The following is a 72,089-nucleotide window of genomic DNA, read 5'->3' on the forward strand; positions in this document are numbered from 1 at the left end:
TCATTTACACATAATTCACCATCCGGACAATTATTTCAACTTAAGCTTCCAAAAGAAGAATTATTCTTTCAATTAAATCCTGAATCATCCGAAAACCAAACTTGACCACCCTCGCAACTGATAATACACATTTCAAAGCTGTTCGAGACCTTAAGCCACCGAACGAAATGCTAATTCTCAAAATGACAGGTTGGGTCGTTACACAATGGTATCGGGTTTTTAAATCTATAAACCAAACGAAACAAACAAAGTCGGGTTTTTCAACTCGATTTTTCTCTGGTTTTTCGATTTTATTTGAGTTTTCAGGTTTTTTCCCGGTAAAGTCTTAATAACACAAAATATGTAACTTGTGCTTCAAATATTTCTTTAGTCCTAGTAAGATACAACTGTATTGTATTTTTCAAGAAAATAACACGATAATATGAGATAAGTCATAGCATTATACTAAAATATTCAATAACAAAGATAATAAAATTGCATAAAGTAAATATTACTAATTAATAAGTCATAATGAAAATTAACGTAATCTGAAAATACTAAATAGGTCATGCTAAAAGAGGCATAGCTAACAAGTACTATTAATTACATAATTAAGCACTAAAGAAAAAGATAAACTAAGTTATGCATTTTCATTATAAGCCAATGTAAAACTAAAAAATAGATATCCAACCAACACTATCATCATTCCTAGTGCTGAATTGATTTTTTTTTTGTTAATATTAGTATTGATTTGAACTTTGTTTGAGTTACCACATTTATGAGCTACAATATTATTTACCATTCAAGAATGTTAAGTCCAAACTTGAAATAATGCGTTAAAAGATAAAACTGTGAAAAAGTTTAATCAATATTTATAAATTACATTACAATAAATATTTATTTGTATAAAATATTTTTAAAAATTGTATAAATGTACTATCAGATTGGTTTGGTTTCGGTTTGACTTTTATTAGTTAAAACCAAACCAAGCCAATTATGGTCGGGTTTTATTTTTCAATACCAAACCAAATCAAACCAAACCACAATCGATTTCTTTTCCCGATTTAACTCGAATTATCGGTTTTTTTTGTACATCCATAATCAGAAGCATTAATATTTCATCATAATTCAAGCTATGCTCTGTAAAAATACATCTCAGAGTACAATATCTTCTATTTTGCTAGACTTTTTTTTCTTTAGAAATACATTTACACAAACAAAGAAAGTGTAGAGATACTGTGATGACCCAAAAGGTCATCTTATGTTTTAGAACTCGATTCTGCGCTCTTAAGACTTAAAAATCTTATTTTTACCCTCCTCGATTTGCATGTGCAGTCCGGGCGTGTTTCCGAAAAACTTTTATGTTGAAAATTGATGAAAATAAGAATTTTTACCTTAAAAGTTGATTTTAGTTGACTTCAGTCAGCATTTTTGGTAGACGGGCTCGGATCCATGTTTTGATGGCACCGATGGGTCGATATCGAATTATGGGACCTGGGCGTATGCCCGAAATCGAATTTGGAGATCCCTAGCTCGAGTTATGAATTTTTGATGAAAATTAAAAAGTCTGAAAATTATTTGTTTTTAAAAATTGATTTATGTTTGATGTTGTTAGTACCGGGTCCGTATTTTGGTTCCGGAGCCCGGTACAGGTTCATTATGATATTTAAGACTTGTCTGTGTAATTTCTTAAGAAACAGAGTTGATTTGACGTGATTCGGACGTCTAGTTAAGAAGATAGGAATTTTAAAGTTTTCTTGAGAATTTCATTTGATTTGGTGCTAAATTCGTAGTTTTAGATGTTATTTTGGCAATTTGATCGCGCGAGCAAGTTCGTATAATGTTTTTAGACTTGTGTACATGTTTGGTTTGGAGCCCCGATGGCTCGGGTGAGTTTCGGATAGGCCACAGGATGTTTTGGATTTGGGAAAATCTGGTATTTTGCTGCAGCAGGTGTTCTGGCATGTCCTTCTTCGCATTCGCGAAGGTACTTCCGCGAACGCGAAGAGTCATCTGATGAGGCCGGAATTTTCTTCTTCGTGAACACGAAGCGATGGGGGCGTTACCCTTCGCGAACGCAACAAGCTCATCGCGAACGCGCAGTGTTAGGCACTGGGGGAGGGGGGGCTCAACCTTTCCTTTATCGCGAACACGAGCGATGTCTCGCGAACGTGAAGGCCAGGGGGAGGGGTAGGCTACGCGAACGTGAACATGGTCTCGCAAACGCGAAGGTTTGGCAGCCTATACCCTTCGCAAATGCGACAGTGTTCTCGCGAATGCGATGAACACTGTCGCCCATCACTTAATAGAATCCAAACATGGGATTTAGCCAAAAAAATTCATTTTCTCAAACACCAAATGATGAGAGGAGATTTTCAAGAGTCATTTTGTTCCCCAAAGTGTTGGTAAGTGATTCTAAACCATTGTTTTTCAATTACCCATTACATTTCATGAATTATCAACCTAAACTCTAGAGTTTTCATGGTAGAATTAGGGGTTAGCGTAGAAACTAGGAATTTCAAAAATTTAAGGATTTAGACCTCAATTTGAGGTCGGATTCCAAAACCAATTATATATCCAGGCTCGGGGGTGAATGTGTAGATGGATTTTGGTCCGAACCTCGGGTTTTGACCAAGCGGGCACGGGGTCGATTTTTAAATTTTTGGAGAAAAAGTTGGGAAATCTAAATTTATGCAATGTAATTAATTCCTTTGGAAATATTTGATATTATTGAGTCGTTTTTGAATAGATACGAGTGGTTTGGAGGTGAATTCTAGAGGAAAAGCTGTGACTGAGAATTAAGTGACCTTCGGAGCAAGGTAAATTGTTGTGTCGAACCCTGACTTGAGGGAATTAGGAACCTTAGACTATTTTCTAAATTAAATTCATGTGAGCGGCGTATATGTGAGTTGACGAGTACTTATGCGCCACCAATTTACTTGTTTTCCCTGTTTATTCCGTTTTTCTTATATTATCTCTTTTCTATGCCTAATTTCTACATGTTTATACTAGTGTTGTTAAATTGATCGTTCTTATCATGTTTATGGATTTTCTGGTGATAATTGAGAATTTATTTCAAAGTTGAGATTGATATTGTGGAACCAAATGTTGAATAAGGCTTGTACTTGTTATTCTATCTCCCTGTTGTTATTTATGCATTGCATTATGGTAAGAAAGAGTGTTAAAAGCACGAAGGGGGATGCCGTGCCCTTTCTATTGATTTATGGTGAGATTTAGAGTAAAAGCATGAAGGGTGATGCCGTACCGTTTCTATTGATGTATGGTGAGATTGAGAGTAAAAGCACGAAGGGTGATGCCGTGCACTTTTCCTTTACCGTATTCGTTGTTTCTGTTGATTCATAGTATATTGGTTGTTCCAGTCATCATTCTGCTGTAGTTTTCTTATCTCGTATTTCCCCCAGCATGTTTCCCCCTTCCGATACTTCCTGTCTGGCTCTTCATTACTGTTATTTTTATATACACTGTTAAATTGTACAGGTTGATCTGTAGGTGCCTTGCCTTAGCCTCGTCACTACTTTGTCGAGGTTAGGCTCGACACTTACCAGTACATGGGGTCAATTGTATTGATACTGCATTCTGCACTTTCTGTGTATATTTTGGTACCGCCTCGGGTTGATCGAGATTTTGCTATCGAACCGCTATCCGGAGACTCAAGGTAGATCTGTCGGCGTTCACAGACCTTAAAGTCCCCGTCTATCTTTTCTGTTCTACTATTTCTTTCATTGAGACAATTGTATTTCTTTCAGACTGTTACTTGGAGTAAATTCTAGAATGCTCATGAATTATGACTCCAGATCCGGGTGGTAAAATTAATTCAATGTTTATATTATTCCGCACTTATTATATTTCATCTTAGATAATTATTGTTATTTACTGAATGGAATAAGAATTGGTTTAAATGATTCTATAACGTTGGCTTGCCTAGCAAGTTAAATGTTAGGCGCCATCATGGCCCGGACACTGGGAATTCTGAGTCGTGACAAATTGGTATCAGAGCACTAGGTTACCTAGGTCTCACGATTCACGAGAAAGCTTAATAGAGTCTGGAGGATCGGTACGGAGATAACAACAACAACAACCGAATAAAATCCTACTAGTAGGGTCTGGATCGGTACATAGACGTCTGTGCTTATCTTCTAGAGGCTATGAAGTTTAGGAACAAATTTCACTTCTATTCTCCTCTATCGCGATGTTGTTTTCTCAATACTAATTGAACTCTTCTACTCTTGTTCTCTCGCAGATGGCGAGAACACGTACCACTTCCTCATCTGAGCAGCAACCAAAGCCTCTAGTGGCAGCTCCTACGCGGGGCAGAGGTCGAGGCCGAGGTAGGGGCGGGGCTCAGTCCAGAGCCCGAGCAGCAGCCCCAGAAGTGGAGCCTCAGATAGAGCTCCACGAGGAGGTTCCAGCACAGACTGTTCCTGTCGGACCAGCTCAGGTTCCAGAGGGGTTCATTGCCACCCCAGTACTTCAGGACGCTTTGGTCCGTTTGGTGGGCCTTATGGAGAGTGTGGCCCAGACGAGCGCAATACCCATGGCACCAAGAGAGAGAGAGGGTGAGGAGGTTTATTGATGGACTTGCTCAGCCTATTAGATTGCAGATGGCTAAGGAGACTGGGAGTGAAATTTCTTTTCATGCGGCTGCTAATGTCGCAAGACGAGTCGAGATTGTTCTTGCTCAGGGAGGTCAGGGGTCTGACAAGAGGCCTCGTTACTCCGGTGAGTTCAGCTGTGCCTCATCTAGAGGAAGTGGTACTTTTGGTAGAGGCCATACTCCCAGGCCGTCTCATTCAGCACTCCAGGCATCCCACGGTGCCTCAGGTAGTCGTGGTCCTCATATGCCTTATTCTGACCAGCCATCCTACAATGCACTATCAGCTCCTATTAGTGCACATCCACCCCAGAGTTATCAGGGTGGTTACTCAGGTCGACAGGGTCAGTTTCAGGGTCAACAGTCACAACAACCGAGGTTATGTTATACTTGTGGTGATCCGAGGAACATTGCTAGATTTTGCCCTCGAGAAACGGGTAGCTCATAGCATCAGAGTTCTCGTGCCATGGTTCCGGCACCAGTTGCTGCACCACCTGCTCAGCCAGCCAGAGGCAAGGGTCAGGCAGCCAGAGGTAGAGGCTAGGTTGTTAGAGGTGGAGGTCAGGTCGTTAGAGGTGGAGACCAGCCAGTTATAGGCCGTCCCAGGGACGTAGTTTAGGGTGGTGGGCCCCAGCCTTGATGTTATGCTTTCCCAGCCAGGCCTGAGGCTGAGTCATCTGACACTGTTATCACATGTACTGTTTTAGTTTGCAGTAGAGATGCTTTAGTTCTATTTGATCAGGGGACTACTTACTCTATGTGTCATCCTATTTTGCTTCATATTTGGTTTGTGCCCCGTGATTCCTTGAGTTCTCCTATGTATATGTCCACGCCAGTGGGGGATGCTATTGTTGTAGATCGTGTTTATCGTTCGTGTGTGGTCACCATTGGGATTCTTGAGACTCGTGTAGATCTTCTACTTCTTGATATGGTTGATCTTGATGTCATACTGGGTATGGATTGGCTGTCACCCTATCATGCTATATTAGATTGTCACGCCAAGACGGTGACCTTAGCCTTGCAGGGGTTGCCTCGATTAGAGTGGATATGGATTCTTGGCCATTCCGCCAATAGGATTATCTCTTATGTGAAGGCTCGACATATGGTCGAGAAGGGGTGTCTAGCTTATTTGGCTTATGTCCGTGATTCTAGCGCAGAGGTTCCTTCCATGGATTCAGTGCTAGTTGTTCGTGAGTTTCCAGAGGTGTTTCCTGGTGACTTGCCGGGGATGCCACCCGATAGGGACATTGATTTGGCTCCGGCACTCAGCCCATTTCCATTCTATCATACCGCATGGCCCCGCCAGAGTTGAAAGAATTGAAGGAACAGTTACAAGATTTGTTTGATAAGGGCTTCATTATACCTAGTGTCTCGCCCTGGGGTGCATCTGTGTTGTTTGTGATGAAGAAAGATGGATCGATGAGGATGTGTATAGATTATCAGCAGTTGAACAAAGTCACCATGAAGAACAAGTACCCATTGCCGAGGATTGATGATTTATTTGATCAGCTTCAGGGTGCCCAGGTGTTTTCAAAGATTGATTTGAGATCTGTCTACCATCAGTTGAGGATTAGGGCATCTGATGTCCCCAAGACAACTTTTCGAACTTGGTGTGGCCATTATGAGTTTCTAGTTATGTCATTTGGGCTGACAAATGCCCCAGCAGCATTCATGGATTTGATGAACCGAGTGTTCAAGCCCTACTTGGATTCCTTTGTGATTGTGTTTATTGATGATATCTTGGTCTACTCCCACAACCGAGAGGAACATGAGCAACACCTTCAGATCATTCTTCAGAGTCTAAGAGATAGCCGGTTATATGCTAAATTCTCAAAATGTGAGTTTTGGTTGAGTTCAGTTGCTTTCCTGTGTCACGTTGTATTAGCAGAGAGTATTCAGGTGGATCCTAGGAAGATTGAGGCAGTTCAAAACTGGCCTAGACCCACATCCACTACAGAGATCCGTAGTTTTGTGGGTTTGGCGGGCTACTACCGTCGATTTGTGGAGGTGTTTTAATCCATAGTAGCCCCGTTGACCAGGTTGACCCAGAAAGGTGCCCCATTCAGGTGGTCAGACGAGTGTGAGATGCACTTCCAAAAGCTTAAGATAGCTTTGACTACGGCACTGGTATTGGTGTTACCCACAGGTTCAGGATCTTATACAGTATATTGTGACACATCTCGTATTGGTATGGGTGCGGTAGTGATGCAGCGTGGCAAGGTTATTGCATATGCTTCGCGACATCTGAAGGTTCACGAGAAGAATTACCCTGTTCATGATCTAGATATGGCAGCCATTTTTCACGCGATGAAGATTTAGAGGCACTATCTTTATGGCGTACAATGTGAGGTATTCACGGATCATCGAAGCTTGCAGTATTTGTTCAAGTAGAAGGAACTCAATTTGAGGTAGAGGAGGTGGTTGGAGCTATTGAAAGACTATGATATCACCATATTGTATCATGTCGGGAAGGCCAATGTGGTGTCTGATGCTTTGAGTAGAAAGTTAGCTAGTATGGGTAGCCTTGCTTATATTCTAGTTGGTGAGAGACCGCATGCATTGGATGTTCAGGCCTTGGCCAATCAGTTAGTGAGGTTAGATGTTTCTGAGCCCAGCCATATTCTATCTTGTACAGTTGCTCGGTCTTCTTTGTTTGAGTAAATCAGAGATCGACAGGATGACGATCCTCATTTACTTGTCCTTAGAGACACAGTGCGACACAGTGGTGCCAAGCAGGAAACTGTTGGAGATGATGGATTTTTGAGGATGCATGGTCGTATTTGTGTGCCTAATGTGGATGGACTTCGTGAGTTGATTCTTGAGGAGGCCCATAGTTCCCGATATTCTATTCATCCGGGCACCACCAAGATGTATCAGGACTTGCGGCAGCATTATTGGTAGAGGCGAATGAAGAAGGATATAGTTGCTTATATATCTCAGTGGTTAAATTGCCAGCAGGTAAAGTGTGAGCATCAGAGACATGGTTGTTTAGTTCAGAGGTTAGAGATTCCTGAATGGAAGTGGGAGCGTATCACCATGGATTTTGGTGTTGGACTCCCACGGACTCAGAGGAAGTTCGATGCAGTTTGGGTCATTGTGGACAGGCTGACCAAGTCAGCGCACTTCATTCCCATAGCAGTTACCTATTCTTCGGAGTGGTTGGCAGAGATTTACATTCGTGCAATCGTCCGTCTTCATGGTGTGCCCGTGTCTATCATTTCTGATCGACGTACGCTGTTCACCTCGAACTTCTGGAGGGCAGTACATTTTGAGTTGGGTACGCTGGTTGAGTTGAGCACATCATTCCATCCTCAGACGGACGGGCAGTCCGAGCGTACTATTCAGATCTTGGAGGATATGCTCCGCACATGTGTTATAGACTTCGGAGGATCAAGGGATAAGTTCTTGCCCCTTGCAGAGTTTGCATACAATAATAGCTACTAGTCGAGCATTCAGATGGCTCCCTATGAGGCATTATATGGTAGGTGGTGCCGGTCGCCAGCTAGGTGGTTCTAGTCGGGGGAGGCTTGGTTGTAGGGCACAGGCTTAGTACAGGATGCCTTAGATGAGATCAAGATTATTTTAGGATCGACTTTTCACAACTCAGTCCAGGCAGAAGAATTATGCCGACCGTAGAGTTCATGATGTTGCATTCATGGTCGGGGAGAGAGTGTTACTTCGGGTATCACCCATGAAGGGTGTAAAGAGGTTTGGAAAGAAGGGCAAGTTGAGCCCTAGGAATATCAGACCTTTTTAGATTATGGAGAGAGTGGGAGAGGTGGCTTACATGCTTGGATTGCCACCAGGGGTATCATTAGTTCATCCGGTGTTCCATGTGTCCATGCTTCAAAATTATCACGGCGATCCGTCCTATGTGTTAGATTTCAGCTCTGTCCAGTTGGACAAGGATTCGACTTACGAGGAGGAGCCGATGGCTATTCTAGCCCGACAAGTACGCCAGTTGAGATCAAAGAGTTACCCTTCAGTTCGAGTGTAGTGGAGAGGTCAACCTATATTAGATTGTCATGCCAAGACGGTGACCTTAGCCTTGCAGTGGTTGCCTCGATTAGAGTGGAGATGGATTCTTGGCCATTCCGCCAGTAGGGTTATCTTTTATGTGAAGGCTCGGCATATGGTCGAGAATGGGTGTCTAGCTTATTTGGCTTATGTCCGTGATTCTAGCGCAGAGGTTCCTTCCATGGATTCAGTGCCAGTTGTTCGTGAGTTTCCAGAGGTGTTTCCTGGTGACTTGCCGGGGATGCCACCCGATAGGGACATTGATTTCTGCATTGATTTGGCTCCGGGCACTCAGCCCATTTCCATTCTATCATACCGCATGGCCCCGCCAGAGTTGAAAGAATTGAAGGGACAATTACAAGATTTGTTTGATAAGGGCTTCATTATACATAGTGTCTCACCCTGGGGTGCATCTGTGTTGTTTGTGATGAAGAAAGATGGATCGATGAGGATGTGTATAGATTATCGGCAGTTGAACAAAGTCACCATGAAGAACAAGTACCCATTGCCGAGGATTGATGATTTATTTGATCAGCTTCAGGGTGCCCAGGTATTTTCAAATATTGATTTGAGATCTGGCTACCATCAGTTGAGGATAAGGGCATCCGATGTCCCAAGACAGCTTTTCGAACTTGGTGTGGCCATTATGAGTTTCTAGTTATGTCATTTGGGCTGACAAATGCCCCAGCAGCATTCATGGATTTGATGAACTGAGTGTTCAAGCCCTAATTGGATTCCTTTGTGATTGTGTTTATTGATGATATCTTGGTCTACTCCCACAACCGAGAGGAACATGAGCAGCACCTTCAGATCATTCTTCAGAGTCTGAGAGATAGCCAGTTATATGCTAAGTTCTCAAAATGTGAGTTTTGGTTGAGTTCAGTTGCTTTCTTGTGTCACGTTGTATTAGCAGAGAGCATTCAGGTGGATCCTAGGAAGATTGAGGCAGTTCAAAACTGGCCTAGACCCACATCCGCTATAGAGATCCATAGTTTTGTGGGTTTGGCGGGCTACTACCGTCGATTTGTGGAGGTGTTTTTATCCATAGCAGCCCCGTTGACCAGGTTGACCCAGAAGGGTTCCCCATTCAGGTGGTTAGACGAGTGTGAGACATGCTTCCAGAAGCTTAAGATAGCTTTGACTACGGCACTGGTATTGGTGTTACCCACAGTTTCAGGATCTTATATAGTATATTGTGACACATCTCGTATTGGTCTGGGTGCGGTATTGATGCAGGGTGGCAAAGGTTATTGCATATGCTTTGCGACAGCTGAAGGTTCACGAGAAGAATTACCCTGTTTATGATCTAGATATGGCAGCCATTTTTCACGCGATGAAGATTTAGAGGCACTATATTTATGGCGTACAATGTGAGGTATTCACGGATCATCGAAGCTTGCAGTATTTGTTCAAGTAGAAGGAACTCAATTTGAGGTAGAGGAGGTGGTTGGAGCTATTGAAAGACTATGATATCACTATATTGTATCATGTCGGGAAGGCCAATGTGGTGTCCGATGCTTTGAGTAGAAAGTTAGTCAGTATGGGTAGCCTTGCTTATATTCTAGTTGGTGAGAGACCGCATGCATTGGATGTTCAGGCCTTGGCCAATCAGTTCGTGAGGTTGGATATTTCTGAGCCCAGCCATGTTCTATCTTGTATAGTTGCTCGGTCTTCTTTGTTTGAGCAAATCAGAGGTCGATAGGATGACGATCCTCATTTACTTATCCTTAGAGACACAGTGCGGCACAGTGGTGCCAAGCAGGAAACTGTTGGAGATGATGGATTTTTGAGGATGCATGGTCGTATTTGTGTGCCTAATGTGGATGGACTTCGTGAGTTGATTCTTGAGGAGGCCCATAGTTCCCGATATTCTATTCATCCGGGCACCACCAAGATGTATCAGGACTTGCGGCAGCATTATTGGTAGAGGCGAATGAAGAAGGATATAGTTGCTTATATATCTCAGTGGTTAAATTGCCAGCAGGTAAAGTGTGAGCATCAGAGACCTGGTTGTTTAGTTCAGAGGTTAGAGATTCCTGAGTGGAAGTGGGAGCGTATCACTATGGATTTTGGTGTTGGACTCCCACGGACTCAGAGGAAGTTCGATGCAGTTTGGGTCATTGTGGACAGGCTGACCAAGTCAGCGCACTTCATTCCCGTGGCAGTTACCTATTCTTCGGAGCTGTTGGCAGAGATTTACATTCGTGCGATCGTCCGTCTTCATGGTGTGCCCGTGTCTATCATTTCTGATCGAGGTATGCTGTTCACCTCGAACTTCTGGAGGGCAGTACATTGTGAGTTGGGTATGCTGGTTGAGTTGAGCACATCATTCCATCCTCATACGGACGGGCAGTCCGAGCGTACTATTTAGATCTTGGAAGATATGCTCCGCGCATGTGTTATAGACTTCGGAGGATCAAGGGATAAGTTCTTGCCCCTTGCAGAGTTTGCATATAATAACAGCTACCAGTCAAGCATTCAGATGGCTCCCTATGAGGCATTATATGTTAGGTTGTGCCGGTCGCCAGCTGGGTGGTTCGAATCGGAGGAGGCTCGGTTATTGGGCACAGGCTTAGTACAGGATGCCTTGGATGAGATCAATATTATTCAGGATCGACTTTGCACAACTCAGTCTGGGCAGAAGAGTTATGCCGACCGTAGAGTTCGTGATGTTGCATTCATGGTCGGGGAGAGAGTGTTACTTCGGGTATCACCCATGAAGGGTGTAAAGAGGTTCGGAAAGAAGGGCAAGTTGATCCCTAGGTATATCGGACCTTTTTAGATTATGGAGAGAGTGGGAGAGGTGGCTTACATGCTTGCATTTCCACCAGGGTTATCATCAGTTCATCCGGTGTTCTATGTGTCCATGCTTCAAAAGTATCACGGCAATCCGTCATATGTGTTAAGATTTCAACTCTGTCCAGTTGGACAAGGATTCGACTTACGAGGAGGAGCCGATGGCTATTCTAGCCCGACAAGTACGCTAGTTGAGAACAAAGAGTTACCCTTCAGTTCGAGTACAGTGGAGAGGTCAACCTGTTGAGGCAGTTACTTGGGAGTCAGAGTCCGATATGCGGAGTAGATATCCACACCTTTTCACCAGCTCAGGTCCTTTTCTATGTCCGTTCGAGGACGAACGGTTGTTTTAGAGGTGTAGAATATGATGACCCAAAAGATCATCTTATGTTTTAAAACTCGATTCTACGCTCTTAAGCCTTAAAAATCTCATTTTTACCATCGTCGATTTGCGTGCGCAGTCCGGGCATGTTTTCGGAAAATGTTTATGTTGAAAATAAGAATATTTACCTTACAAGTTGATTTTAGTTGATTTCAGTCAACATTTTTGGTAAACAGGCCCAGATCTACATTTTGACAGTCCCGGTGGGTGTGTATCGAATTATGGGACATGGGCGTATGCCCGAAATCGAATTCGGAGGTCCCTAGCTCGAGTTATGAATTTTTGATGAAAATTAAAAAGTCAGAAAATTATTTATTTTTAAGAATTTATTTATGTTTGGTATTGTTAGTACCGGGTCCGTATTTTGGTTTCGGAGCCCGGTACAGGTTTATTATGATATTTAAGACTTGTCTGTGAAATTTGGTGAGAAAGGGAGTTGATTTGACGTGATTCAGATGTCTAGTAAGATAGAAATTTTAAAGTGTTCTTGAGAATTTCATTTGATTTGGTGCTAAATTTGTAGTTCTAGGTGTTATTTTGGCGATTTGATCGCGCGAGCAAGTTCGTATGATATTTTTATACTTGTGTGCATGTTTGGTTTGAGCCCCGAGGGCTCGGGTGAGTTTCGGATAGGCCACGGAATGTTCTGGCATGTCCTTCTTCGCGTTCGTGAAGGTACTCCCGTGAACGCGAAGAGTAAACTGGTGAGGCCGGAATTTTCTTCTTAGCGAACGCGAAGGCTTGGTCGCAAACGCGAAGCGATGGGGGCGTTACTCTTCGCGTTCACAGGAGGGCCAGAATTTTCTTCTTAGCGAACGCGAAGGCTTGGTCGCGAACGCGAAGCGATGGGGGGGGGTTACCCTTCGCGAATGCGACAAGCTCATCGCGAACGCGTAGTGTTAGGCACTTGGGGGGTCAGCCTTTCCTTCATCGCGAACGCGAGCGATGTCTCGTGAATGCGAAGGCCAAGGGGATGGGTAGCCTAGGCGAACGCGAACATGGTCTCGCGAATGCGAAGGCTTGGTAGCTTATACCCTTCGCGAATGCGACAGTGTTCTCGCAAACACGATGAACACTGTCGCCTAGCACTTAATAGAATCCAAACACGGGATTTAGCCAAAAAAATTCATTTTCTCAAAAACCAAACGGTGAGAGGCGATTTTCAAGAGTCAGTTTCTTCCCCAAAGTGTTGGTAAGTGATTATAAACCATTTTCTTTCAATTACCCATTACATTTTATAAATTATCAACCTGAAATCTAGAGTTTTCATGGTAGAATTAGGGGTTAGGGTAGAAATTAGGGATTTCGAAAATTTAAGGATTTAGACCTTAATTTGAGGTCAGATTCCAAAACCAATTATATATCAGGGCTCGGGGGTGAATGAGTAAATGAATTTTAGTCCGAACCTCGAGTTTTGACCAAGCGGACCCGGTGTCGATTTTTAACTTTTTGGAGAAAAGTTGGGAAATCTAAATTTATGCAATGTAATTAATTCCTTTGTCAATATTTGATATTATTGAGTCGTTTTTGAATAGATACGAGTGGTTTGGAGGTGAATTTTATAGAAAAAACTGTGATTGAGAATTAAGTGACTTTCAGAGCAAGGTAAGTGTTGTGTCTAACCCTGACTTGAGGGAATTAGGAACGTTAGACTATTTGCTATGTGAAATTCATGTGAGCGGCGTATATGTGAGGTGACGAGTACTTATGCGCCTCCAATTTACCTGTTTTCCCTGTTTCTTTCATTTTTCTTATATTGTCTCTTTCCTACGCCTAATTGCTACGTGTTTATACTAGTGTTAAATTGATCGTTCTTATCATGTTTACAGATTTTCTGGTGATAATTGAGAATTTATTTCAAAGTTGAGATTGATATTGTGGAACCAAATAATAAAGTAAGGATTGTACTTGTTATTCTATCTCCCTGTTGTTATTTATGCATTGCATTATGGTAAGGGAGAGTGTTAAAAGCACGAAGGGTGATGCCGTACCGTTTCTATTGATTTATGGTGAGATTGAGAGTAAAAGCACGAAGGGTGATGCCGTGCCGTTTCTATTGATCTATGGTGAGATTGAGAGTAAAAACACGAAGGGTGATGCAGTGTCGTTTCTATTGATTTATGGTGAGATTGAGAGTAAAAAGACGAAGGGTGATGTCGTACCGTTTCTATTGATTTATGGTGAGATTGAGAGTAAAAGCACGAAGGGTGATGCCGTGCGCTTTTCCTTTACTGTATCTGTTGTTTCTGCTGATTCATAGTATATTGGTTGTTCCAGTTATCATTCTGCTGTAGTTTCCTTATCTCGTATTTCCCCCAGCATGTTTCCCCCTTCCGATACTTCCTGTCTAGCTCTTCATTATTATTACTTGTATATACACTGTTAAATTATATATGTTGATTTGTAGGTATCTTGCCTTAGCCTTGTCACTACTTCGTGGAGGTTAGGCTCGACACTTACCAGTACATGGGGTCGGTTGTACTGATACTGTACTCTTCACTTTCTGTGCTGATTTTGGTACCGGCTCGGGTTGATCGAGATTTTGCTATCGGACCGTTATCCGGAGACTCAAGGTAGATCTGTCGGCGTTCGCAGACCTTGAAGTCCCGGTCAATCTTTTTAGTTCTACTGTTTCTTTCATTCAGACAATTGTATTTCTTTCAGACTATTACTTGTAGTAAATTCTAGAATGCTCGTGAATTGTGACTCCAGATTCGGGTGTTAGTAATTAATACAGGTTTTATATTATTCCGCACTTATTATATTTTATCTTAGCTAATTATTGTTATTTACTAAATGGAATAAGAATTGATTTAAATGATTCTCTAACGTTGGCTTACCTAGCAAGTGAAATGTTAGGCGCCATCACGGTCCCGACGGTGGGAATTCCGTATTATGACAGATACGAACATATTGAAAGCCAAGGTGTAATCAACATTAAAAGGCATAGTAAGTGACATGTCCTCTCCAAGATTTTGAATAGGGGGACCTTAGATTGGAGCCGTTTTAAGCATGTTGCAACTTCTTTAGCCAGCTCGTTTACTACTACATTAGGTAACTTCACAATCTTGTCAACAACATTTGTAGAATGTGCATGATTTTTCATCATAGTTATGCGACTAGATCTAGAAAATCATGCACATTTTTCAAATTTGACTGATAAGATTGTGAAAGAACCTAATATAGTGTTGAACGAGTTGACTAAAGAAGTTGCGACATATTTGAAATGACTACAATCGAAGGTACCCCGATGCCTAATCCTGGAGGGGACATGCCACTGCCCATGCCTCTACCAAATGAAGAGAGCAATTCCATTCAACATTTTCTTTGGACCATTTATATGACATTGAAAAAAAAAACTCAAATATCATTTGCAAAATGGAGGAAAGGTAAAGAGAGAAAGTAGAGAATGCGAGTGTGGATGAAAACAAAGGAACAAAGATGGGGTCTTTTATAGTTGGTTTGAGGAGGGCATGCTAGAGTTGAAAAGAATCCCAAAATTATAAAATACGGGAAGCTTGTAAATAACTTTCTATAATGCTTTACAATTAGATTTCAGAATTCAAAATTATACCTAACTTATAAACCTACCAAAACCTGAATTTAATTTTTGATTGCATGGCTAAATTAATTTTGTTTCATTATTTGTGCGGTGAAAAATGTATAAACCTTAAAGTTGTTTCCTTATCCGCATATGCACTAATTTGTAAACAAACGCATTTTCTCATGTCACGTCGAGGAACTATAGAAAACATATAGCAAAAAATCAATTTAGTTTATCATAACAATTAGTTAATATGTTAACCGTATTCTGAAATACGGAAAAAATCATGGCTTATCAAATTATCTAACCAAACTCTGTCTTACGTGAATATATTACTAGACTGCATTTAACCTCTCGATTTGAATCATTGCTCATATACATGATATTGACCATAATTAGCAAGAAAATTTTGTAGTCTTGTTTCTTGTTTTTAGTTTTACTATCATTTTTGTGTGTGTATAGAGTAGTCCTACTATGACTTTGTAAGTACTAATCTTGTGTTTGTTTTCAAGTAAGTGGACTTGTATTTAGCAGTTAACTGAGACCATTTTAGCTCATGGATTACATTTACAAGTCAATTCAGTCAGTAGAACATGCTTATTGCTTAAGTGCAGGAAAAAAAAACAAGAGAAGAAGTTACATTTCCATTAATTTATATGTTGCAGCAAAAGTAGCCACCTTAAGGAAAACACACTAGTTCTGCCCATAAATGTATTGTTGATCATTACATTTCTTCACTTGCAATTTTGCATTTTGATCTCATATTTCTTTCATCATTTTTATTTTGAAACTTAAACGTAGTAATTGATATTTGATCGTTTACTCACATATTAGTCTTGATCACTTGACAGCTTGTCATTTACCCCCAAAAAATCGGCAATTTGTCGGTGAATAACAGATATTTAAGTATTCCTTTCTTCATTTTGATTTGGTTAATTTATAAAACCTAAGAGAATATTCTTTTTTTTTGTTCAAAAGATAACTATTTATATTATATTAAGGCGGATGAGTACCGGGAGCATGTAAACACGAAAATACTAATCTAAGGGGTTGACCACTTACTGGGTCATTACATAGGGGAGGTTCGGGTAACTAAAGCTACCACTACCGATTCCCGTGTCACGGGAGATACAAAAATATGGTCCAAGGGGACGTTGCAAACTGAGTGACTGCTGTAGGGTTTGAGAGGGAACCCTTTTGACAAAAAAGTGTGCCTGAGCGATCGTCTTTCAAAGCTGTTTGGATAAAAGGTGGTGACTGTACAAAAAAGAGTGATGCCGACTGTGGGGTCCATGTTGCATCCAAACTTAGCTAATAGATCTGCTACTTGGTTTTGCTCCTTGTAAGTCAAAAGAATAGTAGGATCATCCAGTCTCGCGAGAAGAAACCTGCAATCATTTATGATATTAGCATATAAAGGTTGGGAGGTCTGTAAAAGTGTAGTAACTGCTTGGGCATCAGTGTTTTTTTCAATAGGTTTATAGCCACGATTAACAGCTAATTGTAATCCATGATAGAGCGCTCATAATTCAGTTTCCACACTACCATGAGAGATGTGGGCCCCGCAAAACCCGTAAGTCAATTTCCTGCGGAGTCACGTATGACACCTCCCAACCCCGCATGTCCAGTATCTAGGTGTACCGAACCATCGGTATTTAGCTTCAACGGTGTAGTGGTCCGTGGGTCCCATTTAAGGTGTAGGAGCATGCGACTGGCTGAGCGAGCAGGCATTCCTGCTAGGTAGAAAAATCCAGCCGCCAAATTTATGATATGGGACAAAGAGAGCATTTTGTGGGCGTTGCGAAAGACAATAGCGTTTCGAGTGAGCCATATATGCCATAGACATAAGGGTATGAGGATGGAATTGGGGATATTAAGGGGGTTGGGAGTATCCATGTGTAAGATAAATTGTTTGAGGCATTCGAGTGGATTAGTTTCAAAAGTAGGAAGTTCAGCAATTGTCGGAAGCATGTGAAAATCAGACCAGATGTGTCTGAATGCCGGGCATTCTACAAGGAGATGGTGGATGGTTTCCGTAGTAGTGTGACAGTGGACACAAGTGGCATTATTGGGAATGCCAATGCGGTGATAGTACGCCTTAGTGGGCAAGCGTTGGTGGCCGCAAAGCCATAGGAAGTGTCTGATTTTTGGAGGTATCCTTAACTTCCAAATCCACTGGAAGGAGTGAGTTATGGGTGTGGTTAGTAAGTGATGGTAAAGTGATTTGGTAGTAAAGTTCCCCTAAGAGAATATTCATTTCAATGATAACCTAAAATTTCTCAACACTTATCCTTTAAAAGTTAAAATAATCTTCAATAAATATTAGCATGACAAAAGTATCTCACTAGAAAGAGTTTAATTACACGCATTAATGGTGTAAAATATATTTAACAATAAGATCACTTATTAGGTAATTATAAATAAATTTTTATGCTAAAAAAATAATTTTTATGTGTGATGACCCAAAAGGTCATCTTATATTTTAGAACTTGAATCTGCACTCTTAAGCCTTAAAAATCTCATTTTCACCCTCCTCGATTTACGTGTACAGTCCGGGTAGGTTTCCGGAAAGCTTTTATATGAAAAATTGATGAAAATAAGAATTTATGCCTTAAAAAGTTGATTTTAGTTGATTTCGGTCAACATGTTTGGTAAACGGGCCCGAATTTGTGCTTTGACAGTCCAGATAGGTCCGTATTGAATTATGGGACCTGGGCATATGCCCGGAATCGAATTCGGAGGTCCCTACTTTGAGTTATGAATTTTTAATAAAAATTAAAAGTTTGGAAATTATTTTTTTTTAAAGAATTGATTGATATTTGACATTGTTAGTATCGGGTCAGTATTTTAGTTTCGGAGCCCGGTACAGGTTCATTATGATATTTAAGACCTGTCTGTGAAATTTGGTGAGAATTGGAGTTGATTTGACGTGATTCGGACGTCCAGTTGAGAAGATATGAATTTTAAAGTGTTCTTGAGAATTTCATTTGATTTGGTACTAAATTCGTAGTACTAGGTATTATTTTGGCAACTTGATCACGCGAGCAAGTTCGTATGATATTTTTAGACTTGTGTGCATGTTTGGTTTAGAGCCCCGAGGGCTCGGGTGAGTTTCGGATAGGCCACAGGATATTTTGAACTTTGGAAATCTGGTTTTGTTTCTGCAGAGTCTGGGTTCTGGCATGTCCTTCTTCGCGTTCGCGAAGGTCCTCTCGCGAACGCAAAGGGTAAACTGATGAGGCTGGGAAGGCTTGGTCGCGAACGCGAAGCGATGGGGGCATTACCCTTCTCGAACGCGACACGACCATCGCGAACGCGTAGTATTAGGCACAGGGGAGGGGGAGACAACTTTTTCTTCATCGCGAACGCGAACAATGACTCGCGAACGCGAAGACCAGGGAAGGGTAGCCTATGCGAACGCGAGCACTGTCTCGCGAACGCAAAGGCTTGGCAGCCTATACTCTTCGCAAACGTGACAGTGCTCTCGCAAACGCGATAAACTCTGTCGCCCAGCACTTAACAGATTCCAAACATGGGATTTGGCCAAAAATTCATTTTTCTCAAAAACCAAACGGTGTGAGGCAATTTTCAAGAGTCATTTCTTATCCAAAGTGTTAGTAAGTGATTCTAAACCATTTTCTTTCAATTACCCATTACATTTTTTGAATTATCAACCTAAAATCTAGAGTTTTCATTGTAGAATTAGGGGTTAGGGTAAAAATTAGGAATTTCGGAAATTCGGGGATTTAGACCTCGATTTGAGGTCGGATTCCAAAACCAATTACATATTCGGGCTCGGGGGTGAATGGGTAAATGGATTTTTGTCCGAACCTCGGGTTTTGACCAAGCGGCCCGGGGTCGATTTTCGACTTTTTGGAGAAAAATTTGGGAAATCAGTAATTATTCATTAAAGTTGATTCCTTTAGCAATGTTTGATATTATTGAGTCATTTTTGAATAGATACGAGTGGTTTGGAGGTGAATTCCAAAGAAAAAGCTGTGATTGAGAATTAAGTGGCCTTCAGAGCGAGGTAAGTATTGTGTCTAACTTTAGCTTGAGGGAATAGGTATTGTATGAGTAATTGCTACGTGTTTTGTTGTTGAATACGATGAATAGTTGAGGTGGCGAGCATCTACGCATTGTGGTTGAGTCATAGCATGAGAGTGAAATTCCATTCTTGCAAATTTGTAGTCTTAAATCTTTTTATCCATGCTTATTGTTGTTGTTGAAATGTTGGGAGACTTGTGTCCACTCCACCAAGGTTGATTAAATTGTGAATATTGATTCGCGGTTGAGATGTTAAATTGTGAAAGTAATCATTGATAAAATATTGATTTCTTTGCGAAACTTCTCTCTATCCGTTATTGATTCTGTGAATTGTGAGAAAGAGTGTAAAGCACGAAGGGTGATGCCGTGCGTGATTTATTCATATGGTGAGGAAGAGGGTAAAGCACGAAGGGTGATGCCATGTATATTATGAGAGGTTTAAAGCACGAAGGGTGATGCCGTGTATATAATGAGAGGTTTAAAGCACGAAGAGTGATGCCGTGTATATTATGAGAGGTTTAATGCACGAAGGGTGATGCCGTGCCATTCTATTTATTTATTTGGTGAGGTTGAGAGTAAAAGCATGAAGGGTGATGCCGTGAAGTTTTACTTGTTGTTTTAACTGCTCAATTCGTTTAAGGATTTTTGGTTTAATTCTGTCTTTTCATTATTCTCAGTCTTTATGTTGTATTCCCCCGCTGTATGTTCTCTTCCCATTATTTCTACGTTATTTCTTTATTTATTGTTGTTGACACTAGCATGATTATACTGTTTAGGTTATATGTGGGTGTCTTGCCCTAGCCTCGTCACTACTTCACCGAGGTTAGGCTCGACACTTACCAGTACATGGGGTCGGTTGTACTGATACTGCACTTTGCACTTTCTGTGCAGACTTTGATACCGGTTCGGGTTGATCGAGATTTTGCTATTGGTCCGCTGTCCGAAAACTCAAGGTAGATCTGTCAGCGTTCACAGACCTTGAAGTCCTTGCCTATCTTTTCTGTTCTACTGTATCTTTCATTCAGACAGTTGTATTTCTTTCAGATTATTACTTGTAGTAAATTCTAGAATTCTCATGAATTGTAACTCCAGATCCGGGTGGTAGTAATTAATATAGTGTTATGATATTCCGTATTTATTATATTTCATCTTAGTTAATTATTGTTAATTACTGAATGAAAATAAGGAATTGATTTAATGATTCTCTAACGTCGGCTTGGCTAGCAAGTGAAATATTAAGCGCCATCACGGTCCCGTCGGTGGGAAATTTTGGGTCGTGACATTATGATAATTATCAATTAGAGACCTGATAAAAAATCTTAATTACTTATGTATTAAATCTTGTAGACTTGCTAATAAGGCAGTTCGAACATGTACTAATTGTTTGATGCTAGACATGTGATTTTTCTTTTTTTTTATATTAAATCTGTCTTAAGGTGGGGGGTTTGACCTGTACTCCTACCTTGTAAATAAAAATAATAATTTCCTATTCTTTCATTCGAATAGTCGCGGAATTAAATATTTTCATTATTTTGAACCTCAACAAACATGGTCAAATTTTTTTTAGATGTTTAGATTTAATTAATTGTTTTATTCTTCATAAAGCCTTCTTTATTATGCAGATCAACTTTGGTCCTCACTACGAACCCAAAAAATGTAGCATATAAGTTTTAATTTTTGGAGAGGCAGGATCAACACAAAAATAACCCTCGACGCAAAAATATCGTATCACAGTAGTCATAATCTCTAGATTGAGCTAGTTAGAAGTTATTATCAAAGGCCTTTCTTCTTCTAAGTACTTTGTTTATCCTCAAAATCGGATAACAATTGAATTTGTACTTAATTTTATGAATACGTGATCTAACTTGATACAAAATGAGAAATCAAATTAATATTGAAATAAACGATGAGGAAGTAAATGCAAACCACACAAGTTGATCGATCTTAGCATTGAAGATTGGTTACCCTCGAGTCAGAATGCTTTTATCGATCCCGGAACATAATGACAAGATAATGAGAATTAGAAATAATAATAATATATTGCTTTGTGATGCGTGTTACAGTGTGTTGAATGAATTATCATACCCCCTTTATATAGTAGAGGAGTCCTACTCTAGGTATATTCCTATAAAAGGTAAAAATCTCTTGATTCGCTAATTGTCGTTTCCTTGCTGATACGTGCCGAGATTCTCACTGTAATATCCGACCGGTTGTGGATATTTCAATTTTTTGTTAGTTATTTCCGAGCTTGTCAGTCAAGTCTTAAAGGCATTAAATGCCTGTCAGTTGTTGGTTGACCACTCTCAGATGTGACCAGTCGCTGAGAGACTATAAATATCCCCTCATTAGTTCATTCAAACTTTACTTTCAAACCTTCTGCCCTCGTACCTTAGAAATTTAAACACTCCCAAGCATCTATTTTCTGGTTACTCTGAAATCCTTTATAAGAACTTTTGTTTTTCTTTTATCTCAAACCATCAAGCATACTCTTTTAACTTCCTCTTTTTCCTTCATTTTCCAAAATGGCGAAGACCTCAAAATCTGTTCCCCAAAAAGAAACTCCCTCTGCCTCGTGACCGGCTGAAGAGGAAAAAGTTTCGTCTGCTGTTACTGAGGAACCAACATCGGAGCCTCCCCTAAAGATGTTCATTCCTGTGGGGTGCCCGACCGGTGCTGATTTCAAGATCGAGAAAACCTCCTCGGTACTGGGTTGGTGTGAACCGGTCTCGAGATATATATGCTCGGTCACCTATAGCTTCCTCTCCAAGGAAGCGATTACTACCCACGTGGAGGTTTTTTTTAAGTGTTTACACTTATCCCTTTACATTGGGCCCTTTGGATCCGGTCATCATCGCCTTCTGTAAGAGGTACGAGGTGACCCTCGGTCAAATTCATCCTTCTTTCTGGAGGATAGTATTTCTCCTCCTCTTCTTCATAACAAAATCGAGGGGTTTCCCTTCACCATCGATTATCTCATGCGTCTGTACAGTCCCCGACTCTATCGAGGGGAATTAATAAAACTTTCCCGTCGGGCCAGTAAGGCCCCATTCTCGAGCATCGACAAGGATCGGGACTGAGGCTGGTTAGGCCGATTCGTTCGAGTGAAGACCTCGGATTTAATCTCGGCCGAGGATATGCCATTTCCTAAGAAATGGAACATGAAACGTAAGTATAATCTTTCCATTAAGATTTTGTTTATCGTTTTTCCTTTTCCTCCCTTCTCATAGATGTTTTGTGGTGGTGCAGCTGTTGCTCAGATGCCAAATGCAGTTCCTCGACTCAAGGAGTGGGTCGAGGGCATCGTGTCGCAAAAACCATATTCCGAGCATGCATGGCGTGAATTTTTGAATGACCGATAAGAGGCCCATTCTCACGGTGAGATTCCGTTCTCGTGCGGACAACGCTTAGGTTTTCCCCATGTTCCTGAGCCCTTACTCATTTTCCTTTTCTTTGCAGGTCTTCCCAAGGATGTTGCAATGAGGCCTCCATCTGGTGGCGAGGATTGCCCCTCCGAGTCCCCTGCTCCGAGATAGGGTGAGGAAAAGGGCTCCGAGTTTTCCGAACTCGGAGAAGCAAAAACCAAAAAAGAGGCTGGTGCATAAATCCAAGGAAAACACCAGCGCTGGGGAAATCCCATCGGACTCACTCAATCGACTGAGGGATGTGTCCGAGGAAGAAGAAGAAGCTTCCGAGTTGATGACCCCCATGAGAAGTGGCATCGAACTGCCTCAAACCAGGGTGGCTGATGAAGGGGCAGTGGCCGAAGCCTCCGAGCCGGAAAGGGGCGAGGTAGTTTTACCCCGAGTTGGGGAGGTCGATAAAGAGACCACGACCGATGCTTTTCGGGCAGAGGATAATGCCCCGAAGGGTGCACTTGGGGTGATAGACCTCTCCGAGACACCTTTATTTATTGATTCAATGATCAACGAGGCCCGAATGCTAAAAGGACGCCCAAAGGAGGTGCCCCAAGGGGCAGGAGAGTCTTTTAACTATTTCTTTGACGACTTAGATTTTACTACCTCGGAGGACGTCACCGGGTTGGGTGAGTTACCGGTGCCAAAGAAGATATCATCCTATGGAGCAATCGGTCCTTCTTCAAGTTCAAAATTAGTTAATTGGTTCCCAGCTTCGAGTGCAGATCCTGACCGAAAACGGTCAATCATTATGTCTGTCCCGTAGGGTGCCCGGGTTCTCTCCGCGCTCATGGGGGTTGCTAGTTATCTTCTGTGCCTGGTGATTGAAGAGGAACAAGCCAAGATGGACGAGGTGGAAGCGCTTTGCCTATTTAACGAAGAACAACATGTGTTAAAATAGGGTAACTTTGGATGCCTCTTTTATGTACTTAGTTTATGTCGTAAACAATCGTAGTATTTTTCTTTGTGCTTGCAGGCCTCGGTGCTTCATCACGAGACTTTTTTTCCTATATCGGGAAGAGTTAAACCATCACGAAGCCGAGACTCGGGAGCTTACTGAGAAAAGGGATGCTTACAAGCTTCTTAGTGAGAAACTCCAGGCTGAGCTAGGAGCGGCTCGGAAGGAGCATACCGACCTGGTCGAGCAGGTAAGAAGAGTTTTTGAAGTTAGTGACAATGAGTCAAACACAGTGGCTAACGGTCCGGACCTACAAGTTCAAAAGAAACTTGACCAGATCTAGCAGCTCCAGGTGGAGGTAGATACAGTAAAAGCTGAGGCCGAAGAATGAAAAAGAAACATGGACCGCCTGGCCTTGGAAATAGAGATTGCCCGGGCATAATTGACTTTGGTTGAGGTCAAGCTCTGGTCTACAAAGGAAAAGGCCTTGGTACATGTCAAAAATATCGAGGAGCTCCAGTCTGAGCTGAGCTCGGCAGTCTCAAGAAAATCTGGCCAAGAAGCTTGATACGGGCAAGTCATAGGTCATCGTGGTCAAGGCCAAGGCTGATAAGAGGGTGGCCCAGCACAAGGCCGATGCCGAGGCGGCTCAGGACCAAGTGTGAAATATAGTGTAGCATACGAAGTGGAAATCTTGAAGGGAGGCCCTCGAGGGAGTTCATGCTTGGGGTTTTGACTTATTGACTGAAATCGAGAATGCCAAGGTGTTCGAAGCTGAGGCCAGGAAGCTGGCTTATCCCAAGGAGGAAGATTCCGAGAGTTTTGAAGATTCGGGGTGAGTCCGAAGGTGGCGGAGTCCCCGAAGATGATGATGTGTCCCCTGACAAAGACTAGGCCACTTAGGATCCGTTCAAATATTTTTGTCTTTGCTTTTCAAGGCTATTCGGCCTTTGTAAAATTTTGTATCGAGGCTATTTAGCCCTTGTAAAAAGAAATTTTGGATATGAATATACAAGGCTTTTTTCCCTTTCACAGCTTTTGTATGAAATAATTAGGATCCCTTTCACAGCTTTTTTCCCTTAGCATGAAATAATTAGGTTGTTTTCGAAGGTTCAAACAAACCTTTTCTTTAACATTATTTTTTTAAGGCATCGTGGGGATTCGGTATCACTGGAAACTGTTTTCTCAAAGTAGTTTAGATTATAGTTTGCCGAGGGTAGCCTTTAGAACCGGTTATGAAATTTTTTGAAGGCCATGTTTTTGTTTCGGGTCTCGGACATTTTCGAGCCATGTTAATTTGTCCATAGCCTTTTTACTTCGGGTGTTGCTCAATGGGCTTGCTATCCCGAGTTATCCGGGCTTCCCTAAGATAACAGTCCCCAAGTAAGGGCGGCCGTGGCCTTTGAAATTCGGGCGTTGCCGAATAGTTCTTATGCCCCCAAGGTCTAATAGCTTGGACCTTCCGAGTTTATTTTCGGATGGCTGTACCCGAGTGAGAGAGTGATTGTTTGAACTCGGGTTAAGGCGGCCCTTGGGATCGATACCTTTAGGGGATCGAATATTGGAAATTCCTTAAAAAAATGCAAGAAAATGTTTTCAAGGATAAGATATTTGCAAGGAAGAGACTTCTTTTTATTCTTAGGCTTAATAGTTATACATGTGTCAATGCTTTGTGCCAGGGTTCTAGTGCTTTGTGCCAGGGTTCGAGCAGTCTATGTGGGCACGGTTCATTTGACTGTTTGGCCCTTACAATGAATCTCCCCGATCAATATGATCTTTCAATCCTGAAGTCTCTTTCCATGCTAAAGTTAATATCCGAGGGTAATGCACCCAGTGTTCGGTGTTGATCGAAGAGAGGAATTGAATGCTATTGTTATCATCGTCACCGGTTCGTAACCGACCTTCAATTCTAAGTTAGCACGATTTATTGGTTGTCTCGTTAAAAACCTTGCTGTAAAATCCATTTGGGACAAAACCGGTTCAAGGAAAAAAAGAGTGCAACGTGTGCTTTCAAACCTAAAATCTAACTACCTCCCCTATGCACCCTAACTACCTGCCCTATGCACCCCCTTCCCCTTCCCTATGCACCCTAACTACCTGCCATGTAGCTGCAAATGAAGCGCAATGGCTTCAGAGTAGAAATTGAGCAATCCGATGCGGGAGATTAAAGTCCACAAGCTCGTTCTCAACATCTCTATCAGTGAAAGCGGAGATCGTCTCACCAGAGCTGCCAAGGTCTTGGAGCAACTCAGTGGCCAATCCCCTATTTTTTCCAAGGCAAGGTATACTGTGCGATCCTTCAGAATCAGACGTAATGAAAAGATTCCCTACTATGTCACTGTCAGAGGGGATAAAGCTATGCAACTCTTTGAGAGTGGATTGAAGGTCAAGGAGTATGAGTTATTGAGAAGGAACTTCAGTGAGACTGGCTGCTTTGGATTTGGTATTCAGGAGCACATTGATCTTGGAATTAAGTATGACCCTTCGACTGGTATCTATGGTATCAATTTCTATGTTGTCCTAGAACGCCCAGGATACCGTGTTGCCAGACATCGTAGGTGCAAGTCTCGGGTTGGGATCCAGCACAGGTTTACAAAGGAAGATGCCATGAAGTGGTTCCAGGTCAAATATGAAGGTGTTATCCTTAACAATTCCTCTAACATTCAGTAAGCTGAGAGCTAGTTGAGAGCTATCTGATAGATCAATTTGTTCAGTAGCAAGTTTATGTGTATGCATTTTGTAGACCAACATCTAATTCTACTAATCAGAACTTCAAGCATGTTGCAAGGCATGTTTATCTCTCACCTAGGCACATGGATAAAGGGAAATCACTTGGAAGGGGGAAGAAGAAACAACCAAAAGATAACAATCAAAGCATAGTTCCTGGGGTTCAAATTCGAAGGACCCTAACTAAATCTCACAATTAATAATGAATGCCATCATTTGGAATGTGAGGTCAATAAAGACAATGCAAGCCTTTGAGAGGCTTATCATCATTCAAAGGCAGCATCATTTTAAGTTTATAGGAATCATGAAACCAAAACAAAAGAAGAAGAAGCTAGAAAGATATAGGAGGAGGATTGGAATGCTGTAGGCCTTCTCTAATGTTTCTAATAAAATCTGGGTATTCGTGGATGATGAGCATGGAGTTGATATAATTTATGTCTTGGAGCAGCATCTTACTTTGAAGTTCACAAACCTGGATAGTCAATTATAAGTTATGGTCACATTTGTGTACGCAAAATGCGATGTCAATGAGCGTATAGAACTGTGGAACAGTTTGTATAATTTGGCCAATGATATGTCCTTACCTTGGCTTGTAGGGGGGACTTTCATGTTATATGGGGCGAGGAGGAGAAATTTGGTGGACTACCAGTGTCTTTGAATGAGGTAAATGACTTTCGACATTGTATTAACACATGTAACCTATGTGATCTATGCTTCAACGGAAGTATTTTCACTTGGTGGAATGGTAGAGATGAAGATGACTGCATTTTCAAAAGATTAGATCGATGTCTGGGCAATTTGAAGTTTTAACAGATGTGGCCTAATTTAGAGATCACTCACTTATCTAAAACAGGGTCTAATCATAGTCCCATGTTATTGAAAAGTAACCCTGATGCTACACCAATCAAGAAGGCTTTTAAATTTATGAATTTTTGGAGTAGGCATCCGACTTTCAAAGATGTGGTGGGACAAAACTGGAATGTAGACTTTGTAGGAAATCCTTTTTTTGTGTTCAATCACAAGCTCAAGAAATTGAAGAAAGCTTTGTAAATATGGAGTAGAGCAACATACTGGGACATTTTTCAAAGAATTGCAAGTCTGGAGGAGGTTGTGATAGTGCATGAGGCTCAATTTGATAGGTCTCCTACATATCATAATAGAGAAAGGCTGCAGAAAGTTCAAGCAGAGTTGATCAGATTTTTAGTTTTGGAGAAGGAATTTTGGAAGCAAAAAGCTGGAATGTCATGGTTCCAAGATGGTGATAGGAATACAAAATTCTTCCATGCACAAGTTAATGGCAGAAGAAGAAGATTGCAGTTGAAGAGAGTGCATAATTCTAATGGTGATTGGTTAGAGGATAGTGTCGAGATGGATGATGAAGCTGTGAGATTTTTTCAAGCCCAATTTCATGAAGAAACTGTTCCCACATCCTTTGGCATCCTTGATCATATTCATAAAATGATTGACAATGCTCAGAACTTGGAATTGATAAAACACCCTACTAAAGAAGAGGTAAAATAAGTTGTTTTTGGTCTAAATGGGGAAAGTGCAGGGGGTCCTGATGGCTTTACTAGATGTTTTTTCCATACTTATTGGGATATAATTGGTGATGACATTGTAGATATGGTGAAGGCTTTATTCAGTGGTCATGAATTTCCCAGATATGTCATTCACACTAATCTTGTATTACTACCAAAGAAGAAGGAAGTTGTTACTTTCTCTGATATGCGACCAATTAGCCTTAGTAATTTTGTTAACAAGATCTTTTCTAGAGTTGTGCACGAAAGGCTTGTAGTGTTGCTTCCAAATCTAATATCTTGAAGAACATGCTGGATTTGTAAAAGGCTGGAGCATAGTAAAAAATATTCTCTTAACACAAGAGATCATCACATACATCAGACTTAGAAGCAAAGCAGGACCTAATGTAGTGATCAAATTGGACATGACCAAAGCCTATGATCGACTGTCATGGCTTTTCTTAACTAAGATATTGAGGAAGATGGGATTTGGAGAAAGGTTCATTGGCTTGATTTTTGGAATTGTTTCAAATAATTGGTATTCAGTGTTACTTAATGGGCAGCTGCATGGTTTCTTTAAATCAATAAGAGGGGTGAAGCAAAGTGATCCATTATCACCTACTTTATTTGTACTGGCTGTTGATTATCAAGAGGGTTGAATGCATTGTATAGGAATCAATACTTTTGTGGATTAGGATTGCTCAAATGGAGTCCCAAGATAAATCATCTAGCATACACGAATGATACTATCATATTTACTTCTTCTCGTGCAAGGTCATTGCGTTTGATCATGGAATTTTTGGCAGCCTATAAGGGTGCATCTGGCCAGCTCATAAACAAGAACAAATCTTCCATATACATGCATCATTCAACACGTGATGCAGTAATGAATAAGGTGCAAATGATTACAGGTATAACTAAGCAGGATTTTCCATTTACGTACCTTGGTTGTCCTATTTTCTATTCTAGAAGGAGGATGGATTATTACCAAGATCTCATGAATAAGGTAATGAATAGGGTGCATGATTGGAAAGGGAAGTTGTTGTCTATAGGAGGAAGGGTTGTATTAATCTCTAATGTTCTCCAAAGTATGTTAATACATCTTCTTTCTTCTGTAAATCCCCCACCTTATTTGATTAACAAGCTACATAAAATTTTTGCTCAATTTTTCTGGAGCAATACAATAGGTGTGGCAAAAAGGCATTGGGCCTCTTGGAACACTTTATGTTTACCTTGTGAAGAGGGGGGTGTGGGTTTTCGATCACTACATGATATCTCCAAAGCTTTGTTTTATAAGTTATGGTGGAACGTTAGAACAAAACCTAGCTTGTGGAGTGCATTTATGAGTCAAAAATATTGCAAAAAATTGAACCCTATGATCGTTCCTTGGAGAAATGGTTCTTATGTTTGGAGAAAAATGTTGGAATGTAGGGATATCATTGAATATCAGATACTATGACAGCCTAAGATGGGGTCCTCACTATTCTGGTTTGGAAACTGGACAGGTTTGGGAGCTCTATACTTTGTCACACCTCCAGACTTTTTATGTGATGAATCCATACACATCATATATAATGTGGTTGAGAATGATCAATGGGATGAGGAGAATATAAGGGAGATACTACCAGAAGAACTTGCAGATCACATTCTGTTGAACATGAAGTCTCTATTGGTGCACGATGTTCTAGACAAACCTCAATGGATGCTAGAAACAAGGGGTGTATTCAGTGTAAAATCAGCATGGGAATACTTGAGAAGGAGAAATGAACCTGCCAATGCTTACAAGAAAATCTGGGTGAAAGGACTACCTTTTAAGATTGCTTTCTTCATGTGGAAAATGTGGAAAAATAAGCTGCCTTTGGATGATTTCTTCAGGAGATTGGGGTATCTTATGGCTTCAAAGTGTTGGTGTTGTACTGAACCAAACGAGGAGACTATGCAGCATCTGTTCTTTACATCATATGCTGCAAATAGTGTGTGGAAATATTTTTTGGCTCATGCAGGTATTACTATGCAGTGGATTACATTCCATCAAGCAGTGACCAAGCGTTGGAGTGCAGATGTGATCCCTCGATTGCATCCTATTATGTAAGCCTTACCAGCTATGATTGTGTAGGAGTTATGGAAGAGAAGAAACAGTTACAAACATGGAGATGTTGTAACTATGAACGGGGTCATTTATCAGGTGTCCACTACTATACAATCACTAGTTAAACTCAGAAAGCGAGTACTTCAAAATGTACCACATAAATGGCCCGACCTGCTGAGTATGATGGAGTCCTATTTGCCTAAATTGAAGTTCACTAAGGTGTTGTGGGGATATCCAAGTCCAGGGTGGATCAAGGTCAATACAGATAGGGCTTCTAGGGATAATCCAGGACTAAGTTCCATAGGCTTTGTGTTACAAAATGAAGAGGGGGATATAGTCTATGGATGTGGAAAGGAGGTGTAGGAAAGAACAAACACAGAAGCTGAAGCTAAGGCAATTCTGGAGGTGTTGAGGTTTTGTGTGGAGCATGATTATGGTCTTATTGATCTCCACACTGGTTCAATGATGCTCAAAAATATTTTAAATGGAGAATGAAGTGTGCCATGGGTTATCTCTACACAGGTGGAGGAGATCAAGGAGCTGATGGCAAAAAACAATGTCATTGTGGCTCATACTCTTAGAGAGGGAAATAGTTTGGTTGATCATTTAGCTAACTATGCATTAGATGTTGGATATATTGAGGCACACAGTTTCTGGGAGCTAGATATTCAAGGGAGAAGGATAGTGAATAATGAAAAATTACAATGCCCTTATCTAAGAGTAAAAGTTGCAAGAAAATAGGAGGAGAGGAGGTAACAAGGTGGAGTAGCAGCCTGCAGGCAACTGGAGTAGTCTCACTAGAATGCTTGTTCTCGAGTGAAATATGGCTGCTGAAGCTGGGAATAAAAAGGGGGAGAGGAGATATTATGGAATGTTGTGATCAAATCCTTTTGGAGGAGGTCATAGTACACTGGTTTTTAACTAACATTGTGTTCTTTTTTGCAGGAAAAAATATTGTCTCCATGCCTCACCAATTGATTTATCTTCTATGGGTGGTATTAGCACTAGGTGATCAGTCCCAGGAAGAGATGTCACTAGTGAGCATAAGCATGGAAGATTGGAGGATTAACAGTATACAAAGTATCAACAACTTCTACTGGATCAAAAACTACAGAAGGATGCCCAAAATTTTCAATAAAACATTAGCAAACCAACAATGCATGAAGGTGCACACTTGCTTGGCATTGGAAGCAATGAGGATTTAGGGCAGTCTGGACTTAATAGGGTCAAGGGGTGTGTTGTGGAAAAAGACACTACATCCAATAACTTGGATATCACATACAGGGAGCCAGATAATGAACTGTGCAGAACAACACTTTGCTGCAGATCATCATAGCCAAATCCTTTCGGAGGAGGACATGAGGATCATTGTTTATGCTAACTTTGGGTTCTTTTTTGCAGGGAAAGATATTATATCCATGCCCTACTATTGGCTACAAATCCAAAGAATGGTATTAGCCTTTGATGCTCAGTCCCTTGAAAGGAGTACTAATAGGTGGCACAAGCATGGAAGCAAGGACAACATTGCCCAGAATCGTGTTGTATGACCTGGGCTTTTGGGACTCAAGTATGGGAACATTGGGTACATTTTATAAAAAAGCACCAGTGCATCTTATTGGATATACATACCAAGAATGGTACCAATAAATGGATACCTCAAATGGCTGCTGGGGATCACACGAATACGTGATCAAACAGGGCATAGACAAGAGAAATCTCTTCAATTTTTTGGTCGAATGCAGTTATGACTGGACTTTTGGAACTCAAAAATGGGATCAATGGATGCATTATGGAATATTACCCCAATGCATTTCCTTAATTCCACATCCCAAGTATGGTGCTAACCACTAAAATCAACAGATGAAAGCTAGAGATCACACAAATCACTCCTCAAAACACATGCTCGAAAATTCTAGACTTTAGCTTCACTGAGGAGTGCATATAGTTGTACTAGCAATTATGTGAATGCAGCTAATGTTTGGAAGTCGTTGCAACAAGATGCAGAAGTATATGGGGAGTTTTTGCATATAGAAGGAAATGATGTGCGAAAAAGAGAAGGAAAACATCAAGGACACGACAAGGCAGAGAAGTTTGTACTAGAGATTGATACATGATATTTTAGCAGATACATACTCCAGAAAGATGCAGATGAAGGTTTACAAAAGAAGTTGGATGTTTTACTACTGTATTCTATGCTCTCACAATGGCTACAACAATGGGAAGATGATCAAAGATGCAAAACAAGAAGAATTCATATGGGACTCAATTGTCAAGATTTAGCATGGCTAGTTTATTTTACTAAATTTATTAGTAGTTTTCATATTGTGATATCAGTGTTGAGTACAATCCTCAACAGTGATAATAGGAATTATGTACTCGTCAAAGTTTATTTCTTTCATCTTGTAAGACCTCATGGCACTTTATCTTATTTTTGATTTTATTTATAAAAAAACTAGCCCTTGGCAACTTGCCTAGTGGATTTGCTAAAAAACAAAACCTAAAATCTCGTATCGTCCCTTGTTGGCTACCTGCAAGAGTTAGTTTAAAATATAAATAAAAAAAAGAACGGGGCCGTACCTTAGCAGTAATATCGATTCAAGTGAGTTATACTCCAGTTGTTCAATAGTTGCTCGCCGCTCATTGTTCCGAGTTTGTAGGATCCTTTTCCGGTGATCTCGATAATTTGGTACGGTCCTTCCCAGTTCGGTCCCAATTTCCCTTCGTTCAGGTTTCCGGTGCTCAATGTGACCTTTCTTAGTACCAAGTCTCCGGTATTGAAGTGTCAAAGGTTAGCCCTTCGATTGTAATACCTTTCGATCCGCTGTTTTTGGGCAGCCAACCGGACAAGGGCGGCTTCGTGCCTTTTATCTAATAGCTCCAAGCTCGTACTCAAAGCCTCATTATTTTATTCCTTTGTTGCATATCGGAATCTGATACTTGGTTCTCCGACCTCGACCGGTATTAAAGCTTTAGTGCCGTAAACCAAAGAAAATGAGGTATCCCCGGTACTGGACTTTGAGGTCGTACGGTGTGCCCATAGGACTTTGGGTAGTATTTCCTTCCATCTTCCTTTGGCATCGGTTAACCTCTTTTGAAGGTTTTGGTGTATGATTTTGTTGGTAGATTCAGCTTGTCTATTCCCATTAGGGTGGTAGGGTGTTGACAGGATCCTTTTGATCTTGTGGTTTTCATGGAATTTGGTTACTTTGTTGCCGATGAATTGTTTCTCATTATCGCATACAATCTAGGCTGACTTTCCGAATCATATGATGTGGTCAAAAATGAAATTGATGACATCCTTCTCCCTGAACTTCTCGTACGTCTGGGCTTTTATCCATTTAGAAAAATAGTCAAGCATAAACAATATAAATTGAGCCTTACTGAGTGCATATGGAAGGGGGACAACGATGTCCACTCCCCACTTTATGAATGGCCATAGCGACAAAACCGAATGCAGCAGGTCCCTGGGTTGATGAATCATTGGAGCGTGCCTTTGGCATTCATCACATTTTTGAACGAACTCCTTTGCGTCTTTTTCCATGTCGATCCATTAGTAACCGGCTCTGACTATTTTTTGAACTAGCGATTCGGTGCCTGAGTGATTTCCACAGGTACCTTCGTGGATTTCCCTCAAAACGTACTCAGTATCCCCCCGGCCCGAAACATATTGCAAGTGGGCCATTGAATGTTCTTATGAACATGTTCCATCTTCAGACAGGCTAAATCGGGCTGCCTTTGTGCATAGGGACCTCGATTCTTTTGGATCCGAGGGCAGTTCACCGATCCTGAGATATTTCACGTACTTATTCTTCCAGTCCCAAGTTGGGCTCGTTGAGTTGATCTCGATGTGTCCTTCTTCCACCACCGATCTTATAAGCTATACGACTTCTCCCGAGTTGAACTCGTTGTCTTCGAGTGACGACTCCAAATTAGCGAGGGCATCGGCTTTGCTGTTTTGATCCCGAGGTCGGTACTCTATATTGTACCCACTTATTTCTACAGCCCATTTGGACAATCGGCCCGAGAGTTCGGGCTTATGCATAACGTTCCTCAATGGGTAAGTAGTCACAATAAATATGGGGTGACACTAGAAGTATGGTTTTAGCTTTCTAGAGGCGCTTAGCAAAGCGAGCACCAATTTTTCTAGGTGAAGGTACCTAGTTTCTGCCTCACCTAAGGTCCTACTAACATAGTAAATTGAAAATTACGTACCTTGCTCTTCCCGAACTAAGAATCCACTTACCTCTATCTCTGAGACCGCCAAGTACAAGTACAGTTGTTCGTCTGTCTTTGGTGTGTGAAGTAGCGGTGGGCTCGATAAGTCCCTCATGAGTTCCTCCAAAGCTCATTGGAACTCCGGTGTCCACAAGAAGTTATTCTTATTGTTTAATAGTGCAAAGAATTGGTGGCTCTTATTGGATGACCTCGAAATAAATCGCCCCAGGGCGGCTATGCGCCCAGTTTACCTTTGCACGAACTTTACATTGTCCACGACTGTGATATCTTTGATGACTTTGATATTATCGGGATTGATCTCGATTCCCCAATTAGATACCATGAATCCGAGAAATTTACCCGACCTAACTCCAAACGCACATTTTTTCGGGTTCAGCTTCATATTGCATTGCGTCAGTATGCTAAAGTTTTCCTGCAAATGTTTTAAATGGTCCTCTGCTCGCAGGGACTTAACTAATATGTCGTCAATGTAAACTTCCATTGATTTTCCTATTTGTTCTTCGAACATCCGATTTACTAGGCGTTGGTATATGGCGCCGACATTTTTTAATCCAAACGACATTACGTTATAACAGTATGTGACGTATTTAGTGATGAAGGAAGTTTTTTCCTGATCACCTGGGTCCATCCATATTTGGTTGTATCCAGAATAGGCATCGAGAAAACTAAGGATCTCATGGCCGGTCGTGGCATTGATCATACGATCGATGTTGGGCAAAGGAAAAGAGTCTTTGTGACATGACTTATTTAAATCTTTGTAATCTACACACATTCTTAGTTTATTCCCCTTTTTAGGGACTACCACTATATTTGCTAACCAATCCGGGTATTTAATCGCCCGAATAGACCTTATTTTAAGGAGTTTAGATACCTCGTCCTTGATAAAAGCATGCTTGATCTCGACTAGGGTCTCCTCTTCTGTTTGACCGGGTGGAACTCTGGGTCCAGGCTTAGCTTGTGAGTGGTTATCTCTGGGGGGATCCCTGTCATGTCAAGGTGGGACCAAGCGAAACAATCTTCGTTAGATATAAGAAAGTGAATGAGTTTTTTTCATGAGCTCGGAGCTTAACCCCGTGCTCAGGCATACTTTTCGATCGGGCAAGCGTTCTCAGAATATGACTTGTTACAACTCCTCGACCATCGATTTAGTGGCATCAGAATCATCGGGGGCTATAAAGGATCTAGGAACCCTATAATCATCATCCTCGCCTTCCTTTTGTTTGTCCATATCTGCCGAGGATGGTACCGGTGATTGCTATTTGGCCCCGTTTCTAGCCATCTAGTTTGGGTCCTTCGATGTTGAGACTGTAGATACCGGTATCACCTCCTCGGTCGTGAACATTTCCTTTCCTGCCGGTTGTTCACCATATAATATTTTGACTCCGCCAGGTGTTGGGCATTTCAGTGACTGGTGCAGTGTCGAGGGCACCTCCCTCATGTTGTGGATCCATGGCCTTACGAAATAAAGCATTGTATCTCATGTCTCCTTTGATAACATAAAATTTAGTTTCCTGGATGGTCCCGACAGTGTTTACTGGTAACGTTATTTCGCCCTTAGTGGTCTCACATGCCATGTTGAATCCGTTTAGAACTCGAACTGCAGGCACGATTTGGTCTTGTAGACCGAGATGCTCCACGACCATCGATCGAATGATGTTGGCCGAGCTACCTGGATCAATTAACACACGTTTCACCTGAATTTTATTTACGAGTACAGATATTACCAGTGCATCATTGTGGGGCCATATGATCCCTTCCGCATCCTCGTCACTAAAATATAAAGTTCCTTCCGGTATGTAGTGTCGAGTTCGTTTCTCCCTAGTGATGGATACTTTGGTGCGTTTCAACATCGGCCCCTGTGGGACATCAATCCCACTGATGATCATGTTAATGACGTACTGAGGTTCTTCTTGTTCTGCTTGTTTGTTAGAATCCCAGTTCCTGAAATGATTCTTGGCTCGGTCGCTCAAGAATTCTCGAAGGTTCCCATTGTTGAATAGTCAGGCTACTTCCTCTCTCAGCTGTTGACAATTTTCCGTTCTGTGACCGTGAGTGCCATGATATTTACACATATAGTTAGGATCCCTTTGGGTTGGATCGGATTGTAGGGGCCGAGGCCATTTGGTATCTTTGATGCGACCGATAGCTTATACAATGGCGGCGACGGACCTTCCGATAGCCTCGACGCTTCTTTAGGCCCGACGGACCTGTCGAAGCCAATTTTGGTCATAAGTCCCCGGTTGATTTAACCTCGGTCATTTCTCCTTTCGTTTCTCATGGAGTTACACCCAGACCCACTGCTTCTCTGATCTCCATTATATGGCTGGTACCGATCCCTCTTTGGCCTCAGTTCATGATCAATGTCTTTCTTGATTCTGTCGAGGGTTTTGACGGGATAGACAGACCCCGAAAGGGCCCCGAGTTGATCAACTTTGACTCTGATTTTTGATTAATATCGGTTATGCACGTTGGCCCATGTAATAGCCGGGTATTCTATCAGGTTCTGCTTCAGCTGGTGTGAAGCCACCGAGCTTCGAATATTGATTCCCTGAGTGAAATCTTGAACAACCAAATCATGACCGACCAGCGGCAGATCCATTCGTTCCATTTGAAATCGGGACACGAATTCCCTGAGCATCTCGTTAACCCTCTGTTTAACTTTGAAAAGTTCTGATTCCATGGTCTGGACCTTGATGGCACCAGCATGTGCTTTTACGAAAGCGTCTACAAGCATAGAAAACGAGTCAATAGAATTAGGAGTTAAGTTGTGATACCATATCATAGCTCCATTTGACAGTGTCTCCCCAAATGTTTTCAGCAGAACAGACTCGATCTCGTCGTCCTCAAAGTTGTTCCCTTTGATGGCACATGTATAAGAGGTCACATGCTCATTTGGGTCGGTCGTTCCATTATACTTAGATATTTTGGGCATACGGAATATTTTGGGGATCGGTTTTGGAGTCGCGCTCGGAGGATCAGGTTTTTGCACGAACTTCCTGGAATCCAGTCCTTTCAATATGGGAGGTGCTCTTGGGATTTGATCTACCCTGGAGTTGTAGGTCTCCACTTTTTTGTGGTTAACTTCGATTTTCTTCTCCCCTGATTCTACCCGCTTTGTCAGCTCCTCGAGCATATTTATAATCTAGGGGTTAGCCCCCGATTCATGTTCATTTGACCTTTCGATGACCATCCCTACAGGTGACTTTTCGGGGCGGATCGGGCTCAACCCTGCTCGGTGCATGACTTTGGTTCTGTAATTGAGCAATCGCCGCCTGTTGAGCTTGCAACATTTTGAAAATACCTGTAGACTGATTCTGTCTCCTTCAACATTTTGTGTGTTTCGAGTTGCCAATTGGGCTCCACCACGAATGCTATTTTCGGGGTTGGTAGGCGAGTTTGCATCGATAGCCACATGTGAATTAGCGTCAATCGGGTATGCGATCGGAATTCCAATGGGAGTAGCATGTGGTACCTCGTTTATGGGAGCTATGTTGTTATTTTCACCTTAATGACCAGACTTGTTTTCAACATGTAGGGGTGCTGATTGAGAGTTCGACATTTTGTATTTTAGCCTGGAATCAAAGTCACTTCAAAGGGCAAGTCTAAAGTAGTGTGTGTTATTTGAGATTTGTATCAAATAACCACTATTATCCTTAGCCCCACGGCGGGCACCAAACTATTTACCCTCAAAATCGGATAACAATTGAATTTCTACGTGGTTTTAAGAATACGTGATCTAACTTGATACAAAATGAGAAATCGGATTAATATTAAAATAAATGATGAGGAAGTAAATGCAAACCACACAAGTTGAACGATCTTAGCCTTGAAGATTGGTTACCCTCGAGTGAGAAATGCTTTTATCGATGCCGAAACAGAATGACAAGATAATGAGAACTAGAAATAATAATATATTTCTTTGTGATGCGTGTTATAGTGTGTTGAATGAATTATCAGATCCCCTTTATATAGTAGAGGAGTCCTACTCTAGGTACATTCCTATAAAAGGTAGAAATCTTATGATTCGCTGATATTCAGTTCCTTGCTGATACGTGCCGAGATTCTCGCCGTAATATCCGACCTGTCGCGAATATTTTTTATTTTTGTTAGTTCTCCGAGCTTGTTCGAGGATAAGGACGACACCAGACTTAATGTTCCTCGAAGGCAGGCTTTCCGACCATGGGTTCTAGCTCGACGGGACTCGAGGTCGATCTTCAGTTCTTGGTCGCCACGTTCCAAGACTAATCCACCAAGTTGTAGTCGAGCTCGACTTCGACCGTATACATACTTAATGATAGTCTTTTTCCTTTCTTCTTAGTTAACCAAAACATTCTTGCTTGTGTCGCGACCCCAAATCCCCTTTGAAGGATGTCATGATGGAATCTAGTCTCTACGACTAGGTAAGCCTAACAAATAGCAACCACTGAACAAATGTATAAATACAAGATACTGAAAGTGGCTAAATAATGGATAGAACCATCTGTAAATAGAATTTCACAATTTCATATCCCAAAACCGGTGAAACTAATCAAAAGCTCTATAGAATGCTACAACATTAGTGCTAGCTCGTGCTTGTGAAGATGCTAAGCAAACCCGTTGTTGTTTATTAAAAATAATTCATTTATCATTTATACAAGCAAGAGGGAGGTGAGGCCTTACCTCGTCAATATAAATCTAAGAAAGGTGGGACCATACTTATATAAAATTCAGTCAGATAAACATTAAGAGGATTAATTTCTCTTTTCTGGATGTTAAATCTGTTTACCCTTAAATTGGATAACAATTAAACTTATAATGAGGTTCTAAGAACACATTATTTCATTTAATACCAACTGATAAATATGAAGATTAATAATAGAAATGAACTATAAAGTAAAGCAAACCAGTGTTAGAATAGAACTCAGCCCTTGAGTTTGGATACCCTCGAACTAGTTGATGCAAGAACAATTAAAATATAACAAGCTGATGAACAATAGTATAAACGAAAAAGAGAATTATATTGCTTTTATATCTGTGAACAGTATGTCCTTACAAATGGCTAATACTCCCCTTTATATAGTAGAGGAATTCTACTTATGGTATAACTCTAATTACAGAAGAAAATCCCATTATTAGCTAATTAACCGTTCCTAATTTGATCCGTTCCTATATTTCCGCCATGATCTTCGATCAGTCACGGATATTTTGCCTTTTTGTTATTATGTTATCTTCGATCTTGCTCGATCCCTGTCTTATTCGGTCTCGATCGCTGCTGGCCTCGATCTCGACAGGAACCTCGAATCCCGAACTTGGTACTTTGTCCTCGTACCTTGGTCTGATCCACTACGGGACCGACCTTCGATGCAGCTCCCTGGTCCCGATCAGATAGAAAAATTGGGCGAGCTCGGTTTTAACCGTATACAGATAGTCCCCTCGATTTTTGGAGTGTAATGACAAGAAAAAAATTGAGCCTTTTATTTTTACCACGACCTGCCATGATGTCACCATCGTGATGTAAGCGATGGAAGTGACCGAAACATCCCGTCGGTACAGTTCCCCAAGTTATTAATGTGTATGTATACGGTCGAAATAGATTTCGTCCTTCGTACGATTGATCGAGGTCGAAACATAACGGATCGAAGAAAAACTTCGTAATATCGAGACGGGTTCTGGAGAGGGTACAAATAAGCTCCAGATTTCAGGTATAGGTAAAACACCGAGTTCGAAGTCATTATCGAGCTCGGTCCTGAATCCAGCTATGATGAGATGATTTCGAGCTTAAGGGGCAGAGGACAACCGGGATCGAGTCCAAATCTTCACCTGATCCTGAGTACATATTGAGTTCTAGAAGCAATACCAACCAGCACCGAGGCCGATCGAGCTCGAGCTCACAGACATGAGCCGTTGCAAACACACTAAGGGAAAGAATCTCGGCGGAAATTATGGAAAAGGTGATTTATCATGGGTTCTCCACTATGTATTTTTAATTATATCTAAAGTAGGATCCTCCACTATAAAGAGGATGGCTACATTTCTATAGAAGGCAGTGTTTTGCTTACATTGTAATTCAGGCACCATATTCTCCTATATTCAAGGATTATTTTTTTAGGATTCATGAATTAATTCATTTTGCTTAGTCCTAAAAATTATCTTTTTTCCAACCATGTTTTTATTTTGCATTCTTTGCAATCCATATTTGATATTTCTATTTGTCTTTACGATTTGTATTAAGCTATACCACATATCCTTAGAACTATGTACAAATTCAACTCTATCCATTTTTCGGGTAAACAGTTTGGCGCCCACCGTGGGGCTAAGGATAACAGTGGTTATTTGATACGAATCTGCAAAAAGACACTATTTTGCACTTATTTCTGAAAGTATCTTGGATTTCGGATTAGCAACGACTAACTACCAATCAAATGGCCTCACCTATCGACAACGAAGCTGGTCTTCAAGATGAGAACAACAACTTGACAGCCAGTACCGAAAGAATACTGTCAATGTCGTTGGAGCTCGAATCGAAGTGCCGATATATATCAATTCGCATGTGGCCATTGAGGCGAACCTACATTCTGAACCTGAAAATAGCATTCATGGGGGCACTCGCTCTGCAGCTCGAGATACCCATAACGTCGAGGAAAACGGCTTCAGCTTGCATATGATTTTCGAAATATTGCAAGCTCAACAGGAAGCAATAGTTCAGTTGCAGAGCCAAACCCAACTACCGAGCAGGCCGGAGGCCAGTCCACCTCGAGAAATTATCCACAGAACGGAGCAAACCATAGTGAGGTCAAATGAGCAAGGATCGAGGACTACTCCTAAAATTGCTAAAATACTCGAGGAGGTCACAAAGCGAGTTGAAGCCAACGATAAAAAAGTATAAATATAGAACTCCAGGGTCGATTAGATCCCGGGAGCTCCACTAATGATAAAAGGGTTAGATTCCAAAAAATTCATGCAAAAAACTTTTCCCTCGAGCACAGCCCCAAAACCAATCCCCAAAAAATTCTGTATGCCCAAAATTCCCAAATATAACGGAACGACCGACCCCAACGAACATGTCACCTCTTACACGTGTGCCATCCAGGGCAATGATCTAGAAGACGATAAAATCGAATCTGTGTTGTTAAAAAAATTCGGAGAGACCCTCTCGAAGGGAGCAATGATCTGGTATCACAACCTACCACCGAATTCCATCGACTCGTTTTCCATGTTAGCAGATTCTTTTGTAAAAGCATACGCCGGCGCCATAAAAGTCACAACAAGGAAATCATACCTTTTCAAGGTAAGACAAAAGGATAACGAGATGCTGAGGGAGTTCGTATCTCGTTTTCAAATGGAACGAATGGATCTGCCACCAGTCACAGACGATTGGGCTGTTCAAGCTTTTACTCAAGGTTTGAACGAACGAAGTTCGACGGCTTCATGCCGGTTGCAGCATAACCTAATCGAATACCCAGCCATCATGTGGGCCGACATGCACAATCGGTACCAATCAAAAATTAGGGTCGAAGATGATCAGTTGGGGTCTGAACCTGCTGCTCGAAAGGATATTAATCGAGAACAACATCCGATCATGGATCGATACCAACCGTATAATGGAAACCACAGAATCTGTGAATCGAGACATAACCCCAGACAAAATAACAAAAGAAGTGATCGAGGTCAAGGGTCTCGGGGGCTGATGAACAGAAGTAGGTTCGACAGGCCTGCCGGATCTAAGGAAGCGCCTCGGTTATTGAAGTATAACTTCAACATTGATGCATCTGCCATCGTGTCGGCTATCAGACGCATCAAAGATACTAAATGGCCTCGACCCATGTAGACCTATCCTGTCCATAGGAATCCCAATCAAATGTGCGAATATCATGGCACCCATGGCCACAGAACGAAAGATTGCAGGCAACTAAGAGAGGAGGTAGCCCGGTTATTCAACAAAGGGCACATTCGAGAATTTTTAAGTGATAGGGCAAAGAACCATTTTAAAAACATGGATTTCGGCAAGAAAAAAGAACAAAAAGAACCACAACATGTCATTCACATGATCATCGGCGTCACCGATACCCCTCAAGGACCGGTGCTTAAAGGCACTAAGACTTCGATTGAGAGAGAAAAGCGATATTGAACTCAGGATTACGCACCCATAGGAACTTTGTCCTTTAATGATGAAGATGCAGAAGGAGTCATACAACCTCATAATGATGCACTGGTAATATCCGTACTTATGATAAAAATTAAAGTTAAGCGTGTGTTAATTTATCCAGGTAGCTCGGCCAACATCATTAGATTGAAGGTCGTAGAATAGCTCGGTCTACAGGACCAGATCGTATACGTAACCCTGGTTCTAAACGGATTCAATATGGCATGTGAAACCACCAAAGGCGAGATAATTCTACTGATAAATGTGGCCGGGACCATCCAGGAAATGAAGTTCCATATAATCGAAGGCGACATGAGGTACAACGCCCTTTTTGGAAGGCCATGGATCCACAACATGAGAGTTGTACCTTCGACCCTACACCAGGTCCTTAAATTCCCAACATTGAGGGGAGTCAAAAAAGTGTACGGAGAATAACCGGCCACAAGAGAAATGTTTGTCGTCGAGGAAGAGAATCCAATATCCTCGTCTTCGTCAATAAAGGGATCGGGCTCAAAAGGGGAACGAGATGCCAAATAGCAATCACAAACATCAGCTTTAACTCGACCAGAAAATCAGAAGATCGATGAAGATGATGATCAAAGGATCCCTCGATCCTTCGTGGTTCCCGATGATTCCGACGCTACTAAATCAACGATTGAGGAATTGGAGCAAGTCACACTAATCGAGCACTGGCCCGAATGGAAGGTATACCTGGGAACGGGGTTGGCCCCTGAACTCAGGAAAAAACTTATTCAATTTATTATCGATAACATAGATTGTTTTGCCGGTACCATTTAGATATAATAGGGATCCCACCGGATATAACGACGCATCGGCTAAGCTTGGACCCTAGGTTCAGACTGGTGAAGCAAAAGAGAAGACCCCATTCCGAGGTAAAGTACACATTCATAAAGGACGAGGTAACCAATCTTCTCAAAATAGGGTCCATTCGGGAGGTGAAATATCCTGAATGGTTAGCCAATGTAGTTGTAATGCCTAAAAAGGGAACAAACTTAGAATGTGTGTAGATTATAAGGATTTGAACAAAGCATGACCCAAATATTCCTTCCCGCTGCCCAACATCGATCGCATGATCGATGCCACGGTCGGCAACGAGATACTTACTTTTCTCGATGCCTATTCCGGGTATAATCAAATCCAAATGAACCTGGAAGACCAAGAAAAGACTCCATTTGTCACCAAGTATGGAACATATTGTTATAATGTGATGCCCTTCGGGCTAAAAAATGCAGGAGCTACTTACCAACGCCTAGTAAATAAAATGTTCGAGGAATAAATAGGTAAGTCAATGAAAGTTTATATTGATGACATGCTAGTTAAGTCCCTGCGCGCAGAGGACCATTTGACCTATTTGCAGGAAACATTCAAGATTTTAAGGAAATACAACATGAAGCTCAACCCCGAGAAATGTGCTTTCGGGGTCGGTTCGGGAAAGTTCTTCGGCTTCATGGTGTCAAATCGGGGGATCGAGATTAACCCCGATAAAATCAAGGCCATCGAATACATCGCCATCGTAGACAGCGTAAAAGCCATACAAAGGCTAATGAGACGGATTGCAGCCTTAGGCCAATTCATTTCAAGGTCGTCAGATCAAAGTCACAAATTTTTCTCTCTACTCAAAAAGAAGAACGATTTCGCTTGGACCCCGGAATGCCAACATGCAATAGAGTAATTAAAACGATATCTATCGAGCCCACCACTTCTTCATACTCCAAAAACAGATGAAAGGTATGCAATTTCCCGTTTATTATGTAAGTCGAACCTTAGGAGAATTTCCCCTTTATTATGTAAGTCGAACCTTAGGAGAAGCAGAAACTAGATATCCGCACCTAGAAAAATTGGCACTTGCACTGATAAGCGCCTCTAGAAAGTTAAGACCGTACTTTCAATGTCACCCCATATGCGTATTGACCACTTACCCGCTTCGTAATATTTTGCACAAGCCCGAACTATCAGGCCGATTGGCCAAATGGGCCATCGAAGTCAGTGGGTATGATATCGAATATCAACCCCATACGGCCATCAAGGCTCAAAATTTAGCAAACTTCGTGGCCGATTTCATGCCGACCCTCGTACCCGAAGTTGAAAAAGAACTCTTATTGAAATCGGGTATGTCATCCGGGGTATGGACCCTTTTTACGGATGGGGCTTCGAACGTGAAGGGGTCCGGGCTAGGCATCGTTTTAAAGTCACCCACGGGTAACACTATTAAGCAATCTATCAAAACTACTAGGTTGACTAACAACGAGGCCGAGTATGAGGCCATAATTGCAGGTCTCGAGCTAGCTAAAAGCTTGGGAGCAGAAGTCATTGAAGCCAAGTGTGACTCTTTGCTGGTAGTAAATCAAGTGAACAAAACCTTCAAAGTTCGAGAAGATAGAATGCAAATATATTTGGACAAACTGCTTGTCACTTTGCACCATTTCAAAGAATGGACTTTACAACATGTTCCACGAGAGCAAAACATTAAGGCTGATGCACTTGCAAATTTGGGATCATCGGTCGAGGAAGGTGAGATAAGCTCAGGGACTGTCATTCAACTCTCGAGATCCGTGATCGAACAAGGTCATGCCGAGATAAATTCTACAAGCTTAACCTGGGATTGGAGTAATTAGTATATTGAATACTTAAAGACTATAAAGCTCCCATCAGACCCTAAAAATTTGAGGGCCTTATGAACCAAAGCTGCTCGATTCACATTAATTACAGATGGAACGTTATACCGAAGGACATTCGATGGACCATTGGCAGTATGCTTAGGTCCAAGAGACACCGACTACGTCCTACATGAGGTGCACGAAGGCACTTGTGGAAATCACTCTGGTGCCGATTCATTAGTCCGAAAAATAATCATGACAGGGTATTATTGGATTGATATGGATAAAGATGCAAAGAAGTTTGTTCGAAAATGTGACAAATGTCAAAGGTTTGCACCAATGATCCATCAGCCCGGAGAACAACTTCACTCAGTCCTATACCCATGGCCATTCATGAAATGGGGAATGGATATCGTTGGCCCCCTGCCATCGGCCCCAGGTAAAGCTAAGTTCATTTTATTTATGACTGACTATTTCTATAAATGGGTTGAAGCACAGGCGTTCGTGAAAGTAAGAGAGAAAGAGGTTATAGACTTTATCTGGGATCATATCGTATGTCGATTTGGGATACCCAGCGAAATAGTATGTGACAATGGGAAACAGTTTGTCGGTAGCAAAGTGACAAAATTCTTCGAAGACCACAAAATAAAAAGGATATTATCAACACCATATCACCCCAGTGGGAATAGACAGGCCGAATCAACAAACAAAACTATCATTCAAAACCTAAAAAAGAGGCTGAACGACGCTAAGGGGAAATTGAGAGAAATCCTACCCGAAGATCTTTGGGCATATCGAACAACATCAAAATCCAGTACGGGGCCCCGTTCTCTTTAGTATATGGCTCTGAAGCCTTGATTCCAGTCGAAGTCGGGGAACCCAGTGCCAGTTTTTGATATACAATAGAAGAGTCAAATAACGAGGCTATGAACACTAGCCTCGAATTATCGGATAAAAAATGAGAGTTGCTGTCGTCCAATTGGCTGCCCAAAAGCAGTGAATCGAAAGATACTATAATCGAAGAACCAAGCTTTGCCATTTTAAATTCGGGGACTTAGTGCTAAGGAAAGTCACCCTCAATATCCGAAATCCAAACAAAGGAAAACTAGGACCGAACTGGGAAGGACCTTATCTGGTTCTCGAAAGCATCGGAAAAGGATCTTACAAGCTCGGTATTATAAACGGCGAATAACTATCAATCAATTGGAATGTGTCACACCTAAAACGATACTACATTTAAAGTACGACCCTCCCATATTCGTTTATATTCCGAAACTAACCCATGCAGGAGTCCGATCAGGAGCTAGGATGGATCCTTCAATACAAAGCCCTAGGTCTGAAAGCACGTGTTGCACTCTTTTTCCCTTAGACCGGTTTTATCCAAAATGGTTTTTTCAGCAAGGTTTTTAATGAGGAAACCATTGATCGTGCTAAACTTAGAAATAATTCGACAGTATCCGAGGCCTGTTCATAATCGACCTCTAATACTGGGGGGCATTAGCCCTTAAATATATCAAGTTCTGATGCAAGAAAGTTATTTCGTAACAACAGGATTCCAATAGGAAAAGTTGTAAGCGCCAAATGGTCAAAACGAACCATGCTCATGTAGTTGGCCCGAGCCCTGACGCAAAACATGAACACATGTATAATGACTTGCAAAGAAAGTTCTCTTCTTTACCGATATCTTATATCCAAGAAAGATTTCTCTATTTCGAGATTTATTATGCAAACAGGATTGAGATAAATCTCCGAGTTCGAGCAAGCACTCACTCGACCATTATGCCTACGGGCTACATTACTTCGAGTTCGAATCATTCACTCGACTACTAAGCCTACGGGCTACATTACTTCGAGTTCGAATCATTCACTCGACTATTATGCCTACGGGCTACATTACTTCGAGTTCGAAACATTCACTCGACTAATAAGCCTACGGGCTACTTTTGTTCCGAGTTCGAGCAAGCACTCACTCGACTATTATGCCTACGGGCTACATTACTTCGAGTTCGAAACATTCACTCGACTATTATGCCTACGGGCTACATTACTTCGAGTTTGAAACATTCACTTGACTAATAAGCCTATAGGCTACTCTTATTCCGAGTTCGAGCAAGCTCTGACTCGACCATTATGCCTACGGGCTACATTACTTCGAGTTCAAAATATTCACTCGACTAATAAGCCTACAGGTTACTCTTATTCCGAGTTCGAGCAAGCACTCACTCGACTATTACGCCTACAGGCAACATTACTTCGAGTTCGAAACATTCGCTCAACTATTACGCCTACGGGCTTATTACTTCAAGTTCGAAATATTCACTCGACTAATAAGCCTACGGGCTACTCTTATTCCGAGTTTGAGCAAGCACTCACTCAACTATTATGCCTACGGGCTACATTACTTCGAGTTAGAATCATTCACTCGACTATTACACCTACGGGCTACATTACTTCGAGTTCGAAACATTCACTCGACTAATAAGCTTACGGGCTACTTTTGTTCCGAGTTCGAGCAAGCACTCACTCGACTATTACGCCTACGGGCTACATTACTTCGAGTTCGAAACATTCACTCGACTATTACGCCTACGGGCTACATTACTTCGAGTTCGAAACATTTACTCGACTAATAAGCCTATAGGCTACTCTTATTCCGAGTTCGAGCAAGCACTCACTCAACCATTATGCCTACGGGCTACATTACTTCGAGTTCGAAACGTTCACTCAACTAATAAGCCTACGGGCTACTCTTATTCCTAGTTCGAGCAAGCACTCACTCGACTATTATGCCTATGGGCTACATTACTTTGAGTTCGAAACATTCACTCGACTATTATGCCTACGGGCTACATTACTTTGAGTTTGAAATATTCACTCGACTATTATGCCTACGGGCTATATTATTTCGAGTTCGAAACATTCACTCGACTAATAAGCCTATGGGCTACTCTTATTCCGAGTTCGAGCAAGCACTCACTCGACTATTATGCCTACAGGCTACATTACTTTGAGTTCGAAATATTCACTCGACTATTACACCTACGGGCTATATTATTTCGAGTTTGAAACATTCATTCGACTAATAAGCCTATGGGCTACTCTTATTCCGAGTTCGAGTAAGCACTCACTCGACCATTACGCCTACGGGCTACATTACTTCGAGTTCGAAACATTCACTCGGCTAATAAGCCTATGGGCTATTTTTATTTCGAGTTCGAGCAAACACTCACTCAACTATTATGCGTATGGGCTATATTACTTCTAGTTCGAACCACTCACTGAACTAATAAGCCTAAGGATAGGCTACATCACACTTCAAGTTCAAACAATCACCCAACTCGACTACTAAGTCTATGGGCTACTTTACTTCAAGTTTGAGTAAGCGCTCACTCGGTTATAAAGGCTACGAAGACCAAATTCGATCAAATTGCCAAAATCTTTTTGAAAACATTCATAAGGCATGAAAAAAATGTTCACAAGGCAGGAAACAAAACAGAAGCAAGTCGGTAAAACAAGAAGATATTTATAAATATATATATATACAAAAGATTGTTTACATAATTGATTGCAACATAAAAACAAAGGGCTAAGTTTCTTGGCTATCTCCGAGATCGGTCTCTTCTCCATCGGGCTCCCCCCATTCTCGGACCTGCTCTTACTCCCATCACATCATCATTATCATCATCGTCATCATCGGAAGCTAAGGCTTCAGCATCGGCTTTGAGTTCTTTAGCGCTTTTTATCTCTTCAGCGAGATCGAAACCTCGAGCATGGATCTCCTCTAGGGTTTCCCTCCGAGATCGGCACTTAGCAAGTTCAGCGACCCAATATGCTCGAGTATCGGTGGTCTCGGCTGCCTCTCTTTCTTGGACCTGGGCAGCTTCAGCATCATCCCGATAAATGGCCACGAGTGCATCTGCATCGGCCTTTTCCTTTTCGGCATCAGATTCGGCCTTGGCAAGTTTAGAGGCCAATCGAGCCTCGAGCTCCTCTATTCTTCTTGCTTGAACTGAGCCTTATTCATTCATTTTTTGAAGTTGGTTTTCGGCCGATGATAATTGGGTTGGAGAAGCTTCTTTCTCTGCAGCAAAGCGGTCCATACCTTTTTTCCACTTCAAAGACTCCGCTTTTATCACATCGACTTCTTCACGGAGTTTTCCGATCATCTCAATTTCCTGCTGCAGCTGTGAGACCGAAAGATTAGCCATCATTCCGGTATCAAGCCCATAGGCTTTTAAAAGTATTATTACCTGCTCGGACAGATCGGTCTGATCTTGGTGAGCCTTGGCCAACTCAGCTCGGAGGTCTTTTATTTCCTCTCCCCTTTTCCCTAAGAGGAGTTTTAGGGAGTTCCTTTCCTCCATAACTCGTTGAAGATCGGCCTCGTATCGACGTACCTCGGTTTGGGACCGAGAACATGCTTCTCGATGAACTGCCGCAGCCTGCAAAGAAAGAAGAAACGAAGTTAGAAAAGAAAAGCAAACATAAAAGTAATACCAACAAAATAATTTAAGGCTTACCTGATTCAAAGCCTGTTGCACCCCCGTGAAAAAGATTTGATGCATCACTAGTACCGGCAACGTCCTCGATACCGGTAAACAGGTCACGAAAAGGATCCTCTCCATCATGAGGCCTATCTAGTTCGAGGGCCCCCAAAGCTTGGGCTTCCCGAATTGCCCCTGCGGAAAAATCAGGGAAGGTTGGCGAGTCTTCGATTGCTACTTCCCTAAGTGAATCACTTGGAGCATTCTCTTCGGTTCGAAGAGATTCGAGGAGAGCCTTTTCAAACATATCCCCCATCCGTTGGCTTCGATGGGAAGCATTTTCGATCTAAAACAACTCGGGGACTCCGCCCAACCATATAGTCCTGAGCAGTTGCAACTGGCTGGGCTGGTGGTGCCCCCAGTGTCTGGAATCCCTGCACCACCTTCTCTGCTGTGTGGGCGGCGGGAGTCTGAGCACCTCCCCCAGCCTGAGAAGTGGTTACTGCGGCCGGAGCAGAGATCGCCTGAGCAAGACTGGTACACGTAGTCAGGATCTGAGCTAAGGCCTCCTGAAGTCCTGGAATCACAATGGGCACTGGTGGTGCCTGAGCTGGTCCCACACGCTCATCCATAACTGGAGCCTGCTCCCGAACTGGGGCAACTAGAGGATCTGCAGGTGCTGCCCTAGCTGCGGTGCGAGTTGCACCTCTACCCCTACCGCATCCTCTATCGCGACCTAGGCCTCTCGCAGCCCTAACTGATGGTACCGGTGGTTGTCCATCCTGCCCCATAGTACGCGTCCTTACCATCTATGAGAGAATTAGAACAACAAAAATTTAGTTACTAGAATCAAAAGATTCGCACGACAAGAATTCAAGAATGTGAAATTTCCTAAGGGTTCGGCAGCCTCTCGAAGATAAGTATAGACATCTACCATTATCGATCCAGCTGCCTATGGAACGTCGATGGTCTTCTTCGTTCGGGCCGCCAGTGCGGACCCATTATTTTCTTCTTCTTCTTCGTCTTCATCCCTTAGACGTAGAACTGATTCTACAGTCAAAGGAATGGTATTCTTCTTCGGCTTACAAGCCGTCCTCTTCTTCGGTTTTGGATCTTCGGGAACGGAGGCTCTTTTCCTCTTATTTTCTTTCATCGGCTTTGGGACAGAGGCCGAAGCCTCATCCTCAACGGACGAGGGCCTCAAAACCACATCTTTGCTCATACCTACATATGGGTAATTTTATTAAAGTATATGGAAATCATCTCGTTTGAACTACCAAAAAGTACGAGAAAGGGGCTAACCATGATATTTGGCCTCCCATCGGCCCTTTGACAAATCACGCCATGAGCGCTCCGCGTATGTGGAGGTCGAAGCCAGAGCTCGTACCTAGTTCTTGAGATCAGGAACTTCTCCAGGCATCCAGGGAACTGCTGCATCACAAAAAGAAGAATATCAGTGAGAAAAGAAATGAAAGGGCAAAATAGAAGGAAGTAACAACAGAATTACACTTATGCTTCATATTCCACTCCTCGGGAAAAGGCATCTTTTCAGTCGGAATCAGGTCCGAAGTCCTTACTAGAATGAACCTGCCCATCCAGCCTCGATCCCTATCCTCGTCAATTCTCTAGAATAGAGCCTTGGTAGCCCGGCGTTGAAGTTTTATTAACCCTCCTCGAAAAAGGCGAGGACGGTACAATCGTATGATATGGTAGAGGGTGAACGGCATCCCCTCGATTTTTTTCACAAAGTATCGAATCAAAATAATGATCCGCCAAAAAGAAGGATGGACCTAGCCTAGGGTTATTTGGTATTGATGGCAGAAGTCAATAATAACAGAGTCAAGGGGACCTAACATGAAAGGGTAAGTATACACACTTAAAAACCCTTTGACGTAAGTGGTGATATCTTCGTCAGAAGAAGGGTTTATTATTTCCTTTTTCTCCCAATTGCAATCTTCTTTAGCTGTTTGAGGTGCCTCTCAGTTATCAAACACATGTACCTCAATACTGGATCACATCGGCCGGGAATCGATGAGCCTTTATCGACCTTAAAATCAGAGGTAAGAACACACGCCCCAGGAACGCACTCCTCAGGTCGTGGCTCTACCGGTGTTTCGTCGGCGATAGACTGTGAAGATGAAGCTTTCTCTTTCTGATGAATGGTTTCTGATGTTTTTGCCATTTTTGAATTTAAAGGTCGAGAATAGAAGAAAGTGACAAAGAGGAATCACAGATATGCGAATAAACTCAGAGGGTACAAAAAAGAACTTAGGAAATTTGGAAGATTGAAAATGTAAAAGTGGTAAATGGTAAAAGGAAGGGCTATTTATAGATTAAAGTAATGGTGGTTCAATATCAGCGGTGGCCAACCACCGTCTGACATGCATTAAATGCCTTGAAAAACTAAATCAACGGGACAACTGTCACGTACGTCATGATCAAGCCCAATGTGAACGTCAGCATATAATCCAATCGAGCCATCGAGAAATCATATCGTTTCTCACCACATCCTTCCCGAGAAATGAGGGGACTATCTGTATACGGTCGAAATAGATTTCGGCCTTCATATGATTGATCGATGTCAAAACATAACGAATCGAAGAAAAACTTCGTAATATCGAGACGGGTTCCGAAGAGGGTACAAACAAGCTTCAGATTTCAGGTATAGGTCAAACACCGAGTTCGAAGTCATTATCGAGCTCGGGTCCAAATTGAACTATGATGAGATGATTTTGAGCTAAAGGGGCAGAGGCCAACCGGGACCGAGTCCTAATAATCACCTGATCCCGAGTCCATATCGAGTTCTAGAAGCAATACTGACTAGCACCGAGGCCGATCGAGCTCGAGCTCACAGACAAGAGCCGGTGCAAACACACTAAGGGAAAGAATCTCGGCGGAAATTAGGAAAACACTTATTTATCATGGGTTCTCCACTATATATTTTTAATTATATCTAAAGTAGGATCCTCCACTATAAAGAGGATGGCTACATTTCTGTAGAAGGCAGTTTTTTGCTTACATTGTAATTCAGGCGCCATATTCTTCTATATTCAAGGATTATTCTTTTAAGCTTCATGAATTGATTCATTTTGCTTAGTCCTAAAAATCATCTTCTTTCCAACCTTGTTTATTTTGCATTCTTTGCAATCCATATTTGATAATTCTTTTTGTCCTTATGAATTTTATTAAGCTATACCACATATTCTTAGAACTACGTACAAATTCAACTCTATCCGTTTTTCGGGAAAATAGTGTATTAGTTGGTGGTCGGCCACTAGTGTCCTTGAGTCGTCGCCGTGAATCCCATAAATATGCCTCTTTTTACATTCTTTCAAACTTTACCTTCAACCTTTTCTAATCTCCAAAGCTTTTTACATCTTCTAAGTTCTTCATCTGCAAATCTACGATTTTCACTGCTAACCTCTTCTTAGAACACCAAATCTTATCATCTCCATCTATTTTTAACTTCAAATCCAAATGGTGAAAACGTCAAAAATAGTTCCTTAAAAGGAAAACGCTTTTTCATCGTGTTCAGCCGGCGACAAAATACCGGTGGAGCCGCGCCCTGAGGAGTGTATTCCTGGGGGGTGCGTCCTCACTTCTGACTTTAAGATCGACAAAACTCCATCGGTCCTGGTCGATGCGAGCAAATGTCGAGGTATATATGCTCTATAACTGAGAGCTTCCTTAAGCAGGTGAAGAAAGACTGCAACTGGCAAGGAAAAGAGGTGGTGATTCCAACCCCCGAGGAAGACATCACTACCCATGTGGAAGGGTTTCTGAGTGTTTACACTTACCCTTTCACGCTGGGCCCCCTCGATCCCATTATCGTCGATTTCTGTTGCAAGTATCAAATAACCCTAGGTCAAGTCCATCCCTCCTTTTGGCGGATTGTTATTCTGCTCCGATTTTTCGTGAGCAAAGTCGAGGGGATTCCTTTCACCCTCGACCACATCATCAGGTTGTACATCCCCCGCCTCTATCAAGGCAGGTTAATAAAACTTCAACGTCGGGCTACCAAGGTGCTGTTCTCGAGCATAAATGATGACAAGGACCGAGGTTGGATAGGGCCGGTTCATTTGAGTGAGGACTTCCGACCTAATCCCAGCCGAGAAGATGCCATTTCCCGAGAAATAAAATATGAAGCGTAAGTACAATCCCACTGTTAGCTCCTATTTATTGTTTTGCTCCTTTGCTTCTTCTCATCGATATCCTTTTCCATGATATAGTGGTCGCTTGGATCCCTAGTGCAATTCCTAACCTCGAGAGTTGGGTTCGGGACCTGGCCTCGACATTTACGTACGTCGAGCGCTCATGGCGCGATTTATCAAAGGGTCGATAGGAGACCAAAAATCATGGTAAGCCCGTTTTCCATGTCTTTGATGATTTTTTTAAAGCATTTCTTACTTAATTTCCTTTCATACTGGTCTTGGCAAAGATGCTGTCATGAGGGCCCTATCTGGTGAGGAGGAGACTTTGATCCTGGCACCGACACCAGCAAAGGATTAAAAGAGGAAAAAGATCTCAACCTCCGAGGATCGAGAACCTAAGAATAAGGCGGCTCGTAAGCCGAAGAAGAACATCATCCTTCTGATCGAAGACTATGTTCGATGTCTAAGGGAAGAAGATAAATAAGAGGAAGAAGACGAATCCGGGCTGGTGGCCCAAGTGGGAATGAGCACCGAGGCCCCAAAGGCCACTGAATCGGTGAAGACTGCAGAGACCCCATCTTAAGATGTGTGGGTCTCAGGAAGAGACTTGGGCGAAGTCCCCGAGTCATCGAGGATTGAAGATGCCTCCCACCCTAATGAGACAACGATGGGTATGGCTGTAGGGGCTGGTCTCGATGCCCCTCGAGATGGAGAGAACACCCCAAGTTATCCACGTGGGGCAATAGAAATTGGAGGCTCCCCGCTGCTCCCCTCATTTTCTGAGGAGATAATTCAAGAGGCTCGGGCCTTGAAGGCCCTCTCCATCGAAGGAGCCCACGGAAGGGAGGACCCCTTCCGAGATTACTTTACTAGGGTCAAAGATGCTACCAGCCTGGGCGACTTGGAGGTCTCGAGGAAGGATTCGTATGAGGTATCGAGCCTTTTCAATGAAGCGCGACAAGCTCTGAATCGAGTAAGCCTTAACTCCCTTTGTTGGTATTACCCTTGTGTTCATTTTTCTCTTCCTGTCTAACTTTTTTTCTTCTTTCTGCGTAGGCCTCAGCGCTTCATCAGGAAGAATTTTCTCGGTCTTGAGCTGAGCTGAGTCGGTACGAGGCCTACATTCAAAGGATTACCGAGGAGAGGAATGCCCTCAACCTTCTCGGTGGGCAAAAAGAAGAAAAGATCAAGGACCTCCGAGCCGAGTTGGCCACAGCTCACCAAGATCAGACCGACCTGATCGAGCAGGTAATGAAAATCTTAAAAGCTCATGGGCTCGATTCGGGAATGATGGCTAACATTTCAATCTCACAGCTGCAGTAGAAGGTCAAGAGGATCGGGCAGTTCCGCGAGGAGGTCAACATGATGAATGCGGAGGCCTTGGGGTGGAAAGAAGGTATGGACCACTTTGCTGCACAAAAAGAGACAGCTCGAGCCCAATTGTCATCGGAAGAAAGTCAGCTTTGAGGCATGAAAGAGAAGAGCTCATCTCAAGCAAAGAAAATAGAGGAGCTCGAGGCTCGGTTGGCTTCCGAATTTGCAAAGGCCAAATCTGAAGCCGAAAAGGCAAAGGCCGAGGCAGATGTGATCATGGCCGTCTACCAGACCGAGGCTGAAGCCGCTCAAGTCCAAGCGAGAGAGGCATCCGAGATCGCTCAAACTCGAGCACATTGGATTGCTGAACTCGCCAAATGCCAATCTTGGAGGGAAACCCTCAAGGAGATCCACGCTCGAGGTTTCGATCTTACCGACGAGATAATAAAGGCTAGAGAGCATGAAGCTGATGCTGGAGTGCGGGCCTCTTCCGATGATGATAATGATGAAGGCAGCAAGAGCGGGTCTGAGAATGGGGAGGACCTCAATGGAGAAGAAGCTGCCCCTGAGAAAAATTAGGAATCTTAGGCTTTTTCTTTTTTTATTTTTGTGCGGGACCCTAATCGGTCCTTGTAAATATCTTCATATATATAAAAGATCTTTTTTCTGTTTCATTCACACTTTAGGAAAATATTGCTCATAAGTTTGAGGCGTAGGCAACTTGATCGAAGCCGGACTAGTGTAGTCTTAATCGAGTAAGTATTTGCTCGAACTCGGAGTAGGGTGACCCTTAGGTTTTAATTGAGTGAGGATGATTTCTCGAACTCAGAAATAAAATGGCCCTTTAGGCTCTTGAATTAGGCCGATACGATAATACTAAGAAGAATGGATTTCTCCCCATTTTCGGCATAAAACATTTATTGTTTAATCATATAAAATCTATTGTACCTTAGCATGAAATAAGGGATTTGCTCGAGAGTTTAAATGATTCCGTACCCATTAGGATTTTCAAGGGTCGATATTATCGAGACCCTTTGTTTCATAATGCCTTAGCATAAAATAAAGAATTTGTTTGAGAGTTAAGTTGGACTTTGTACCCATTAGGGTTTTTGAGGGTCGATATTATTAAGACCCTTAGTAATTCAGCCGAGGGTAGCCTTTTTAATCGGTTTATGAAAATATTTGAAGGCCGGTTTTATAATTGAAATCGGACGTCTCCAAACCGTGTTAATTTGGCCGTAGCCTTTAGCTTGGGATTCACCTTTTGGGCTTGTTCCCCTGTTATACTTCGAACTTGTTTGAAGTATCAGTCCCCGAGTGGGGTGTCCGTGGCCTATAAAATCGAGGGTTGCCTTTTTAACATCTTACGATCTCGAGGTTTTAGTAATTCGATCATGTCAATTTTTTGGATGGCAGTCCCCGAGTGCTGGGTCAATTGTTCGAACTTTAGTTGTGACCGGCCCTTAAGTCAGTTTCCACAATAGATCACAAACACGATATTGTAAAGTAAAACTTTATCTACGACATAAAATATCTGGCAAGGAAAAATAATTTTTTCAATAGATTAACATGTGTACATGTTTGCCATTAGGGCTCGAGTAATCTAGATGGGCATGGTTCGTTCGACCGTTTGACCCTTACAAAATTTACATATCGAGACCCTATCGGCACGAAGTATTTTCCTTGTAACTATCCGAGGGTAATGCCCCCCAGTATTCGAGGTTGATTGTAAAGGAGCCTCGGATACTGTTGAATTGCTCTAAGTTAGCACGGACAATGGTTGCCTCGTTAAAAACCTCGCCGAAAAACCCATTTAGGACAAAAATCGGTCTAAGTGAAAAAAAAGTGCAACGCGTGCTTTCAGACCTAAAGACTTTGTGTTTGAAGAATCCTTTGATGTCTTCGATTAAACACCTGCAAATTATTAGTATAAAATATAAACGAAAGTGGAGAAGGTCGTACCTTAGCAGTAATATCGTTTGAGGAGTGATATGTTCCGATTGTTTAGTAATTGTTCGTCGTTCATCATGCCAAGTTTGTAGGATTCCTTTCCGATGATATCGAGGACCTGATACGGTCCCTCCCAGTTCAGGCCAAGTTTTCCTTCGCTTGGGTACCGAGTATTGAGGGTGACCTTACTCAGAACCAAGTCCCCGATTTTAAAGAGTCGGAGATTGGCTCTTCGATTGTAGTACCTTTTGATCCGCTGTTTCTTTGCGGCCATTCGAATGAGGGCGGCTTCCTATTTTTCATCTAGCAATTCGAGACTTGTATTCATAGCCTCGTGGTTTGACTCTTCTGTTGCATATCGAAACCTGACGTTAGGTTCCCCGACTTCAACCAGGATCAGAGCTTCGGTGCCATATACTAAAGAGAACGGTGTTGCCCCCGTACTAGATTTTGGCATTGTTCGATACGCCCAAAGGAATTCGGGCAATATTTGACTCTTTTTTCCCTTAGTGTCGTTCAATCTTTTCTTTAGATTTTTAATGATGGTCTTGTTTGTCGATTTGGCCTGTCCGTTCCCACTAGGATGGTATGGCGTTGACAGGATCCTTTTTATTTTATGATCTTTGAGAAACTTTGTCATTTTGCTGCCGACGAATTGCTTTCCATTGTCGCATACGATCTCGGCAGGCATTCCGAATCGGCATATAATGTGGTCCCAGATAAAGTCTATGACTTCTTTCTCACTAATTTTCTCGAAAGCCTCTACTTCAACCCACTTAGAGAAATAGTCAGTCATAAACAAAATAAATTTAGATTTACCTGGGGGCGATGGTAGAGGGCCGAAGATATCCATTCACCATTTCATGAATGGACATGGGGATAAGACATAGTGGAGTTGCTCTCCGGGTTGGTGAATCATCGGTGCATACCTTTGACATTTGTCGCACTTTCGAACAAACTCTTTAGTATCCTTTTCCATATCGGCCCAATAATATCCTGCTCTGATGACTTTATGAACCAATGATTCGGCACCGGAATGATTTTCGTAGGTGCCCTCGTGGATTTCTCGTAGGACGTAGTCGGTATCTCCTGGTCCCAAACATATTGCCAATGGTCCATCGAACATCCTTCTATATAGTGTTCCATCTTTGGCCAATGTGAATTGTTCAGCCTTCGTATGTAGAGTCCTCGATTCCTTAGAATCTGATGGAATCTTCCCGTTCATTAGGTACTCGATATATTTGTTCCTCCAATCCCATTTCAGACTTATGGAGTTGATTTCAGCGTGGCCTTCTTCGATTAGTGACCTTGAAAGTTGTACGACGGTCCCCAAGCTAATCTCGTCGTCTTGATGACCCAAAATTTTCAAGGGCATCGGCCTCGCGGTTTAGTTCTTGAGGCACATGCTGTAATGTCCATTCTTTAAACCGATGTAGAGTCACCTATAATTTGTCCAAGTACATCTGCATTCGAACTTCTCGAACCTTGAAGGTTCTGTTGACTTGGTTTACCACAAGCAGGGAGTCACATTTGGCCTCGATGACCTCTACTCCCAAACCTTTAGCTATCTCGAGACCTACGATCATGGCCTCATACTCGGCCTCATTGTTAGTTAACTTGGAAGTTTTGATAGATTGTCTAATTGTATTACCCGTGGCGGCTTCAAAACGATGCCTAGCCTAGGCCCCTTCACGTTCGAAGCGCCATTTGTAAAGATGGTCCACACCCCCGATGATGTACCCGACTTTAATAATAGTTCCTTTTCGACTTCGGGTACGAGGGCTGGCGTAAAGTCGGCCACGACGTCCGCTAAGATTTGATACATGATGGTTGTTCGGGGTCGATACTCGATATTGTACTCACTAATCTTGATGGCCCATTTGGCCAATCGACCCGAAAGTTCGGGCTTATGTAAAATACTGCGAAGGTGATAAGTAGTCACCACACAGATCTGGTGACGCTGAAAATATGGTTTTAATTTCCTAGAGGCACTTATTAGGGCAAGCGCTAATTTTTCTAAGTATGGGTACCGGGTCTTGGCCTCACCTAAAGTTTGACTAACATAGTAAACAAGAAATTGCGTACCTTGCTCTTCTCAAACTAGGACCCCACTTACCGTGATTTTCGAGACTGCTAAGTACAAGTAGAGTCGCTCGACCGCTTTCGAAGTATGAAGCAGTGGCGGGTTCGAGAGGTACCGCTTTAACTCTTCCAATATTTGTTGGCATTTCGGGATCCATGTAAAACTGTTCTTCTTTTTGAGCAGTGAGAATAACCCGTGACTTCTATATGAAGACCTCGAGATGAATTGGCCTAGGGCGGCTATGTGCCCTATTAATCTTTGTATGACCTTAACATTGTCCACGACTGTGATGTCTTCGATTGACTTGATCTTATCGGGGTTGATTTCGATTCCCCGATCAGATACCATAAAGCCGAGGAACTTGCCCGAGCCGACTCCGAATGCACATTTCTCCGGGTTGAGCTTCATGTTGTATTTCCTTAGTATATCAAAGGTCTCTTGCAAATGTGTAAAATGTTCATCTGCTCGTAGGGACTTAACTAGCATATCGTCAATATAAACCTCCATTGATTTACCTATTTGTTCTTCGAACATTTGATTTACTAAGCGTTGATAAGTAGCACTAGCATTTTTTAGTCCAAACGGCATTATATTATAACAGTAGGTGTCGTACTTAGTGATGAACGAAGTCTTTTCCTGATCCTCCGGGTTCATTTGTATTTGATTGTACCCCGAGTAGGCATCGAGAAAACTAAGGATCTCGTGGTCGGCCGTGGCATCGATCATGAGATCGATATTCGGCAGAGGAAAAGAGTCTTTAGGGCATGCTTTGTTTAAATATTTATAGTCTATGCACATTCTAAGTTTATTTTCCTTTTTAGGGACTACGACTACGTTTGCTAACCATTCAGGATATTTTACCTCCCGAATGGATCCTATTTTGAGAAGTTTGTCTACCTTGTCCTAGATGAATGCATGTTTTACCTTGGACTGGAGCCTTCTCTTTTGTTTTATCGGACGGAACTTCGGGTCCAAGATCAGTCGATGTGTAGTGATCTCCAGCGGGATCCCTATCATATCTAGGTGGGACCAAACAAAACAATCCATATTATTGATAAGCAATTTAATGAGTTTTTCATTAAGCTCGGGGGTTAACCCCGTACCGTGGTATACCTTTCGATCAGGTAGATGCTCGATCAGTATGACTTGCTCTTGCTCTTCGACTGTCGATTTGGTGGCGTCGGAATCCTCGGAGATTATGAAGGATCGAGGGATCCAGTAGTCATCGTCCTCATCCGTTCCCTGCTTCTCCGACTGAGTCGAGGCCGGTGGTTGTGGCTGTTATTTAGCTTCCTATTTTTCTTTGGACTCCGATCCCTTTATTGACAAAAGCGCTAATATCGGTATTACTTCGTCGACCGCGAACATCTCTTTGGTAGCATGTTGTTCCCTATACACCATTTTTATCCATCTGGTGTTGGGAACTTCAACATTTGGTGAAGGGTTGAGGGGACCGCCCTCATGTTGTGAATCCGGGGTCTTCCGAGCAGTGCGTTGTATATCATATCGCCCTCGATCACAAGGAACTTTGTTTCTTGAATTGTTCCAGCTATATTTAATAGTAGGATGATTTCACCTTTAGTTGTTTCACTCGCCATGTTGAAACCATTGAGAATCCGAGTTGCGGGTACGATCTGATTTTGTAGGCCGAGCTGTTGCACGACCCTTGATCGAATAATATTGGCCGATCTTCCTGGATTAATTAAAACATGTTTAACCTGAATTTTATTCATAAGGATAGTGATTACCGAAGCATCATTATGGGGTTGTGAGATCCCTTCTACTTCCTCATCTTTGAATGATAAAGTGCCTTCTGGCACATAGTCTCGAGTTCGTTTTTCCCTGGTGATTGATACTTTAGTGCGTTTGAACACAGGCCATTGTAGAATATCGACCCCGCCAACGATCATGTGAATCACCTGCTGTGGTTCTTCTTGCTAATTTTTCCTGTTCGCATCCCTATCTCTAAAATGGTTTTTAGCTCGGTCGCTCAAGAATTCTCGAAGGTGACCCTCGTTGAATAGACGGGACACATTCTCCCTTAGTTGTCTACAGTCTCCGGTTCTATGACTATGTGTACCATGGCATTTGCATATTTGGTTGGGGTTTCTTTGTGATGGATCGGTTTGTAGGGGTGTAGGCCATCTAGTATCTTTGATTTTCCCAATGGCTGACACAATACCTGATGCGTCGATGCTGAAGTTGTATTCTGATAATCGTGGTGCTGTTGTAGGATCGGCATGCTTATCGAAGCCACTTTTGCTCATGAGCCCTTGAGAGCTCTGTCCTCGATCGTTCCTTCGATCATTTCAGATGGAATTGCGTCCTGGGCCGTTGTTTCTACGATCTGCATTGTATGGTTGATATCGATCTCTGTTCGACCGGGGTTCTATGTCGATATCCCTTTGAGTTCTGCCGATGGGCTTGTTTGGATAAACGGAACCTGAAGGGGTCCCCAATTGATCATCCTCGACCTTGATCTTTGACTGGTACCGATTATGTACATCGGCCCAGGTTACCACTAGATATTTAATTAAATTCTTCTTTAGCTGTCGTGATGCCACCGAACTTCGTTCATTCAAAACCTGAGTAAAGGCTTAAACAACCCAATCGTCTGTGACCGGTGGTAGTTCTATGCGTTCCATTTGGAACCGAGATACGAATTCCCTCAACATTTCATTGTCTTTTTGTTTCATCTTGAAGAGGTCTGACTTCCTAGTTGTAACCTTTATTGCTCCGGCATGTGCCTTTACGAAGGAGTCTACAAGCATGGCGAAGGAATCGATGGAATTAGGCGGCAAATTGTGGTACCATATCATTGCTCCTTTCGACAAGGTTTCTCCAAATTTCTTCAGTGAAACAGATTCAATCTCATCGTCTTCCAAGTCATTCCCTTTTATTGCGCATGTATAAGAAGTGACGTGCTCATTAGGGTCGGTGGTCCCATTGTACTTAGGAATTTCTGGCATTTGGAATTTCTTCGGAATGGGTTTCGGAAAAGCATTTGGAGGGAAAGGCTTCTGTACAAATTTCTTTGAATCCATACCCTTTAGAATCGGTGGCGCCCCCGGTATTTGGTCAACCCGTGAGTTGTATGTCTCTACTTTCTTGTCATTTACCTCGACTTTCATTTCTCCTGATTCAATCCATTTAGTGAGCTCCTCGAGCATTTTCATAACGGAGGGGTCAGTACCCGATTCGTTGGCGTTCGACCTTTCCGGCACATGCTCGGTCCTGTGGACGACTTCTGGTTCGATCCTACTCGGTGTTCGGTGCTAATTTTGTAGTTGTGCTATAGTGGCTTGTTGAGCCCGTAACATTTCGAATATCAATTGGAGGCTAACTCTACCATCTTCTCCTCCCTGTGTACTTCGACCGCTTGATCGAACTTCCCTGCGTACGCTACCTTCGGGATCAACTCCCAAATTTGCATTTAGGGCGATATGTGAACAGACATCGACGGGATTTGCAATTTGTACTCCCTCGAGGTCAGCCTGAGGCACCTCGATTCCTGGGGTGGCTATATTGTCATGAAATCCGAGGCTGTTGTCACCCTGTGTAGGTGTTACTTGTGAGTTTGACATGTTTATCATGAAAATAAAGATTCTTACGAGAACAAGTGTAAAGCAGTGTATGTTATCGTAATCAGTATTAAGCAATCACTATTATCCTTAGCCCCATGGTGGGCGCCAAACTGTTTAACCTTAAATTTGGATAACAATTAAACTTATAATGAGGTTCTAAGGACACGTGATTTTACTTAATACCAATTGATAAATATGAAGATTAATAACAGAAATGAACTATAAAGTAAAGCAAACCAGTGTTAGAATGGAACTCAGCCCTCGAGTTTGGATACCCTCGAACTGGTTGGTGCAAGAGCAATTAAAATATAACAAGCTGATGAATAATAGTATAAACGAGAAAGAGAATTATATTGCTTTTATATCTGTGAACAATATGTCCTTACAAATAGTTAATACTCCCCTTTATATAGTAGAGCAATTCTACTTATGGTATAACTCTAATTACAGAAGGAAATTTCATGATTAGCTAATTAACCATTCCTAATTTAATCAGTTCCGAGATTTTCGCCATGATCTTTGACCAGCCACGGATATTTCGCCTTTCCGTTATTATGTTATCTTCGATCTTGCTCGATGTCTGTCTTAGTCGGTCTCGATCGCTGCTGGCCTCGATCTCGACAGGTACCTCGAATCCCGAACTTGGTACTTTGTCCTCGTACCTTGGTCTGATCCACTACGAGGTCGGCCTTCGATGCAGCTCCCGATAAAATAGAAAAATTGGGTGGGCTCGATTTTAACCGTATACAAAATCAAAATGAGGAGAAATATCTTATCAAATCGATCGGAAGTTTTTTTTTTAATCATGGAACGTTCATTAGGTTAATAAAACTTTGAGGAGAGTGTATCTTCTGACCATGCACCCAACTTAATTAAGTCTTCTTTTTAGCAGAAAAATTAGAATTATTCTTGTTATTCTTTTAACACAAGAAACCTTCAACAAAAAAGAAAGAATATTGAGATGAGACAACTGGTAAATATGATTAGGGGCTGTGAAAGCATATATTTTATGGCATCCTTGGGACTTAAAGAAAGATTGACAGAACTCAAGAATGGAGCAAGAGCATATAAAAGGGGTGAAACGAATTTTTTTTATGAGTTCAGGACTAAAGATATATATACTTAATTAGAAACGTCTCTAACATAAACGTTAATTATTAATGCAATTCAATCCAATAAAAATTACAAAATATCCAAAGTATATTACAAGAATCGGATTTGCATTTATTTACTGTAATTTAAACAACTCCTAAATATGAACTTATTTCTTTGACCAACTCAATTTATGAAAACATAGTTTATTTAAGTTATGTTATTAACATGTCACTTAAAAGATAAGTTCATATAATTTAGCTTTATCTTGTTTAAACTGAGCTTTATACCAGCAAATCCGTTCAATTTAAGATTTTCTGCTAATAAGGAATATTTCGAATTTGTAACTTTTTAAAATATTTATATGTTATAGAATTTACACCTTGTTATTGCCATTTTAAATGTTCTAGTTGCTATGGATAAATACTATTGTTTACCCACAAAATCGGATAACAATTAAATTTGTGCTTGGTTTTAAGGATACGTGATCTAACTTGATACAAATTGATAAATCAGATTGAAATTAAAATAAACAATGGGAAAGTAAATGCAAACCACACAAGTTGAACAGTCTTAGTTTTAGAAGGTTAGCCGCCCTCGAGCCAAAAGTGCTTTTATCGATATCAGAACAAAATAACAAGAGAGTAATAAGAACTAAAAATAATAATATATTGCTTTGGGATGCGAGTTACCGTGTGTTCAATGAATTATTGGACCCCCTTTATGTAGTAGAGGAGTCCTACTTTAGGTACAATTCTATAAAAGGTATAAAATCTCTTGATTTGCTGATTGTCGGTTCCTTATTGATACGTGCCGAGATTCCCTCTGCAATATCCGACCGGTCATGGATATTTCGGTCTTCTGTTAGTTATCTCAACAATGTCTCTCCGAGCTCGTTCGAGGCTAAGGTCGACACCGGACTCACCGCTAGTCGAAGGCAGGCATTCCGACCTCGGGTCCTAGCTCGGTGGGACTCGAGGTCGATCTTCATTCCTTGGATGTTGTCACGACCCGAAATTCCCACCTTCAGACCGTGATGGCGCCTAACATTTTACTTGCTAGGCAAGCCAACGTTAGAATAATATTAACTAATTTTTAAGCAATCTTTAAATTATTAATAATCAAAGAAACAAATACGGAGGAAAAGTTTGAAATATAGTGAAATAACCCATAAAACAACGGTATCTAAATACCATCAGAATTGGTATCATAAGTGCACGAACTTCTAGAATAAATACAAATAAAGGTCTGAATAAAATAAAGCTGTCTGAAAATAAGCACACAGCCAAAGTAAAATAGACGGAGACTTCAGAATTGCGGACGCCATGTAGTTATACCTCAAGTCTCCTCTGGTAGATGAAATCCGAGCAAGTCTATGGTACGCCGCTGGGACCAGCTCCAAAATCTGCACAAGAAGTGCAGAGTATAGTATCAGTACAACCGACCACATGTACTGGTAAGTGCTAAGCCTAACCTCGACGAAGTAGTGACGAGGCTAAGGCGGTTCACTTACATTAACATATACGCAATATTAATAACAATAACAAATAATAAAAATAAATCAGGTAACTCATTTATAATAATTGAAGCCAACTCACCAGTCATAATCCATTATTATTTCAACCAATTCTGTTGCAGCGTGCAACCCGCTCTCACAATATATTCACATTCAATTCTGTTGCAGCATGCAACCCGCTTTCACAATATATTCACATTCAGTTCTGTTATATATTTATTTCAATCAAGTATATATAGACTTTTTAATAAGTCTGTTGCGGCGTGCAATCCGATCCCCCAATATTGACTTTTAATAAGTCTGTTACGGCGTACAATCCGATCCCCCAATATTGACTTTTAATAAGTCTGTTGCGATGTGCAACCCGATCCTCCAATATGGATTTTTTAATAAGTCTGTTGCGGCGTGCAACCCGATCCTCCAATATAGACTTTTTAATAAGTCTGTTGCGGCATGCAACCCGATCCTCCAATATGGACTTTTTAATAAGTCGGTTACGGCGTGCAAACCGATCCTCCATTATGGACTTCTTAATAAGTCTGTTGCGGCGTGCAACCCGATCCTCCAATATGAACTTTTTAATAAGTCTGTTGCGGCGTGCAACCCGATCCTCCAATATATCCATTTCAATCAATTCTTATAGAAGAAATTTCTCCAATAAATGCAACAATTAATATAAAACTATAAGACAACAAACATACAATAATTATGATTTAATTATGAAACAAACAATGACAAATAACAATTTATTATGGGAATCAAGGAGAAAATAGGCAGTTTAATATTTAATATGCTAAATGTCAAGTAGCAATTAATACACATAATTCAAATAAGATGTAACAGTTAATGCAGGAATTCAAGAATTAATATTTGACAAAGAATAGGAGAGAAACAATTATTATAACAATTAATTCATGATTTAAAATAATTTATGATTTTTCAAGTAAATATGCAAACAATTAATTTGACTACGTATAGACACTCGTCACCTCGCCTATACGTCGTTCACATGCATTTCACATAACAAATAATTTAAGGGTTCTATTCCCTCAAGTCAACGTTAACCACAACACTTACCTCGCTTTGTAATTTCCAATCAATTATTCAACCACAGTTTTTCCTTTTAAATTTGTCTCCGAAAGCTTCAAATCTATTCACAAACAATTCGATATATTCAACACTAATCATTGGAATTAATTCCATATGAATTTACAAATTTTCCGGATAAAAATCTGAAATTCATTAAAATATTCGACTGTGGGACTCACATCTCAAATCCCGAAAAAACTCGTGAAATCCGAACACCCGTTCTGCTACGAGTTCAACCATACAAAAATTGTCCAATTCCGATATCAAATGGACCTTCAAATCTTAACTTTTTATTTTTGAAAGATTTTATAAAAATCTAATTTTTTTTCCATCTAAATCCGAAATAAATGATGAATATAGACATGGATTTGTGAAATATAATCACTTTTGGTTATAGAACACTTACCCAATTCAAAGTCGTGAAAAACCCCTTTGATATCGCCCAAATCCGAGACTTGAAACTCAAAAATGAGTAAAAATGGCTAAGACCCAATTTTATGTATTCTGCCCAGCATTTTCGCATCTATGGGCTATATTTTTGCACCTTCGGTCACGCATTTGCGAGAAAAATCCCGCATTTGTAAAGTAGGGCTGCCAGGCGAGGTTCCGCATCTCCAAACATTTCTATAGAACATGCGACGTAGCACATGCGATGTCGCAGAAGCGACCAAATGACCGCAGAAGCGGTCTCTTCCCCATAAGCGATTCAGCCTTCGCAGAAGAGGTCGCGCATTTGCGCCCCATTTCTCCGTAGAAGCGACGCAACTGGCCAGTGCCCAAGTCACAGAAGCGACCATCTTCTCACAGATGCGGTTGCGCACCTGCGATCACCATTGCGCAGGTGCGATTACACCAGGTTCTGCCAAGAACCTGCTGCTTTCAACATGCTCTAAACAATCTGAATTTCGTCCGAAACTCAACCGAGCCCCTCGGAACCTTATCCAAATATCTCAACAAGTCCCGTAACATAATACGGACTTACTAGGGGTCTCGTATCACGTCAAACAACGCTGAAATTACAATTCACATCCCGATTCAAACTTTGAGTTTTAAACTTTTCAATTTGCAAACCTCGTTCCAAAACATATTAAATGAATCCGGAATGACTTTAAATTTGTCACACAAGTCATAAATTACATAATGGAGCTGTTCAAATTTCCAGAATCGGATTCTGGCTCCGATATCAAAAAGTCAACCCCGTGGTCAAACTTGGAATCTTTAGTCTTTAAATTGCTAGTTCCGTTAAATGGTCATAACTTGAGCTAGGGACCTCCAAATTAAATCTCGGGCATACGCCCAAGTCCCAAATCATGATACAGAGCTATCAGAACTGTCAAAACACTGATTCGGGTCTGTTTGCTAAACATATTGAACAAAGTCAACTCACTTGAGTTTTAAAGTTTTATTTCGCATTTAAATCTATTTTTCTCATGAAAACTTTCCGGAAAATTTTATGGACTGCGCACGCAAGTCGAGAAAAGATAAATGGTGCTTTTTGAGGTCTTAGAATACAGAACTACTTATTAAATTTAAAGATGACATTTTGGGTCATCACATTCTCCACCTCTAAAACAAACGTTCGTCCTCGAACGGAGTTAGAAAAAAAGTACTTGAGGTGGTGAATAAGTGTGGATATATACTCCGCATGTCCGACTCGGACTCCCAAGTAGATGCCTCTACCGGCTGACCTCTCCATTGCACCCGAACTGAAGGATAACTCTTTGACCTCAACTGTCGGACCTGCCGGGCTAGAATAGCCACCGGCTCTTTGTGATGACCCAAAAGGTTATCTTATGTTTTAGAACTCGAATCTGTGCTCTTAAGCCTAAAAAATCTCATTTTAACACTCCTCAATTTACGTGCGCAACCCGGGCAGGTTTTCAAAAATCCTTTATGTTGAAAACTAATGAAAATAAAAATTTTTGCCGTAAAAGTTGATTTTAGAATACTTCGTCCAAAATAAGAATCTGTGCGTTGATGATTCTGGTAGGTCCGTATCAAATTATGGGACCTGGGTGTATGCCCGGAATTGAATTCGGAGGTCCCTAGCTTGAGTTATGAATTTTTGATAAAAATTAAAAGTCTAAAAATTTATTATTTTTAAGAATTGATTGATGTTTGGCATTGTTAGTACCGGGTTCGTATTTTGGTTCTGGAGCCCGGTATAGGTTCATTATGATATTTAAGACCTGTCTGAGAAATTCTGTCAGAAATGGAGTTGATTTGACGTGATTTGGACCTTCGGTTTAGAAAATAGTAATTTTAAAGTGTTCTTGAGAATTTCATTTGATTTGGTGCTAAATTCGGAGTTCTAGTTGTTATTTTGGTGATTTGATGGCACGAGCAGGTCCGTATGATGTTTTTAGACTTGTGTGCATGTTTGGTTTGGAGCTCTGAGGGCTCGGGTGAGTTTCGGATAGGCTACGGGGTGATTTGCACTTAGAAAATCTGAGATTTTTGCTGTAGCAGCTGTTCTGGTGTGCCCTTCTTCGCGTTCGCGTAGGTAGTGTCGTGAACGCGAAAGGTAAAATTGGGGCAGGAGAAATTTCTTCTTCGCGAACACGAAGGATTGGTCGCGAACTTGAAGCGTTGGGGGTGGTACACTTCGCGAACGTGATCTGTCTCACGCGAACGCAATAGTTTAAGGGACTTGAGGGAGGGGGTCATGTTTTTCTACACGAACGCGTCCACTGGTCGCAAACGCGAAGGCTTGGGGGGAGTTTCCTTACGCGAATGCGAACGCGAAGGCCTTAGGCCGCTGTGCATTGCGATCGCGACAGGCCTCTCACGAACGCGATGAAGGCCTGTCCAGTGACTTAAAACAGACTCCAAACACGGGTTTAAGCTATTTCTTCAACATTTTTCAAGAACCAAATGGGTAAAGGCAATTTTCAAGAGTCAGTTTCTTCCCCAAAGTGTCTGTAAGTGATTCTAAAACATTTTCTTTCAATTACCCATTACATTTCTTGAATTATCAACCTAAAAATCTATAGTTTCATGGTAGAATTAGGGGTTAGGGTAGAAACTAGGGATTTCGAAAATTTGAAGATTTAGACCCCAATTGAAGTCGGATTCCAAAATTAATTACATATTTAGGCTCGGGGGTGAATGGGTAAAAGGATTTTTGGTCCGAACCTCGGGTTTTGACCAAGCGGGCCCGGGGTCGATTTTTCGACTTTTTGGAGGAAAATTTGGGAAATTTAATTTATGCAATATAATTGATTTCTTTAGAAATATTTGATATTATTGAGTTATTTTTGAATAGATACGAGTGGTTCGGAGGTGAATTCCAAAGGAAAAACTGTGATTGAGAATTAAGTGGCCTTCGGAGCGAGGTAAGTGTTGTGTCTAACCCTGACTTGAGGGAATTAGGAACCTTAGATTACTTTCTAAGTGAAATTCATGTGAGCGGCGTATATGTGAGGTGACGAGTACTTATGCGCCGCCAATTTACCTGTTTTCCATGTTTCTCTATTTTTCTTATATTGTCTCATTCCTATGCCAAATTGCTACGTGTTATACTACTGTTGTTCAATTTATCGTTCTTATCATGTTTACGAATTTTCTGGTGATAGTTCAGTTTTTATTTCAAAGTTGAGATTGATATTATGGAACCAAATATTGAAGTAAGGTTTGTGCTTGTTATTCTATCTCCCTGTTGTTATTTATGCATTGCATTATGGTAAGGGAGAGTGTTAATGCACGAAGGGTGATGCCGTGCCATATTATGAGTGTTAATGCACGAAGGGTGATGTCGTGCAATATTGTGAGTGTTAATGCACGAAGGGTGATGCTGTGACATATTGTGAGTGTTAATGCACGAAGGGTGATGCCGTGCCATATTGTGAGTGTTAATGCACGAAGAGTGATGCCGTGCCATGATATGAGAGTTAAGGCACGAAGGGTGATGCCGTGTTGTTTCTATTAATTTTATGGTGAGATTGAGAGTAAAAGTACGAAGGGTGATGCCGTGCATTTTTACTTATTGTATTCACTATTCCTGTTGATTCATGGTATATTGACTACTCCGATGATCATTCTGTTGTAGTTCTTTATCTTGTATTCGCCTCAGTATGTTCCCCTCCCGACATTTCCTGTTTAGTTCTTCATTTCTGTTATTTGCATATACACTGTTAAATTATACAGGTTGATTTGTAGGTGCCTTGCCATAGCCTCGTCACTACTTTATCGAGGTTAGGCTCGACACTTACCAGTACATGGGGTCAGTTGTACTGATACTGCACTTTGCACTTTCTGTGCAGATTTTGATACCGGCTCGGGTTGATCGAGATTTTGCTATTGGTCCGCTGTCCGGAGACTCAAGGTAGATCTGTCGGCGTTCACATACCTTGAAGTCCCCGTCTATCTTTTCTGTTCTATTGTTTCTTTCATTCAGACTGTTGTATTTCTTTTCTGACTATTACTTGTAGCAATTTCTAAAATGGTCGTGAATTGTGACTCCAGATCCGGGTAGTAGTAATTAATACAGTTTTATGATATTCCGTGCTTATTATATTTCATCTTAGTTAATTATTGATATTTACTGAATGGAAATAAGTAATTGGTTTAATGATTCTCTAACGTTGGCTTGCCTGGGAAGTGAAATATTAGGCGCCATCACGGTCCCGTCAGTGGGAAATTTCGGGTCATGACAGTTGGTATCAGAGCACTAGGTTACATAGGTCTCACGAGTCACGAGCAAGCTTAGTAGAGTCTGAAGGATCGGTACGGAGACGTCTGTACTTATCTCTCAGAGGCTATGACATTTAGGAAAAATATCACCTCTTTCATTCCTTTTCGTGCGGCATTGATTTTACTTGAAACCTATATCTCACATTCCTTTGTATCTACTCGTGTATGACATTGCACACTCGGTATCAGTTGTGCGTCGACGGTTCGTGATGCCGACAATGAACTACGAGGAAGCCAAAGATGCGCAAACATTGCCTCAACGTGTGATTTCGACTGAATATACGGACATATAAAGAGATCACCCAGTGGATAATGTGGGGGGGTGCAACCTACCTTGGCATCTGGTGAACTATGACTTCGCGCTGAGTGGGGGAGTCCACTATCAATGAATGGATTGTGAGTTGTGTGTTATATCAGTTTTGGCCTCAAATGCATATATGTGGTACTGAAAGGTTCTCCCAAAATTTACATGTGTTTAAGACCTGAGATTTTGTAGAGGATTTGGTTGGGACTTGCGGTATGTCTGCCTCCATAATAATCCTATACTTCAGTACCAAAGGAGTTAGAGAAACAACTTTAAATTTACAGAAGATCTACTCAGCGTGGACGTCATGGTTGCGGATTTTGGGATGCTTCGGAGGAAGTACAGTGGTTGACGAGATTCTGGACTATGTGGTTTGTGCCAAGATTTATTTGTATAGAGCTCTACTTTTGTGATCATTGTGTATAAATAGGGCTAAGGGTTACCTCTGATAAGAATCGAAGAGTATGTTAAGAAATGGGTCAGCTCAACAGTGTCGAGACAGCATAACAAAAGAATAAATTGGCCTTGGGAGAGATAATTCTCCACATGTATCTGTGGCAAGCCTATGAAGAGGGCAGACCAGCCAATACAACACCGCCCCACTTGGCTCGGTTCTCAAAAATGCTTTTGAAAGAGTTTGTTTTCCGGACTCTCCGTAATGCATGGCGCATACGGTTTGAACGATTGCGTCAGGTCACCATGACGGTGTCATAATATGCCATCATGTTCAATAAGTTAGCTCGTCATATTCCTACTTTGCTTCCTACAGCCAGAGAACGAGTCCACAGACTCATTAAAGGACTTATTATGATCGTAAAATTTTGTATGACTCG

General features: G+C 41.7%; 2 protein-coding genes across 2 annotated transcripts; both read left to right on the plus strand.

The window, feature by feature from the left end:
- The first annotated feature begins 25,810 nt into the window (after positions 1-25,810).
- Positions 25,811-26,369, plus strand: LOC107798565 (large ribosomal subunit protein uL5z-like). The gene has a single exon (XM_075239555.1). It carries the CDS (start codon positions 25,843-25,845, stop codon positions 26,356-26,358), a length of 516 nt encoding a protein of 171 aa, XP_075095656.1. The 5' UTR covers positions 25,811-25,842; the 3' UTR covers positions 26,359-26,369.
- Positions 26,370-26,656: 287 nt separating this feature from the next.
- On the plus strand, positions 26,657-28,591 carry LOC142173621 (uncharacterized). The gene is made up of 6 exons (XM_075239244.1): positions 26,657-26,778; positions 27,012-27,078; positions 27,229-27,461; positions 27,555-27,927; positions 28,048-28,159; positions 28,260-28,591. Exons 1-6 carry the CDS (start codon positions 26,657-26,659, stop codon positions 28,589-28,591), a joined length of 1,239 nt encoding a protein of 412 aa, XP_075095345.1.
- The last annotated feature ends 43,498 nt before the right edge of the window (positions 28,592-72,089 follow it).

The sequence above is a fragment of the Nicotiana tabacum genome, chromosome 19, assembly GCF_000715075.1.
Source record: "Nicotiana tabacum cultivar K326 chromosome 19, ASM71507v2, whole genome shotgun sequence".
In the NCBI taxonomy this organism is placed as follows: domain Eukaryota; kingdom Viridiplantae; phylum Streptophyta; class Magnoliopsida; order Solanales; family Solanaceae; genus Nicotiana; species Nicotiana tabacum.

Coding starts and splice junctions, on each gene's coding strand:
- LOC107798565 (XM_075239555.1), top strand. CDS start 25,843: ATGCGGGAGATTAAAGTCCACAAGCTCGTTCTCAACATCTCTATCAGT.
- LOC142173621 (XM_075239244.1), top strand. CDS start 26,657: ATGCAAGCCTTTGAGAGGCTTATCATCATTCAAAGGCAGCATCATTTT. Junction 27,462..27,554: donor AAGAAATTGAAGAAAGCTTT/GTAAATATGGAG, acceptor TCAATTTGATAG/GTCTCCTACATATCATAATA. Junction 28,160..28,259: donor TATGCGACCAATTAGCCTTA/GTAATTTTGTTA, acceptor GATTTGTAAAAG/GCTGGAGCATAGTAAAAAAT.